General features: G+C 41.0%; 3 protein-coding genes and 1 long non-coding RNA gene across 4 annotated transcripts in view; 1 reads left to right on the top strand and 3 right to left on the bottom strand.

The window, feature by feature from the left end:
- thsd7aa (thrombospondin, type I, domain containing 7Aa) overlaps positions 1-6,443 on the bottom strand; it is a 437,777-nt gene extending 431,334 nt beyond the window's left edge. Inside the window, exon 1 of the mRNA XM_055157370.1 lies at positions 6,377-6,443. Within this exon, the coding sequence (XP_055013345.1) occupies positions 6,377-6,410 (34 nt within the window). The 5' untranslated portion in view covers positions 6,411-6,443. The remainder of the gene's footprint in view (positions 1-6,376) is intronic.
- An 8,016-nt stretch (positions 6,444-14,459) lies between these two features.
- LOC129410034 (C-type lectin domain family 4 member E-like) lies at positions 14,460-22,036 on the bottom strand. The gene is made up of 4 exons (XM_055157108.1): positions 22,016-22,036; positions 21,778-21,969; positions 19,122-19,246; positions 14,460-14,973 (listed from the first exon to the last, which is right to left on the bottom strand). Exons 1-4 carry the CDS (start codon positions 22,034-22,036, stop codon positions 14,754-14,756), a joined length of 558 nt encoding a protein of 185 aa, XP_055013083.1. The 3' UTR covers positions 14,460-14,753.
- Positions 22,037-28,960: 6,924 nt separating this feature from the next.
- Positions 28,961-42,608, bottom strand: LOC129410090 (hepatic lectin-like). Its single transcript, XM_055157376.1, has 6 exons — positions 42,490-42,608; positions 39,954-40,058; positions 36,178-36,297; positions 34,503-34,657; positions 32,458-32,582; positions 28,961-30,744 (listed from the first exon to the last, which is right to left on the bottom strand). Exons 1-6 carry the CDS (start codon positions 42,545-42,547, stop codon positions 30,543-30,545), a joined length of 765 nt encoding a protein of 254 aa, XP_055013351.1. The 5' UTR covers positions 42,548-42,608; the 3' UTR covers positions 28,961-30,542.
- On the top strand, positions 33,408-33,962 carry LOC129410091 (uncharacterized). Its single transcript, XR_008632723.1, has 3 exons — positions 33,408-33,540; positions 33,619-33,693; positions 33,846-33,962. It is a non-coding gene; the product is annotated as an uncharacterized LOC129410091 (long non-coding RNA).
- Positions 42,609-71,711: the final 29,103 nt, after the last annotated feature.

The raw sequence follows: 71,711 nt of genomic DNA on the forward strand, positions 1-71,711 counted from the left end.
AGGCGTTGTAGCATAAAATGTAGTAGTCCAAAAGTTGAACAGTAAAGACGTGACGCTGTAATGCCGCATAGCGTTGTTTATTCCAGTCTAGTAGAGTCCAGTCTGGCTATACTGCCTTTGTAGGGAGTATTATACCTCTGATGACGTAGGCATTTATTTGTACTAGTCCAATTATTTTGTAGTAGTCCAAAAGTTGAAGAGAAAAGACATGACGCTGTAATGCTGTATAGCGTTGTCCAGTCCAGTCTAGTACAGTGCAGTCTAGCTATGCTTACATTGTAGGGAGTATTATACCTCTGATGACGTACACATTGTAGAATAATTTCTGGTCATCCAAAAGCTGAAGAGAAAAGATGTGACACTGTAATGCCCTATAGCGCTGTCCAGTCTAGCGCAGTCTAGTGTAGCTTTGCTTTCTTTGTAGGGAGTATTATACCTCTAATGACATAGGTGTTGTAGAATAAAAAGTAGCAGTCCAAAAGTTGAAGAGAAGAGACATGACGCTGTACTGCTGTAAAGGGTTGTCCGTTCTAGTCTAGTAGAGTCCAGCGTAGCTATGCTTCTGTTGTAGGGAGTATTATACCTCTGATGACATAGGAACTGTAGAATAAAATGTACCAGTCCAAAAGTTGAACAGTAAACACATGACGCTGTAGTGCAATCCAGTCTATCTTTCTCTCTCTCTCATAGACACCTGCCTCTGCTCTCTCTATCTTCTATCACTCTCTCTGCATCTCTTCTCTTTCTCTCACTCTTAGACATCTGCCTCTCTCTTCCTTTCCCCTTCTCTCACTCTCTCTCTCACCCTCTCTTTGTCTCCTCTCTTTCTCCTCCTCCTCTTCTTCTCTATTTCTCTCGCATAGACACCTGCCTCTCCTCCTCTCTCTCTCTCTCTCTCTTCTAGTCTCTTTTCAGTTCTCTCACTCTGCCTCTATCTTTCCACCCTCTCTCTGTCTCCTCTCTTTCTCCTCCTCTTCTCCCGCTTTTGCATGGACACCTGCCTCTCCTCTTCTCTCCCCACTCTCTCTTCTCTCTCTCACAGACACCCACCTCTGCTCTCTCTCTCTATCACTCTCTTTGCATCTCTCCTCCCTCGCTCACTCTTAGACATCTGTCTCCCTCTTCCTTTCGCTTTCAACTTCTCTCCCTCTCCTCTATCTGTCTCCTCCTCTTCTCTTTCTCTCTGATAAACACCTGCCTCTCCTCCTCTTGCTTTCTCCCTCCCTCTTTCCCCTTCTCTCCCTCTGTCTTTCTCCTCCTCTTCTCTCCCTCTCTTGTATAGACACATGCCTCTCCTCTCCCCTCTCTTTCTCTCTCTCTCTCCATCCATCTTTCATCCATCTATTCATCTATCTATCTATCTATCTATCTATCTATCTATCTATTTCTCTGCATCTCTTCTCTCACTCTTAGACATCTGTCTCTCTCCTTTCTCTTTCCCCTTCTCTCACTCTCTCCCTACCCTCTCTCTGTCTTCTCCTCTCTCTTTCTCCTCCTCTTTTTCTCTTTCTATCTCTCTCTCATAGACACCTGCCTCTCCTCTTCTTTCCTCTCTTTCTCTTCCATCCCCCCTCTTCCCTTCTTTCTCTCTCTCTCTCACAGACACATGCCTCTGCCCTCTCTGTCTTTCTACTCTCTCTTCTCTCTCTCTCTCAGACATCTGACCCCCTCTTCCCGTGTCTTTCCTCTTTCCCCATCTCTTACTCTCCCTCTCTCCTCTCTTTCTCTCTCTCTCTCGCATAGACACCTGCCTCTCTCTTTTCTCTTTCCCCTTCTCTCACTCTATCTCTCTCTTTCTAGCCTCTCTCCTCTCTATCTGCCTTCCTCTCCTTCTTCTCTCTCTCTCTCTCAAAGACACCTCCTCTCTTTCTCCCTTTCTCTCTCTCTGCGTCCCATTCTTTCCTCCTCATCCTCTCGCTGCAGCCTGCTTTTTAAACCCTACACACACACACGCACACACTTCTACACACGCTACACACTCCACTCCTCATCAGTTCTGCACGTGACGGAGAGAATGATGAATGAAGGAGAGCGGAGCGGTCGGCGCGGGACGCAGAGGAGTCCCATATGCTCCGGCCAGAGGAACCCCGGCGAGCCCCCCCCCCAAAATAAACACACAAATACACAACAATAGCTCCGGCGCACACACGGCAAACCAGACGCAAAACCGAAGATGCTGCAGTGCACGTGCTTCAGAAGCGGGGAGGGGGGTTCAAGATCGCTCCAAGACACAGAAAAATAACGTTAAAAGGCAAATATCACGCTATTTTCTAATATTTCCTCATCACAAACGGACCTGGAGTTGCGTTTTGTTTCATTCACAACACAAAACCTTAAATATTATGGTCCAAATATCGAAATATCGCGATATCGTGTCCTCAAAAGTCTCACAATAATACCGTGGGGTGTCAGAATACATCGAATCACAAGTTCCTTTGCTTAAATACATTGTTTTACAGCTGCAATAGCGAATAAACATCAGGAACTACATATCCCATGATGCATTTCACCGCAGAAAACATGAATTAATATGATTTTACGTGAATTCTTGGGATTATGACGGAAATAATTCACATCAAAATCTTGTCAGGGTATTTTAAAAGCAAAAAACGTGTCCTATCTACAATTACATCAGCGTTTCCAAAAATATCGCAATAAATATCGTATCGTGAGATGTATATCGTGAAAATATCGTACAGAGAGATTCGGATATTGTTACATCCCTAATCGTGAGCTTTCCTACGATATCGCAATAAATATTGTACTGTGAGGGATTTGTCTTGGAAAAATCATGTGTTTTTATATATATTTAGTATTTATTGTGATTTTAGCCGAGCGCGATGGATAAATTTAACTAATTGTTGATGGAACAAACCATTCTGCACTGGAGCTCTGTAACACTTTATTTTGTAATTGTGTTTTTATTCGTGTTATTGGATATAATGTGGATGAATGAATGAAATGTGCCTCTCAAATCTGCAAAGCAAATTTACCTACGGGTACGAATAAAGCAACCTAACCTGACCAAACCTTCATACCGTGACAATATCGTATCATGAGACAACAAGAAGAAATACAGTATGTTTTTATTTGAATTCTTGAGATTATGACGGAAATAATTCACATCAAAACCTTGTCAGGGTATTTTAAAAGCAATAAACGTGTCCTATCTACAATTACATCAGCGTCTACAAAAATATTGCCATAAATATCGTACCATGAGATGTACATCATGAAAATATCGTACCAAGAGAGTTGGATATTGTTGCATCCCTAATCGTGAGCTTTCCTATGATATCGCAATAAATATCATATCGTGAGGTCTTCGTCTTGGAAAAATCATGTGTTTTTATATATATTTAATATTTATTGTTATTTTAGTTAAGCGCAATGGATGAATTTAACTAATTGTTTATGGAATGAACCATTCTGCATTGAAGCTCTGTAGCATTTTATTTTGTAATTGTGTTTATTCGTGTTATTGGAGATAATGTGGATGAATGAATGAAATGTGAAATGTGGGACCTGCTTCTTAAATCTGCAAAACAAATTTACCTACGGGTACGAATAAAGCAACTTAACCTGACCTAACCTTCATACCGTGACGATATCGTATCATGAGACTTGGATATTGTTACACCCCCAGGAACTACATATCCCATGATTCATTTCAGCGCAGACAACATGAAGAAATATGTTTTTACTTGAATTCTTGAGATTATAACGGTAATAATCCGCACCAAAGTCTTGTCAAGGGTATTTTAAAAGCAAAAAAGTGTCCTATCTACAATGACATCAGCGTCTCCAAAAATATCGCAATAAATATCGTACCGTGAGATGTATATCGTGATAATATCGTACCAACAGATTTGAATATCGTTACTATCGTTCCTAAGTTTCTCGCTTTTATGTTGCTGTTCATTTTGCATTTGCACCTCTACAAGAACTTCGGTGTGCGTTTTCTGTTTCATTTGGTAACTCTCAAAACAGAAAACACACTGCTCCACCTCGTGATGTCACGTGGTAATACAAGAAATGCTCCACTGTGTTTTTAAACTTGCATATTTCACTTCTTCGCTTGAATCATTTTGGTTGATTTCAGCTCTGGAATTGGCGATCTCTACTGAACTAAAGGTAAAAGAAGCTTGAAACTAACTTGAAAACTACAGATTCATGACATCACGAGGTGGAACAGAGCGTTTTGAGGTTTGGAAATGTAGACAGACTAATAATAAATCGTAACTCGAACAACTCTAGGTTTGTTTTTGAGGAGGTAACAACATTATAACTTGTCTTAAAGCTGAAAAGAGACAGTTTTGGTTAATATGGGACCTTTAAAATATAGTTAAATATAATCTGTCGGTACGATATTATCACGATATGCATCTCACGGTACGATATTTATTGCGATATTTTGGAGAGGCTGATAGAATTGTAGATAGGATTGTAGATTTTTTTGCTTTTAAAATACCCTGACAAGATTCTGATGTGAATTATTTCCGTTATAATCCCAAGAATTCAAGTAAAAACACACTGTATTTCTTCATGTTGTCTGCGCTGAAATGAATCATGGGATATGTAGTTCATGGGGGTGTAACTATATCCAAGTCTCATGATACGATATCGTCACGGTATGAAGGTTAGGTCAGGTTAGGTTGCTTTATTCGTACCCGTAGGTAAGTTTGTTTTGCAGATTTGAGAGGCACATTTCATTCATTCATCCACATTATATCCAATAACACGAATAAAAACACAATTACAAAATAAAGTGTTACGGAGCTCCAGTGCAAAATGGTTTGTTCCATCAACAATTAGTTAAATTCATCCATCGCGCTTGACTAAAATCAGAGTAAATATTAAATAAAAACGCATGATTTTTCCGAGACAAAGACCTCACAGTACGATATTTATTGCGATATTGTGGGAAAGCTCACGATTAGGGATGTAACGATATCCAAATCTCTCAGCACGATATTTTCAAGGTACGATATTTATTGCGATATTTTGTGGAGACTATAAGCAAAACAGTTATTTTCCTCTTAAAATGCCTTGACAAGACTTAATCCAAAGAACTTAAAAGTGCTTAGAACTGTTATTTGTTCTTGTAGTCTGCACTGAAATGGAGCAAAGGATCATGGTCTATGTAGTTCCCTCTGTGTTTTTTACATATTGCTGCACCATAACTCGTAATTCGACATATTGTGATGGTCCACGATATTATTGTGAGACTTTTGACGATATATCACGATATTTCGGTTATTGTTACATGCCCTACATCCTTATAATAAGACATTTTAAAGATATATTTTTGCGAATTACCAGCAATAACTACAACGTGACCCTAAAAACATGAATTCTTCGCATTTCTGATTCAACAAAACACTAAAAACGTACAATCCAGATTTCAAATTGTAGAATAAACGTTGCTTAATGTGTAGCTTTTATTGAAATTCATGAAACTATATTAGATTTTTTGTTATAAGGAGCTTTAAATAATAAGTATCAAGTGTCAATAGCTTGCTTTTCCATGCCTGCTCCTGTATTCGCCCCAATGTAGGTCAAATTTGTTTTGATTCACTGTGCTGTGGTGGCATCCAGTGAATGAACGCACACCCCACGTCGCAACTGGTAGGAGTAAAACCATTAAAAACTACGAAAATGCGATTAAAATTCAAGCAAAAATCTATATTCGCGTCATTACTCGTCATGCTGTAAGTGCAGTAGAGTAATTTTGTTAATGATTTGAGTCGTACTGCTGCTATCTCCAAGAAAAGGGGTGAGGTCTTTTGAATTTGCATAGTATTTGAAGTGTGTTTTGACCAAAATTTTACACAAAAATTTCATATTTGCAGCTTTTTGAATGAGGAACACGCTTTTGACTTAGAAAGGAAATGCATTTTGCTAAATATTCTGACATTTTTGTGCATATAAACAAGATTTCACCTATGTCCACTTTGGTTCATTTCTCAAAATTTGTTATCTGTTTTTTACTTTTTTACATTTTTTCATTGAGTTCTAAGGATTGCATTTTGTTTTGGGGTGAATTCTGACCTTGCATTGCTTTTTTTTTTTGGTGCTGAAAACGCTTCCAACAACATTGCACAGTGCACAGTGATCCCCCGCGTGCAATTCTCCTTATCCAGCTCATCGTTAGCGTAAACAATAAAAGTTTTCATTCACTAATCTCTTTTAAAACTATATCCACCTGCGCCGATGCAACCACAAAGCGTTTCAGCAAACACAGCGTTCAAACGGGACACGCTTTTACGCACAGACCCCGAAAAAGTGTCCAGAATCCCCGTAATATCGGCACATGCACGCGTGTTTTTTTTTTTTGCAGCAGCAGCAGCAGCAGGAGTAGGCGCATGCTTCTTACCTGTTTGCCAGATGTACGTGGTTTTAGTTTCCATTGCAGTTTCCGACGCGTCCGATCCAATAACAACCGCTAGAATCCAAACCAGCGCAGACCTGAGAAGCAGGGACCCAACAACCGGGACTAACCCCGCTGCCCCCGGCCAGGCTCCGGCTCCGGCTCCGGCTCCGGCTCTACCCGCCCTCCCCATGGCTCCAGAAACCTCCGGCGCGCCTCCTTAACCCAAACGCGGGTGGAGAGGAGAGAGGGTACGCACAAAAAAAAAAAAAAAAAAAAAAACAACCCAGCAGGAGAACCACGCGGTGCAAGGCTCAGCTCAGCTTTTGTCCGGCCCCCCCTTCGCTCCCGGTGGATGAAAAACAAGAAGAAGAAGAAGAAGCAGAAGAAGAAGAAGTAAATCCCGGGGAAGGTGAGAGGAGAGCGGGGGACGTCCTACGCGGAGCTCCCCGGGTCCGTGGAGCAGGAGGAGGAGGGAGTGATGAGACGCGGGAACAATAGGTCCGGGGGAAGCCAGCCTGGTGCGCGCGGCTCGGAGGCTGCGTGGTTTTGTGGCGTGGCGGCGGCGGCGGCGGCGGTGGTTGCCGGTTCGTTGCAGCGCGCACAGCCAGGATCCCCTCCCCTCTTCTCTCTCTCTCCTCTATCTTCTCTAGCTCTCTCTCTCTCTCTCTCTCTCTTCAGGCACTCGCTCGTTCAGGTTCTCTCTCTCTCTTCACCATGCACTCGTTCAATCGTCATGTCTCTCTCTCGCTCTTTTTCTCTTCAAGCACTCGCGTTCTGTCGATATTTTTCTCTCTCTTCTCTCTGTCCCTTCTCTTTTACTCTATGTCTCTCTCTCTCCACTGCCTTTCTTTCCCTCTTTTCTTTCTCTTCTTCCTGTCTCTTTCTCTCTTCCTATCTCTCCCTCCCCTCTCTCTTTCTCTCACTCTTTTCTTTCTCTCCCCTCACCTCTCTTTTCTCTCTCCTCTCTCTTTGTCTTTTCTTTCTCTCTTTTCTTGCTCTTCTCCCTGTTGCTCTCTTCTCTCTCCTCTCCTCTTTTTCTCTCTCTTCCTCTCCTTCCTCTTCTTTTCTCTCTCTCCTCTCTCTCTCTCTCTCTTTCTCTCTCTCTCTCTTCACCATGCACTTGCTCAGTCTCTCTCTCTTTCTCTCCCTTTCTCTCTTCAAGCACTCGCGTTCTCATTCGCAAATTTTTTCTCTCTTCTCTTTTTCCCTCTCTTTTCTTTCTCTCTCTCTCTCTTTGTCTTTTCTTTCTCTCTTTTCTTGCTCTCCTCCCTGTCTCTCTCTTCTCTCTCCCCTTCTTTTCCTCTTCTCTTCTCTTCTCTCTCTTCCTCTTCTCTCTCTCTCTCCCTTTTCTCTCTCTCTCTCTCTTCTTCTCCTTCCTCTCTCTTCTTCTTTCTCCCTTTCTCTCTCTTCTCTCTCTCTCCTCTCCTCTTCTCTTCTCTCTCTCTCTTTCCTCTCTCTCTCTCTCCTCTTCTCTCTCCTTTCTCCTTTCTTCTCTTCTTTCTCTCTCTCTCTCCTCCTTTATCTTTCTTTCTCTCTCTCTATCTTTCCTCTCTCTCTCTCTCTCTCTCTCTCTCTCTCAGGCACTCACTCGTTCAAGTTCTCTCTCTCTCTTCACCATGCACTCGTTCAATCGTCTCTCTCCCCTCCTTCTTCTCTCCATCTCTCTTTCTTTCTCTCTTCCTTCTTTCTCTCTCTTTCTGACTCTTTTTCTCTTGCCCTTTCTCTCTTCTTTCTCTCCCTTCTCTTTCTCTCTCCTCTCCTCTTCTTTCTCTCTCTCCCTCTCTTTCTCTTGCTTTCTCCTTCCTCTCTCCCCCTTTCTTTTTCTGTATCGCTCTCTCTCTCCTTCTTTTTCCCTCCCCTCCCTTCTTCTCTCTCTCTATCTTTCTTTCTCTCTCTTCCCTTCTTTTCTCTCTCTTCTGACTCTTTCTCTCGCCCTTCTCTCTTCTCTCTCTCCTCCCTTCTTTTTCTCTCTCTCCCTCTCTTTCTCTCGCTTTCTCTTTCCTCTCTCCCCCTTTCTTTTTCTGTATCTCTCTCCCTCTCCTTCTTTTTCTCTCCCCTCCCTTCTTTCTCTCTATCTCTCTTTCTTTCTTTCTCTCTTCCCTTCTTTCTCTCTCTTCTGACTTTTTTTTCTCTCTAGCCCTTTCTCTCTTTCTTTCTCCCTCCCTTCTCTTCCTTCCTCTCTCCCTCTTTTCTTTTCTCTATCTCTCTTTCTTTCTTTCTCTCTTCCCTTCTTTCTCTCTCCTCCCTTCTTTTTCTCTCTCTCCCTCTTTCTCGCTTTTCTCCTTCCTCCCTCCCCCTTTCTTTTTCTCTATCTCTCTCCCTCTCCTTTTTCTCTCCCCTCCCTTCTTTCTCTCTCTTTCTGACTTTTTTCTCTCACCCTTTCTCTCTTCTTTCTCTCTTCCCTTCTCTTTCTCTCTCTCCTCCCTTCTTTTTCTCTCTCTTTCTCTCGCTTTCTCTTTCCTCTCTCCCCCTTTCTTTTTCTCTATCTCTCTCAATCTCCTTTTTCTCTCCCCTCCCTTCTTTCTCTCTTTCTTTCTTTCTCTCTTCCCTTCTTTCTCTCTCTTCTGACTCTTTTCTCTCTAGCCCTTTCTCTCTTCTTTCTCTCCTCCCTTCTCTTCCTTCCTCTCTCCTCTTTTCTTTTTCTCTATCTCTCTTTCTCTTCTTTCTCTCTTCCCTTCTTTCTCTCTCCTCCCTTCTTTTTCTCTCTCTCCCTCTCTTTCTCTTTCCTCTCTCCCCCTTTCTTTTTCTCTATCTCTCTCCCTCTCCTTCTTTTTCTCTCCCCTCCCTTCTTTCTCTCTCTTCTGACTTTTTTCTCTCTAGCCCTTTCTCTCCTCCCTTCTCTTCCTTCCTCTCTCCTCTCTTTTCTTTTTCTCTATCTCTCTCCCCTTCTTTTTCTCTCTCTTCACCCTTTCTCCCTGCCACCCCCCACTCTTCCTATCCTTCTCTCCCCTCTCTCTCTTTTTCTCTCTCCCTCTCCTCTCTCTTTCTCTCTCCCTCTTTTATTTCTATTCCTCTCTCCCTTCTCTCTCCCCTTTCTCTCTTTACTTTCTCTCTCTTCTTTCTCTTCTCCCTGTCTCTCTCTCCCTCTTTTCTTTTTCTCTGTCTCTCTCCCTTTCCTTCTTTCTCTCCATCTCTCTTTTCTTTCTCTCTTCCCTTCTTTCTCTCTCTTCTGACTTTTTTTCTCTCACCCTTTCTCTCTTCTTTCTCTCTTCCCTTCTCTTTCTCTCTCCTCCCTTCTTTTTCTCTCTCTCCCTCTCTTTCTCTTTCCTCTCTCCCCCTTTCTTTTCTGCTATCTCTCTCCCTCTCCTTCTTTTCTTCTCTCCTCTCTTCTTTCTCTCCTCCCTTCTCTTCCTTCCTCTCTCCTCTTTTCTTTTTCTCTATCTCTCTCCCCTTCTTTTTCTCTCTCTTCACCCTTTCTCCCTGCCACCCCCCACTCTTCCTATCCTTCTCTCCCCTCTCTCTCTTTTCCTCTCTCCCTCCTCTCTCTCTCTCTCTCTCTCTCAGAGTACACACAAACACATGCTCGCACGCCCACTGCTCCTGTCAAAGCTCCAGTCCTCCTCCCTTCTTCAGACTCACAGAAAAGGAGAAGAGAAAGAGAAGAGGAGGAGGAGAGGAGACAGGTGCACGTGGTGGTAAAACGAATAGAAAGAGAGAAACAAGAGCTTCTGAGTATTTGGGAAAAAAAAGTTTCACTGTGTAACTTTCCTGTTGGGGGGGGGTCGGCGGTGGGTCTCCTGCCTGTTTGTCTCCGTTTTGCTTTGCCTCAAATGTTGCACAGAATTTAATTAAACCGATCGATCTCACAGTTTAAAAATCCGCTTATACAAGAGGCGTAAGACTTGATCAAACACACAGGGTCTTTAACTCGATGTTTTCAAGAAACACTTAAAGGTTGTATAGAGGATTTTTTAAGGGAAGTGAAATACAGTGACAGTCCTTTTTCAAATGTTGTGCATGCGCGACACCACCTTCCTCCTCCACAGCCTCAGTAGAAACATCTCCTCCCGCCTCCTTACTCTAGAAATCACACTTGTTTACAGCCAGTGCGCGTTCAGAATTATTGTTGAAGTGACCTGTCTAGAAGTAATTTAGCGACCGACGTGTCAGTTTTAGACCCTTCGTCTGCTTCAGTCGCGCCATGGCTGGAAGGAATCTCCAAGAATCACCTCAGTTTGTCTTGCTCCTTTTCCCCGTCTCTTCTTTCAGCGAACTCAAAAACGGACTTTCTTTTGGACCGAACTGGACGTGGATTCTCGTCCGCCATCGCAACAAACTTTGTGCAAAATGCGAGGAAGCTGCAGTCCTCTAAGAAGCGCTGCATAAACCACGTAATCCCCGCGCTCCACGAGTCAGTTACACTAGAAACGTTTGATTGACAACCTAACAGCCAATAGAAAATGAGGGCGCCTCGTTTTCTATTGGCTGATGTTTATCTGGTCTCACTACGTCCACAGTTGATAGATTTTCATTCTTTTTTTTTTTTGGTCATCATAATTACAAGGCATCTGCGTCTCTGTAATGGTATTTTAAACTTTCATTGACAATTTGAAACAAAAAAAAAAATCCTCCATACAACCTTTAAGCTCAGATTGATTTTTGTAGTATAAAAGTGATCTGAGAACAGTGATGATAAGAATAATTTTCCTAAAATCAGTGAATGTTTGATTTTGAAAATAACTTTATTCTGAACTCGATCAAATGAAAGGAGCGACTGAACACTTCACTCCAAATGTGAATTCTAAAGAAGAAGTATTTTCTCTACATGTTTTACTTTCTGACACTTTGAGAAAAGTCAATAAAATAATGTTTGAATTTTCAAAGCCTAAGCCAAATTTATCTGAATACTGTTGCGAAATACAGTAAGTACTTTGTACAAGTGACTACTACTACTTCTACTGTGACTGTTACTGCTACTACTACTACTACTACTACGACTGTGACTGCTTCTACTGCTACTACTACTACTACTACTACTACTCCTGTGACTACTACTACTACTACTACTACTACTGTGACGACTACTACTACTACTACTCCTGTGAAGACTACTACTACTACTACTCCTGTGACGACTACTACTACTACTACTCCTGTGACGACTACTACTACTACTACTCCTGTGACGACTACTACTACTACTACTCCTGTGACGACTACTACTACTACTCCTGTGACTACTACTACTACTCCTGTGACGACTACTACTACTACTACTCCTGTGACGACTACTACTACTACTCCTGTGACGACTACTACTACTACTACTACTGTGACGACTACTACTCCTACTACTACTACTACTGTAACTACTACTCCTACTACTACTACTACTCCTACTACTACTGTGACTGTGAATGCTACTGCTACTACTACTACTACTACTACTACTACTACTCCTGTGACTACTACTACTACTACTCCTGTGACTACTACTACTACTACTACTGTGACTGTGAATGCTACTGCTACTACTACTACTGTGACTACTACTACTACTACTACTCCTGTGACTACTACTACTACTACTACTACTCCTGTGACTACTACTCCTACTACTACTACTACTCCTGTGACTACTACTCCTACTACTACTACTGTTACTACTCCTGTGACGACTACTACTACTACTCCTGTGACTACTACTACTCCTGTGACTTACTACTACTACTACTACTACTACTCCTGTGACTACTACTACTACTACTACTCCTGTGACTACTACTACTACTACTACTACTACTCCTGTGACTACTACTACTACTACTACTCCTGTGACTACTACTACTACTACTACTACTACTACTACTACTACTACTACTACTACTACTCCTGTGACTACTACTACTACTACTACTACTACTACTACTACTACTACTACTACTACTACTACTGTACTACTACTACTACTACTACTACTGTGACTACTACTACTACTACTACTGTACTACTACTACTACTACTACTACTACTCCTACTGACTACTACTACTACTACTACTACTCCTGTGACTACTACTACTACTACTCCTGCGACTCCTACTACTACTACTACTGTGACTACTACTACTACTACTACTACTCCTACTACTACTACTACTGCTACTGTGACTGTTACTACTAATCTAGAAGTGTGTTTATATTTGCAGTCTGTCTCTTCTTAAACCTCTGCTTGTGCGTTTTTGAAGATTTCCTGAATTCTGTCCCGGTGTAATCCACACTCCAGGATTACCCATCGCTCCATAATCCTCCTCAGAGCAGATCCACTGTCTCCTCATATTCACAATCAAACTCACTTCATATCTCTGTCTGCCAACGGATTTAACATTTTACACTCACAATCAAAACGCAGTACAGTCACGTTTTTTAATGAATCACAAAACAATCTCGACAATTCTTAATTCTGTTGAGACACTGAACAAATTTCACATATAAAACATCAATATATACTGTATTTTTTGACTATAAATCACAGTTTTTTCATGGTTTGGGTGTTTCCTGCGACTTATACTATACGACTTATATATTAAAATTTTCAGAGTGAAGCGGTGAGAGGTTCTAGTCTTGTGTGTCAGTATCTGCTGCTTCTGTTCTTCCTGTACCACTGTCTCTTGGCTCTGCTGCGCATGTCTCCTGCAGAAAGAGCCTCTGTCCTGTCTGTATCATGTCAGTCGATCGCACCATTACTTCTGTACCAATTTAAACAAACTTATAAAGACGACTGAGAAGACTGAACACAAATGCCCCCAAAAAGAAGATCATATTTTGCAGATTACAAACTGCAAGTGGTGAAATCTGCAGCTGAAAACGATAATCGAGCAGCAGAAAGAAAGTTTGGAGTGAGAGAGAAACTTGTGACACCATGAAACTTTCCTGAAGTCACTGGATGGATGGACAAAACCTGGACTTCAGTGACACCGAAACCATCCTTATTAAGCCAAAGATGTTCATTTTGTCTTCTTATGTGCTTTAACTTCTTGGATTCTTTTTAAAGACAATTCAGTAAAGTGTATTTACCTTGTTGACATGTTTCGGCTGCAGCTGCGAGCCATCTTCAGAACTGTCACCGGTGTTGGTGGTGACGTGTCGTATATCAGCTGTTGTTACTTCCTGTAGGTGTGGCGTGGCTCCTTTCACACACCTGGGACACCCTCCTCCAGAGAACATCAGGCGACGGGAGGCGTGGTCAGTCTGAGCGACCTGCAGGTCCATCAGGTCTGACCACGTCTACAGGAAGAAACAACAGCTGATACACGACACGTCACCACCAACACTGGGGACAGTTCTGAAGGTGGCTCACAGCTGCAGTTGAAACATGTCAACACACTTTACTGCATTGTCTTTAAAAAGAACTCAAGAAGTCGAAACCATCCTGTCGGGATTCAGAAAGGCTGGAATAATTCTAACTGGAACTGATGCTGAGTCTGACGACAGCGACGCAGAAGAGGAAGCGGCGTCTGTTTACCTCTGGAGGTCGTGGAGTTGTTCAGAAGTGACACCAAGGATGAACAACTGAATGGATTTAGTGATTTGGAGTGAGATGGAGAGTTTGTTAAACTTGTTCTGTTCTGTTGTTTATGTTATAATTATCTGAAGAACTGTTCATATGTGACGTTAACAGTCTGTTACTAGAACTTGACTTTCAAGATGAAGTGTCGGCTCCTGGTCTGATCTTATAAAACAAATTTCCTTCAAAAAGTCTGACTGTCATGTTTTTTTTTCTTCTTCATTACACATTTTTTGGCTGGTGCGACTTATAGTCCAAAAAATACAGTACTCATATTTCTGTAACAATCTAATTAATGTAACGAATAAGAACATTATTTTCAAAGCAGCAAAATGGACTTTTCAGAGAGTTTACAGGAACTGCCAAACTCTACTAAACTAAAAGGTAAAAGGAGCTGTTAACTTGAAAACTACCACTTCATGACATCACAAGGTGGAACAGAGAATTTCAAGCTTTGGAGATGTAGACAAATAATAAAGTGTTACTCAAACATGTGTGAATGAAACAAAACAAAACTACAGGTCTGTTTTTGAGGAGGTAACAACATTATAACATGACTTAACGTAAAAAAATATATATATTGATTTATTTGTTTTTATTTTGTTTGTGCCAAGACAGTCATATACATACTACATATACATTATAAACAACAGAAAAAAAGAGCAAAAATTAAAAGTATTTCACGCTTATTTTGAGATCTACAAAGCTTCAAAAACATGTATTGAACTGTGATTGTGGTTAAAAAGCTCAGATTAAAGCCTCAGACAGAGCAGTGCTTACAGTTAGCATCACATTTGTTTTGTTTTTAAACTCTGTACACCTTCACTAGTATCACGTGGATCATTTCAGACCTGGAGCTGTAAAACAGGATCTTTTAAGTTAGCTCTCGTTTCTGCTGAAAGTCTGCAGATCTTCTCGGTTGTTTCTCACACATGAACCTGCTCGTGATGGTGCAGGGAACGTCAAACCAGGACAGAAACTCCGTGGCCCAAACCCTCACCCCCATCCACGCGCAGTCCTCCCCCTGTGGGTGGGGCGGAGAGATCCAGTTGTCCGGTTCATTCGCAGATCCGTACACAAACCAAAACGCTAAACTAAAGACAACAGAAGGAAGAATAACGGATCACAATATTGAAATGTAACCTGAAGAACAAAGACCGGGTCCGAATGTTCGCACTATTCAGAACTTTGGGCACCAACTAAATATTAAAGCCCAATCTACGTTCGTGTGTCAAATTGTCTGCGTCGCCTTGAACCCCCTCCGCAGAACACCTCAGAAATTTTCTAACGACATGTCAAACCAACGCAGACAGCAAGAGAAATGACGCAGGTAATATATGCATCCTGAATTTTAGACTTTCGGTCATCGCGCAGTGCATAATGGAAAAGGTTCTCCAAAAAAGTGAGCATCAAATCGCCATGTTTGATTTCCCAAAGACTTTAAGTCTTTTGAACCATATCGCTTTTGTTTCTGGTTCTGATATTGTCATACTTTAGTTGTGGGATTCAGACATCGTAATTGTGCACAGCGAACATTTTGTATGTGGAGCGCCATCAAAGCAAAATCCCGTTTGTTAAGCGAGAGGTACAGAAGGCAAACAGACTGAGCTCACACTTTCTTGTTCTTGTGGTTTTACAGCAACATCAAGTCTGGAAGTTGTTTCTTGGTGAACAGCTGGTGCCTTTCACTTTGGCGTTGACTTTTTAAATTCGTAACCAAGGTTGAGCGAGGGATCAGGATTTTGCTTTGATGGCGCTCCACAAACAAAATGTTCGCTGCAAACTTGGGATGATTTCTTAGGCAGACAAAGGTTTTCTTTTTGGTCCTTCCTGTGGATCAATCCTGCCCATCGCCTTCACCTTTTTTCGCCTATTTTTCAAGTCTGTTGGGAAGAGAACAGTTTGAACGAACGTTTGCAGTCACACAGATCTGATTCCCTTTTGCAGTTAAGGAGTTTGCACACTTCTGAAGCACGTTTTCCGCTGTTAGGACATCCGGCAACCACACAATTATGATGTCCGAATCCCAAAACTAAAATATGTCAATATCAGAACCAGAAAGAAAAGTGATATGGTTCAAAAGACTTGAAAAGATCAGTTTTACAATAGACGCATCCCACTGGGAAAACAAACATGGCGGTTTGATGTTCACTTTTTCAGAGAACCCTTCCCAGTATGGATTGCACGATGAAGAAGTACGAAATTCGGGATGCATGTATAAGGGCTGTGATTGATCCACTCTAAATCCGCTCTATGTACATTTACAGTACTTCGCTTTCCCGCTTCATTTTGTAAACACGAATGTCATTTTTAAACCCTCACCTCCTACAGTTGTGGCGGTGAATTACTTAGCGGTGCATAGACCTCAGCGCGGATCCATGAACCAAAAACGACGGCGACAAGGCGACGGCAGCAGTGTGTGTTAAGTCGACGCAGAACTATAACTCAGCTCTAAGCCACAACATTTTTAGGAGTATCCGAATATCCAGTGAGTGAAAATGAGGTTAGGTTTTTGGTATATTTTACAAAATTATTTTGTTACAGCTACAGTTGTGTTGCTTGTTTCATGAAAGGAAACTCATTTACGCGACACATTTGACATTTTCACTGTTTTGATGATTAAAATGGTTGTGTTTCCTATGAACTTTGCACAATAAATAGATTAACAAAAACGTTTAGTATCACAACCATGAGTTAGTCTTTATTTTTCATTGAATCATATTGAATCAATTTGAAATATATTGAATTGAGAGCTCACTGTATCGAGGTATGCATTGTATCGCCTTAGTGAAAATGTAGTGCACTCAAAACTTTCCACAATGCACCTTGAAAAGTAGTGGGCATCAGTGGTCACGAGAGCGGACAATAGCAAGAAGCAGATGGTTTATGGCACAGTTGATCCTGATTTGGAAAAAACACTCTTAAATTATGGAATAAATTAGTGCTGTCATGCGATTAAAAAAATTGAGAGATTAATTAATTATGATCTGTAATTAATTAATCTAATTAATCTCTTTTAATCTCACCTAAAAAATGCTGAGAAAAGCCTTCAAGTTGAGGTATTTTCATTTAAATTCATTATTACATTATTGTGGCAGATCAAAAGACTGATATAGATTAAAAAAAGTGACTTTATAAAGTCATTTATTGTTTAACAAATCTCTCCAAATTGGCTGTTGAGCCCAAGTCTCCATGAATAAGAAACTGTTTGCTGTAAAGTAGCAAAGACGAGGAAATCTGAACATAATAACTTTTGTCAACTTAAAGACAATAAAAAGTCCAGTCTTTCCTTAACCAGATTAAAAATATTATTGATAGAGAAATGCTTTATATATGAGATCACTGGTTTTAGTTCTGGTTTAGACCTGGTTTTAGTCCTGGTTTAGTCCTGGTTTAGTCCTGGACTGGGTTAGTCCCGGTTTTAGTCTTGGTGTTAGTTCTGGTTTAGAGGCGCACAGGAGGAAGTGCGGTTTACGTGAGAAAACGGACGCGGCTCACGGGAGCACGTCGGTGTCCGCGCAGTAACTACGGAAAGAAACGTGGTCCGCGCGTTCTCAGGTTAATGACGATGATGAAGGTGTGTGTTTGTGTTTGTTTGTGTTTGTGTGTGTTTGTGTGTGTGTGTGTTTGTGTGCGTTTGTGTTTGTGTTTGTGTATAGGACAGTAGTGCAGACATCATGAGCCTATGCAGGTTTTCACCAGTGACATTTAAGTTGTAGGCGATTTTATATTTGTTATTTTCTTTTATATTTCACGTCGGGAGAATAATTTCCAAGACACGAATGTGTTTTTACCTGTGCACTGCTGCTTCTGTTCTACTGGCTCTTCCACCTCATCCATTGTGCGACTGACGCCGCAAACGTTAACGTGACGTTTGCATCGCTCTTACTGCGCGCGTTTTGTTGTGGGTTTCCGGCATTGAGTGGAATTACCGAAATAAAAAAATAATTAATGTGTTTTTTGTGTGTGTGTCACATACAGAAACAGTAAAGTTAGAGATTAAAAATGAGATTAACGCGATTAAAAAACATAACGCGCTAAATATGACTGTAATTAATTCATCGCAATTAAAGCGATAATTTGACACCCCTAGTATAAATCCAAATCCACTTTATTTATATAGCACATTTTTCATTCATGTGTCGGTCACTAGTTTTTTTCCTCTGCTTTTTTTTTGTGTGAAGGCTGAACGCATCGGTCAAGACGAGGGAGACGAGAAACCAAATGGAGAGAGAAAGAGAAAAAACGGTGAGAAAATGAGCAACAGCAGCAGGAAATGCCATCAAATTTGGACACATTTCAATGTCAATATGCAGTTCAAAGACAGAGTGTAAGACTGTGCAAGGTGAAAATATATCAAGCAGGCTCCACAGATAAATAAATTAAAAGTTTGTCTAAGTGAGATGGGTCTTTTTATACTTTTTTATACTTGATACTATGATTTATTTTGCAGCACTCTGTTCAAGGTGGAGTGTGTTTGTAAAATAAAGCCATATAAAGGATAAACATTTGATGCCATGTACGTTTTTTTAACATCAGTAATTCATTTTACACACAGTTTAGCATTATTTTTGGTGATAAATTAATTTAAAAAGAAGAAAATCTGAGGAGCTATTTGGGAGCCGAAAGAGCCGGCTCTTTATAGTAAAAAAAAGAGACGAAATTTCCATCACTAATTTACAAATAAAACAGTTTCTAAATGAAGACAATGAAAAGGTAAATTACTAAAATTGGGTCATACCGGTCCTAAAACAATCAAAACAGAAAAATCTAATAAAATCAAAACCATAAAAATAAAAAAATGGCAGTAAATAAGTAAAATAAATCAAAGAACACAAAGGAACACAAACGCGCTCGGTGTTAAAAGACAGAGAATAAAAATATGATTGATAATTTCAGATCTCAGATAAAAAAGCAAATAATCTGGTCTGTTTACGTGAGATTCAGCTTGACAAAAACTCGTATGATTATTATTAGTCCGTAAACACTTGTATGTCACTCTGATCTGATCTTTATTTAGCACAGAAATCAAGTTTTATCGGAGTTTAGCCTTTAGACTTTTTCACCCAAGACGCCAGAGTCACGTGACCCAAAATCCGTGAGCTCTGAGTCCGAATCGCTGTGAACGAGGCACTGTAGAGGGCGCTAAAGAGTCCACGACTATGTAGCAGGTATGAGGGCATGAAATATTTGTAGAACTAAATAAAAATAAAAGAACATCAACGAGCCAATTGAATCTGACCTTTGGTTGAGTGAGGATCCGTCGGTCCACCTCCAGTCCCCCTCAGTCTCGGCGTCGCTCAGTCCCATCCAGAACATTTCCTCTGTAGATTTATTTATCTCCTTTATTTTCTCAAACAGAAATTGCTAAAATTGAAAGAAAATAATGTAATTAGGCTTCAAGGATTTAAAATGGTTTCCCCTCCGAGTTGAATAATCCCTCATTTATTTTGCATTTATGTCTTAAAGAGGGAGTATTCTGTTCACTATGTTACCTTTTATTATTTTGGGTTTTTTTTTTGTTATATTGCTGGGTTTCACATCAGGATGTCAGGATGAAATAAGAATAAAAGCTCTATCAATCAAATGTTTGGACACGCCATCTAAGGCTGCATTCAAGACTGCAGCCTGAAGTGACCCCAGTTCGATTTTTTGGCCCCTATGTGACCTGTATCTGATCTTTTAATGACAACACAGATCTGATTTTTTCAAATGCGACCCAGGCCACTTGGATATGTGCTCCTGAAACCGACACATATCCGATCTTTTGACATGCGACTTCAGTCTGAACGGCCAGGTCACATTCATCCCACCTACACGTCACAAATGTGCACAAACAGGAGTCGATCTACCAGTGGATCTGTGGGTTTTTTCGGAAGGTTCAATGCGTGTCCTAAAAAGAAGCACGGGAGATGGAGAATCCGAGAGAACAGGCCACTTTATTTCAGCATTTCCATTGAGAGAGATTCAAGTTGATTACCAAGTACAACTGTCACCCCGACGTCTCTGACCAACTCAAAATCAGGGGTAGCTTTATACTACATCTTGACAAAACATTAACTTGTTGATTTAGCATATACAGCAAGAAAATGAACAATACTGCTGACCCAGTGCACCTTATCATGGGTGGGAACATGCCACGGGGTCCACATATGTCAGTTTTTCTGCTTCGTGGCATCTCAAAGTCCAGAAAAAACATGTTATGTAGACCTATAGATAGTCATACGTGTTTTCCACCCTGTTGTCATTCCAAAGTCCATAATATTAGGTGAATTAGCATGACCAACACATAATATTTCCCACAGATCCAACAGTGCACATTTTGGATGATGACTCACAAATTCCTCTTCAGAATAGGATACGCAAAATTTGGCTGGCAGGTCTCACAGCAGCGAAGAAGATTATAGCTCAAAGATGGAAAAGTAATGACGTGTCATTTACTCAATGGCTTCATTGGTTTATGGACATTGCTTACATGGAACTATCTTCAGCAAGGATTAACAATGCTGCACCGAATACAGCTGAATTATGGACTCAACTAATAGGAGATCTGGAAATTATGTCAAATACTGGACTCACTCTGTTAGTATAAGATATATTTGTGTCATTATAGAGCTGGTGGGTGGCAAGGGAAAGGGGGAAGTCGGGTTAATAGAAAATGTGTTAATAGAGAATGTATATGTTGTATTGTTCTTAATAAAAAGTGAATGATTAAAAAAACAAATGTACACAAACGTTCTTCTCGTCAGACGAAAACTGTGTCTGAATTCCGTGTCAGTGAAGCAGTGAAGCACATATCAATCCCACCACTCTTGGCTGCGACGCTGCACCCACACGTTCTTTCTCTACGGACGTTGCTGCCACTGCCCCACAAAACCTCGTCCTTCTCAATCTCCTCCTTAAAACAAATAAGCTGTACATGTTCTGGCTCCAGTATGCAACTTTAAAATCTCCAGGTGCTCAAAGCTCGTGTCCATGTTAAGGCGACTTCTGTGTGCTGTGGTCCAAAAGCAAGAAAAATGTCTGATAAAGGCTTTTTTTGAAAATAAAAAAGCTTTTGGACATTGGCCATCTGAGTGTGCTATGCATTTTTTCACTTTTGTCTTGGCTGCTCCTTGCATTTGCACCTCTACAAGAATTTCAGTGTGCGTTTTCTGTTTCTTCTGATTAGGTGACTTCTGTAAACACTGAACATACTCGCTGTGTGTGATGTCGTCCTGTCCTCTAACGCTCACGTGGGACACTTTTGGGGTGTTTAAAGTTCACACTGGAGATCACATACAAGTCGCATTTGATTTGAAATGTGAACAACGTCGCAAAAAAGTCGTATTTCACAAAAAAATCTGAATTTACCATTAAACCCTGCAGTCAAGGTCTTTTTTTCTTGACATTTTCTATTTTCTACATTTTAGATACAAATATATGAAGTAAGGTAAATTGAACTGTGAAGTAAAGAAAAACACTGAACTAACTCAATATGTATTTATTTATTTTACATTTAAATCCAAAGTAGTCACCTTTTGCTTTGTTGACAGGTCTCCAAACCCTTGGCCTTTTCTCACTGAGCATCTCCTGAAATGCACTTCACAGCCCTGCCATGTCAGGCTCAAGAAATGCCAAAGTAAAACATTATTTTTCCTATTTTAATCTAAAACTTTTTGAGTTATTATTTGCTTGCTACATTCCACATTCCATTATTCATAGTTTCGACGCCCTCAGAGAGAATCTACAATGTAAATAAATATTCATGAACATAAAAAAGAAGTTAAGTTAAAGAAGAAGTTGAAGAAAAAGTGTCCAAACTTTTGACTGGTTGTGCATATTAAATAAAAGCAGTCGGAAAAGTTAAAAGTACCTAAATGTACCTGAACTTTACGCGTTATATTAAAATCCAACACCTGCTCTGTTCTGGTCTCTATCTTCACCAGATCTCCTCCCATCTCTCCACAGAGCTGTCGGCTCATGTCCCAGGACGTCTTCATGTTGGAGAAACGGTAACACTTCTGTCCGTGGAGCAGCCAGGCCTCGTCACAGCGCAGTCCGACGGGAGCGTGAGCGGCGTCTGTGGGCGCTGTGCCTCCTATCTGCGACTGAAACCAAAACAAAACCTGAAATTGAAAACAAAACCACTGACACAGCGAGATTAAACGCAGACATTTAAACGCTGAATTACTCGGGCTGGTCGGGGTCGATGGTGGGACTTTATTCTTCATGGACACTGAAGGAGAAAAAAAAATCTTGTCTTATAGCACCGTAGTTTTGCAATTAAAATACAAAAAGATCTAAGACAGGGTTGGGCAATTCTTTTTTCCCTGGGGTCACATAAGAAACAGAAAATACTTACCTCAATTTGTGAGGGTTTCTTTCTGCCCCTCCTCCTGCCCCTCCTTTCCCTGCTCCCTCTTCCCTTCTCTCACCTTATTTGGCTTTTCCTGGGCGGGTCCCCAAATCATCTCACCTGCTGAGCTCCACTCCTGATCCTCGTCAAGTAATCATCTCCTGCAATAAAAGACCTGCTGACCTGCTCTCCAGTGCCAGATCGTTCCGTCAACCAAGCGGTGAACAACTCAGGCTTTTTGTGTTTTTGAGCATTTTTGAAGATTTATGACTCTTACCTGTTTTCTTTTATCCGTTCCCCAGTTCTTCCGTTTTGTAACCAGCCTCATCCCGTTACCACTAGTTTCTGTAAACCTCCGGTCAGTCTCCATCTCCACAGACCTCCCATCTGCAGCCTCCCCTGGAATCTATCCCCCCGCCAAGACTATTTTGTGAATACAATAATTTTTTCCTCTGCATATTTGGGTCCGACCAGTGATTCTTTAACACAATTCTGCAGAATATGAACTGTATTTCTTTATAACAAGCTTTAAATAGCCTTGTTTTGACGAGTTTATGTTATGACAAAGCAATGAAAAATGAGGTTGACTTACAAAAAAAAAAAAATCACCTAAAATAAATAAAAGGAATGCAGGTAAAATGCATGAGGTAAAACTAGAAAATATGTTTGTTTTATAATTCTAAATGAGCTTAAAGGAGCCAGTCAGAGTCAACCAAAGGGCTGTATGTGGCTCGGGAGCTGTACAATGCCCACGTCTGAACTAAGACTATAACACTGTTAAAACTCACTCTAAAACTCCTCCCTTTGAGATTTTGTTCACTCAAACTTGTATAAATCTTATAACGCCTCAAGCCTGATCCATCAAACTGAAAACGGCGTCTGGAGCTAAGGCGGCACAGTGGCTGAGTGGCGAGCACTTGTTGTTGCATGTTTCTCCCCGTGTCTGGATGGGTTTCCTCCATCAACCCAAAACATGCTACAAGAACAGCTGATAGTTAAGGTCAGATAAATACAATCCATCAATGAATCTGCCCAGGGACGACAGGTGGAAATTAGAACTGATGCTACAACCTGGTACATGCATCTCTCCTGTTAAGGTTCATGTAAAAACTGTGTGCTGTCCCTGTCTCAATAAAGAGCTGAAACTTCCAAAAACAGTGTCCAGAAGACCACAGCTGAAGCCTTCTGTACACTGAGCCTCACCTGGACGAACGAAGGCTTACACGGTCTCGTATTTAATGACGCAAAACAAACCAAAAGATAAAATGACTCACAGAAGAGGGCGATTCCATCAAAGACATAAGCGACGATCAGAACTGCAGCCATCACCACAGCCACTCTGAGCACAGTCACCTCCACCCTCCTCCCAGAACGCACTCCTGTACAAAACACAAACAAAACACAAATATTTAACCCACAGACTTTATATTGACTGTATGGTGTAAAATTGGGAAGCACAGAGAACATTAAAGGTCTGATCTTACACAAAAGCACAGGTGTCAAACATACGGCCCGGGGGCCAGATCCGGCCCTCCAAGACCTTTTAATCTGGCCCTCGGCTGATTTTCTACTAAAAATATTTTAATTATATTTTCTATTAAAATATTGGTAATTTTCTGTGGTGTTTATCCAGAGCCTCTGTACGTGGCCCCTCCCACCAGAGCAGCACAAATGAAGACTTGTCTCTTTCCAAACGCTCTTAAAGGACGATCGTTTTGACTGTTGACCGTGACACCCTCATCAGAAAAATGTCCAACATGAGAAAAATGGAGCTGAGTGCAGAATTTTCCAACAAAAATTGACTTATTCCTATTTGCATACAAGTTCATGTTAAAACATTCTGTTGAAATTGCATTTTTCTTAAAGTTTCAGGTTGTTCATAATATTATAATATTTTGTAAAAGAAAGAGTTAATCAATTAAAAAAAAAGATTTCTGGAATAGATTTGTGTTTCTCTGCACAAATATTTGAACTTATTGTTATTTTGGGGGTTTATATGACATGAGTTTTCTGATCCGGCCCCTTTGGGATCAAAGTAGGATGGACACGGCCCCAGAACAAAATGAGTTTGACACCCCTGCACAAAAGTGACTCTTGTGAGCTTTAAGCCATGTTAGAATGTTGTTACTTCTTCAAAAACAGACCTGGAGTTGTGTTGTTAGAATAAATAACTCAGCTATTTATTATAACTCATTATTGTACCGAGGTCATTTGAAGATAAGGGCTCTCAAATGTGTCTAACTAACTAAAAAGGACAAGAATTATTGATAGGGAGTCTGATGACTGTGGACGTGACACCTGTGCTAAGTCTGAACCATGGCCTCCTCTCACTATAGTTTGCGCATAAAACATTGAGTGTCTGCATGGGAATGTCAACACAGACTCCTAGTATGGCTTTGTAATACTGGAACTGGAAGTAAATTATCTGGACTTTACTTCTGAAACTAACAAACATGAAGTTACTGGATTTGTTTAAAATGGTTCAATCTGGGTCTGGGAGGGAGTTTACTGTTTTAAATAAAGACATTCTAAATAAAAAAGTTGCCCTACAATAATGATAATTTAAAGGTACTTATTAAGATGGCAAATATATATCTTAGTCCTGGTTTAGACTTGGTTTAGTCCTGATTTAGTCCTGGTTTAGTCTTGGTTTAGTCTTGGTTTAGTTCTGGCTTAGTCGTGGTTTAGTCCTGATTTAGCCCTGGCTTAGTCTTGGCTTAGTCCTGGTTTAGTCTTGGTTTAGTCTTGGTTTAGTCCTGATTTAGACCTGGCTTAGTCCTGGCTTAGTCCTGGTTTAGTCTTGGTTTAGTCTTGGTTTAGTCCTGGTTTAGTCTTGGCTTAGCCCTGGTTTAGTCCTGATTTAGCCCTGGCTTAGCCCTGGCTTAGTCCTGGTTTAGTTCTGTCTTAGTCCTGGTTTAGTCTTGGTTTAGTCTTGGCTTAGTCTTGGCTTAGCCCTGGTTTAGTCCTGGCTTAGTCCTGGTTTAGTCCTGGCTTAGCCCTGGCTTAGTCCTGGTTTAGTCTTGGTTTAGTCCTGGTTTAGTTCTGTCTTAGTCCTGGTTTAGTCCTGGCTTAGTCTTGGCTTAGCCCTGGTTTAGTCCTGATTTAGTCCTGATTTAGCCCTGGTTTAGTCCTGATTTAGCCCTGGTTTAGCCCTGGTTTAGTCTTGGTTTAGTCCTGGTTTAGTTCTGTCTTAGTCTTGGTTTAGTCCTGGCTTAGTCTTGGCTTAGCCCTGGTTTAGTCCTGGTTTAGTCCTGGTTTAGTCCTGGTTTAGTCCTGGTTTAGCCCTGGCTTAGCCCTGGCTTAGTCCTGGTTTAGTCTTGGTTTAGTCCTGGTTTAGTTCTGTCTTAGTCCTGGTTTAGTCTTGGTTTAGTCCTGGTTTAGTCTTGGTTTAGTCTTGGTTTAGTCTTGGTTTAGTCTTGGTTTAGTCTTGGTTTAGTCTTGGCTTTAGTCCTGGCTTAGTCCTGGTTTAGTCTTGGTTTTGTTTTTTGGTGTATGTTACTGTGACTGAGTAGTCCTGTCAGTCAGCGCGGGGAGGCCACGCCGCCGAAACGCGACGCCGCGCACACCCACGCACACACACGCACTCTCACGCACACCCACGCACCGGTGTTTCACTCATGCGGCCGTTTACCGCTGTCCCACAGTTTTCTTCCCGTGCGCCAGTCCGGGCTGCACACTTGTTTGCTGCTCAAACATTTGTCTCGCCAGAGCCAATGTCCCGTTTCCAAACTTCCGTCCATGTCCACGGTGTCCTACGTGCGCGTGTCAGCCAACCCGAGCGCGCACGTGTCACGACTTGCTGTTTTTTTTAAAATTATTATTATTATTATTATTATTATTATTTTATTTTTTTTATTTAATTTTTTTTTTTTTTTGTTAATTGATTTCAAGGAGGAGCCTCCCACCACGACAGGGGCAGAGTTGTTGTGCATCTCAGGCACCAGCTCCAGACTGATCCAAGGGCTGTACACTGTTGTTGTTTTGTTTGTTTGTTTGTGTTTTGTTTTGTTTTGTGATTTTTTTTTTTTTGCTGCTGCTGTAAATATATGCATGTCTTTTCTTTTTTAATTCACTATTTTGTGCACTTCTGGGAGTAAAATCACCAAGACTATTTTCGATTACGCCATATAACTTCTTTTTCTTCAATAAGAGCCCAGGACAGTCATGTTGTTAGGTTTTAAATTAGGTCAAAGTCATGAGCATTGCAGCAATTTCCTGTTTTCATTTTATGCTGCACTGTTCAAGTTTGTGTTTTTGCTTTTCTCTTTGACCAGAGCAGTGAACAGGACTCCACATTATTTTACAATTTCAAGTAAAAGTGAAGATATTGTGAATAATGCTTAAAGGCCTCGATATTACACAAAACTAACTCCAGTGAGCTTTAGGATATTCAATAATAAAACATAAAACAATCAAAACATACCTGGAGTTTGAGCAACCCTTTATTAGTCTGTGTACACCTTCAAACCTTAGAATGCTCTGTTACACCTTGTGATGTCATGTAGTGGCATCTTTTACCTTTAGTTAAATGGAAATCGGCAATTCCAGGGCTGAAATTATCGAAATGATTCTATTGAAAGTCTATAGATCTTTTGGTTTGACAGAAGAACTCAACTTAAACATGTAAAAATGAAACAAAACACAACTCCAGGTCTATTTTTGATGAGAAAACAAGATGATAATATCGTAATTTGAGCCTTTCAGAGCCAGCTTAACTCTTAAAATCAGAAAACATGTCACAATATTACAACAGTGATTCTTGTATTAATTTGTCAGTTCATATTTCAGTCAATTCTTTTTATAATTTGGATAAAGTTTAGTCCCTCACCTGTGTGTCTCCTCGTCGTTGGACCATTGGCGTATTCCACATCTTCAGTTTTCATTTTCCACAATTCGATTAACAGCTTTGTTTTTAAAAACGTGGTTAAATCTTAATGCATAAGTCTGTTTTTGTTTTTTTTGTGGTTTTTTTTCTGCTGCACTTCCTGTCTTTGTAATGTGCAGCGGCTAGAAGAAAAGTGCGCTTCTGGTTTTGCTCTGTCTCATCTACTCTACAGGAAACTCTCGTTTGGGTGCTACAAAACCGACTTCTTATACACTACCAGTCAAAAGTTTGGACACACCCTCGAATTCAATGTTTATTTTTGTGTTTACCACTTTCTACATTTCATATACACACAGAAAACATCAAATATATGAAATAAGATGTATGGAATTAAAGGGGGGAACGTTAAATTACTATTAAATAACCAAATCCACAATTAGACACATTTTACAAGATGAAATTTTGACATAATTTGTGCTAAATAAGAAGTGCAAACCATTTCACAATTTTAGCTTCACTATTTTTATTTTATGTAATACTTTAGCAGTCTTTGTACTACTGATTTCTGAACTACGGCTTCTCAACTTGTATAAATCACTAGGCCTTAACTCATTTTTAGTCTAAAGTAAAGTAAATTGAGGAGGAAAAAATAATTTTTCTCATGTGTGCAGAATCTTCTGGCGATTTTGTCTTGAGAGATCGAGCTCAAGAGACTTGGAATATATGTCTTTTGCACTTTTGTACTATTTATATTTATTATTATTTATTTATAAGCATGAGAATGAGAAACACATTTTGATTCTTTTATGTTTTTCTCATGAAGAATTGACAATGAAGTTTTTTTAACGAGATTTTGTCCCATCACTAGAACCCAGATTTCTGTTGGAACCGAGTTCTAGTCTAGTCTCTAACAAAAAGAATCAGGTCCAACATTTGTGAATTTACTTTAACTCCTTGGGTTCTTTTTAAGGACAATGCAGAAAAGTGTGTTTTTACCTTGTTGACATGTTTCGGCTGCTCGCTGTAAACCATCTTCAGAACTGTCCTCAGTGTTGGTGTTGACATGTCGTATATCAGCTGTTATTACTTCCTGTAGACGTGGTCAGACCTGATGGACCTGCAGGTCACTCAGACTGACCACACCTCCCGTCACCCAATGGAGGAGGGTGTCCCAGGTGTGTGAAAAGTTAATGCTGTCTGTGCCTCTTTTTCTGATTTCAATGTCCTCCTTGATCCAGCGTTTGAAATTGTTTTCTGATCCATTGACCCGAGCCCCGTCCTAATCCATAATGTAGTAACCACATGACTACATTATGCAGCGAGCAGCCGAAACATGTCAACAAGGTAAACACACTTTACTGCATTGTCTTTAAAAAGAACCCAAGAAGTTAAAGTATATAAGAAGACAAAATGAACATCTTTGGCTTTGTGAATTTACCTTTTGGTTGGTTCATGGCCAGCAGCTGAAACATGTCCACAAGGTAAACACGTCTCTTTCTGTGCTGTTTTTAAAAAGAACCCAAGTTTCTAAACAGGTGCCTTATGTCAGGGGTCCCCAACCCTCGGGCCAGGGACTAGTACCAGGCTGCGGACTGGCCGGACCATCCCTCCTCCCGTCCTGCGCCTTTAAACCAGAACTAAACCAGGAGTCTAAAGAACCAGGTCTAAACCAGTTTTAAAACCAGGACTAAAACAGGGTCTAAAACAGGATTAAATCAGGATTTAGCCCAGATGTAAAACTGGTTCGGGTCTGCCTTCTGTAACTTTTAGGTTGGGGGTCTGTTATCTGTGTTAGGTTTATCTAGACATTTAAAAACAAGAAGAAAGACAAGAGATTAATTCAGTTTTACTCATGAGAACGGGCAGAGAGTGGGCATCAGGCCAACAGTCTCCACACGTTCTGATGACTCAAGGCCGCTCTCCTCTTTTTATTTCATTAGGAGGCCCTAGTTACAGAACGATAATTCTCAAGGGGAAGGGGAAACAGCAAAGACATAATAAGAAACTGATGAAGCTATGCATAGTCCAAACACATAAAACATGATTAACAATCAGGAGGTGCCTTAGGTTTGGACAGACACCATCATAACTCTTGCATGTGTGACAGTGGGAGTTGGCTTCATGTGAGGAATCATCTCGAGGTTCACTAGAGCGATAGGACACTGCACACAGTTGTCAAACACACAGAGGTTATTCATTTTCATACAAGTGATTGGTACATTATAAATCAAAGAATTGTAGTTACATAAATGGTTAACTCATAGGCATAGAATATCACACAAGTATTTAGCAAATATGGGATAATAGAATTATTCTGACAATCTGCTTGTTCAGCTTGTTGCCAAGGGTATGTCTTTGTTCTGCCCAGAATGTTCTGTGATATGACTTTAAAAAGCTCTACCTTACATTTATTCAATTACAGGTGGTTTTATTGCTCAAAAACACCTAGAAAAACAAACATTCTGACTGTGAGCGGGGTCGCCTCTCCACAGATCTGTCCTGTAACTTTGTGTGGTTTGGTTTCCGTGAAGACAGACAGATGTTTGATGGCCTCTTCACCAGAAAAGTTACAGACTGCACCTCTAACAGCAACATTTCAGGTCATGTTAAAGACGAGTGGATCTGGAGTTGTGTCCCGTCTCTGTGATTCCAGAGGGGGTGAGTGACAGCTGGATTAACCAATCAGAAAGACGCATGCTCCGTTCAAGTGAAAAACACACATTATACATAAAAAAGGAATAAAAATCTACATAAAAGACTGAGATTTTTACAGAATCAACATTATCTTAGGAAAAAGAAGTTATATATTTTGTTTTCAATGATATAAGAATATTTTGAGATGTCTTCAGCATTTGAGAGACTCATGATACAAATGAGTAGATGTGGTTGGATCATCTACAGCAGGGGTGTCAAACATACGGCCCGGGGGCCAGATCCGGCCCTCTAAGACCTTTAATCTGGCCCTCGGCTGATTTTCTACTAAAAATATTTTAAATTATATTTTCTATTAAAATATTGGTAATTTTCTGTGGTGTTTAACCAGAACCTCTGTACGTGGCCCCTCCCACCAGAGCAGCACAAATGAAGACTTGTCTCTTTCCAAACGCTCTTAAAGGACGATCGTTTTGACTGTTGACCGTGACACCCTCATCAACAAAATGTCACAAATGAGAAAAATGGAGCTGAGTGCAGAATTTTCCAACAAAAATTGACTTATTCCTATTTGCAAACAAGTTCATGTTAAAACATTCTGTTGAAATTGCATTTTTCTTAAAGTTTCAGGTTGTTCATAATATTATAATATTTTGTAAAAGAAAGAGTTAATCAATTAAAAAAAGATTTCTGGAATAGATTTGTGTTTCTCTGCACAAATATTTGAACTTAATTGTTATTTTTGGGGTTTATATGACATGAGTTTTCTGATCCGGCCCCTTTGGGATCAAAGTAGGATGGACACGGCCCCAGAACAAAATGAGTTTGACACCCCTGATCTACAGGATCTACAGGCAGTCTTCAGTTTGAGTTGGCTCCATCTCACAAATGGACAGATTTGGTACGTTACAGTTTTGATCCATCCAACATCTCTGATCATCGAGCCACGTCTCTCCCATCCACACACAGTCTTCTCCTTCAGGCTGGTAGTATATACCTCTCCCGTTGTCTGGTTCTGAGCTGTAAGTGCTCGTATACCAGAACGTTAAACTGAATAAGACACACAAAAAATATTTCTGTCACTTTTTTTCTACAAGGATTGCACTGAAAAAAGTCATATCTTAGTAAATTATAATGACGTGAATTAAGAACATCAGAACGAGTTCACTGCAAAAAACAAAATCTAGTTGAATTAAGAAAGTTTTATTATGATTTGAGTAAATTTCACTTGAAAAGTATTGTATTTTCCGGGCTATTAGGCGCTCTGGATTATAAGATGCATTAAATGGTCTATTTTCAAACTTTTTTCACAAATAAACCACACCAGACTTTAAATGAAACACAACAGTGTGATGGGTGAGTGGTTTTGTTTGTTTGTCGTTCACGGTGACTCTGGGCTTTGTTCAGTTGTGGCGTGTAGGGAGGTGCTGTCTGGGACCGCTGGATTGTCGGCGTGTTCGCAGTGACTCAGTTGTTCAGTCGTGTCTAGAAGCGGCACATTGCACTCGCTTTTTCGGTTCGTTCCTCCGTTCCGTTCCTCGTCGGCGTGGAGTGATGAGTGTGTCTGTGGGTGTTTTTCGTTGTGCGGTCGCTGTCTGCTCCGTGTGTGTTTGTGGCTTTGTAGTTTACTGAAGTCGTGCTGGGACACCCGAGTGGATTCGTGTATAGGGCGCTCTGGATTGCGGCGCGCGGTCGTTTTTTGATGGGGTTGGAGTCTTATGAACGCGCCCAATAGCCCGGAAAATATGGTAAAATTATCTACCAGTGGAATCAAGACTTTTTTTGTACTTAAAAGATGAAAATGCATCTTGCTGCACTTAAAATAAGAAAAACAACAACTTTTTACATTTAAAATAAGTCATTTTAATTTAACTAGATATTGTTTTTTTCCAGTGTGACTCAAGCAACATTAGATTCTGTGTCTTATTTTAAAGGTGCATTTTCTAACTTTTTGGTGGAAGGTCCATAACCTGCTCGTTTCTATGGATAAGGAATTGGAATGTTCCACGGTATGACATTAAACAGCTTTACTTTACATTTATTCAATTACAAGTGGTTTTACAGCTCAAAAATACAGAGAAAAACAGAGATTCTGACTGTGAGCGGAGTCGCCTCTCCACAGATCTGATCTGTGACTTGGTCTGGTTTGGTCTCCATGGAGATAGAAAGGTTTAAAACCATACTGACCACGTTTACATGATGTTTTAAACCAGGACTGGTGGAGTAAGATCGCGTCAGAAGGGTGACCCAACGATCGTGCACTGAACGACCGGAATTATTTTTAAGAAGAATAAACATTTAAGTGATCGAGGAATAAATTACTTTGGCTTTAAAATCACAATAAACCACCCACTTACTTCAGAATTAAGTTTAATTCCGAATAATCATTTTTATTATGAATTAAGTGTTTAAATCTTTTTAAAGCAGAATTCATTTTTATTCGGAAAAGCTCTCATGTAAACGTGGCAAGTGTAAAACTTTCCAGACAAGTAATAACATCATGGAGAAAAGCATTTGACGAACCCTCCACTAGAAAAGTTACGAAATGCAAAGAGTTTTTGTATTTTTTTATCTTAAGTGTAGCAAGACATATTTTCAAATTTTACTTCAAAAAGTAAAGATAATTTTACTTGTCAAGTGAAATTTCCTCAAATTACGATAAAACTGTCTTACTTCAAGTACTCTTAACTCTAGATTTTAGTTTGCAGTGTACATTAGTTTTATTTTTGTAGTTGTTTTGTAGTTTTGTTGGCCAAATCTCACCTCGGGTCGAGTGAAGAACCGTCCACCCACTTCCAAACTCCTTCTGTCTGAGAGTCTGTCAGTCCGATCCAGAACCGATTTCCATTGATCCTTGTTAAATCTTTCACTTTTGAATACAGAAACCACTAAAACACAAATAAACAAAATTAGTTTCAATATTTCTGCAGTGACAATGGTTAAAAAATTATTAAAACATAACGTAAAAGTGCAGTGTGTAACTTTTCTGGTGGAGAGTCTGCAAAATGCTTGTCTTCATGGAGATGTTTTTGCTTTGTCTGGAATGTTTTACAGTATGGCATTAAACATTTCTATCTTCAGACCAAACCAGACCAGGTTACAGGTCAGGTCTGTGAGAGGCGACCCCGCTCACAGTCAGAATAGATGTTTTTCTGAGCTATAAACCACCTGCAATCGATGTTTTAAGGTCATACTGAAGCTCCACCACACTGAAAAAACGGTCCGAGAGGGGTTGCTCAAATTGCAAAAACAAATTTGACAACAATAACATCACATTTTTACGTTTCTCTGTCAAGCATGTTTAAATCTTACAAACATCGCTTGATTGTGGCCGATGTGAGACCTGCATGTTTTAATCAGGTTGAGGAAACATGACTTTATTATAATCTCTGGTGAGGCTCCTCCCTCTGGAATTCTCCTCCCAAAACTTTGGAGGGAAAATTCAAATGTAACAGGACACAGGACAGATCCAGGAGCAGAGACACACAGTGTGGAGCAGGAGGATCATGAAGCTGATCTGGAGGTGAGACTTTTCAAAGATTTTATTATGTGCTTCTCCGGCCTAGAATGTCGTCATTGTTAAAACATGTTTGTGTTGTTTTATTTGAAATTAGAATTAATGTAAGGACTGTTTCCATGAGACAAATTGTTTTTGACTGTCCATCTACAAGAGTGTGACAGTTGTACTCAGATTTGAATGTGTTTGTTCCAGAGTCGTCTACAAACACAGAGTGACGTCCAGAGCTCTGCTGGAGCTGTGGGGAAGTTCATGAATGTTATAGTTGATGTTTCAGAAAAAAGGAAGATGTTTGAGAACCAACAAAACACAGACCACAGATGAACAAAGTAAGTAAACCAACTAAAATTATTTTAAATTTTTTCAAAATGAACTTCCTATTGAAACTGTTATCGTACTTGTACAAGGTGATGTGGCACTAGGAGACTTTATACCAGATGCCCTCCCTGTTACTGTGTTTAGAGGAAGAAAAGCAGCACATGGTGAGTTTTGTTTCTGCAGATACACTTCTAATGTTCTTGTTCTTCTGTTCTGGTCCATTATTGTAGTAATAATTGCTATAAGTGTATTTAAACATGTAGAACAGAGTAGATCATCAGAATGTGATCATCATGTGTTATTCGTGTGTCCACAGGCAGAGACCAGAGCTTCTTCACTGGAATAAATCTTCACACTGTCCAGCTCCAAACTGTGTGTCTCTGTCCCTGTGCTCTTTGTGTTTGATTCTGTTTAAGACAAAACAGAACTGTGGAAAACTAAAGACTGTTTTTGTATTCTTTTACAGAATTAGATCAATTAAATTTAATTATACATACTTATACATTTCATGATAAGGTACCATAAGATAAATATGCATATTCAGCATGATTTGTTCAAATTTCATCAACATGAAAAAGTGACGTTCATGTTCCGAGAAAAATATGTGTAGAGGGGATCGAAAAAAGTTTCAAAGCCTAAACATAATTTTATTGCGTGCAACCGCTGTCCATAACTTTTTTACGCAAATCCAGCCACTTTTTTTTTTTCAGTGCAGAAAAGTTACACAATGCACGCTTAAATTGCTTTGTCTTGCTACTTATTTAGAATTTATTATTAACATTTATCTTGGTTATTATAATATATTGTGATGTGTGAGCTACTGTGTCCAAACTATTTCCCTCGTGGGTCAATAAAGTTTGTTAAAGTCGAATGCATCTCTATTTTGTTCTGCTTCGACAGGATTTCCACGTTAACAATCATTTTAGGACGTCCCATCTCCAGCTTTATAAACGCGTTACACAGTGGACAGTACCTGCTCCTCTCTGCTGTCGATCTTCACCAAATCTCCGCCGCTCCGCTGACACAGTGTCCGGCTGTGACTCCACGTGCTTCTAGTGGTGGCAAAATAATAACACTTTCCTCCGTGAAGCTCCCAGTTGGTGCCACAGCTGAGTTTGACCGCACACGCTGAAATTGTAAGGGGAATTTCTTATGATCAGAGTTATGAAGCTGTCATTTGTGTTATTATTAAAGAAGAATTTTCATGCTTTATTGTGACTTTAACTGGGTTTGAGCACCTTTGCCCAAAACTTGGATCTCAGAATGACGTAATCTCTAATGTCTTGACTGTTGTTTTAGGACATTTTTTGTAACTTGGTTCAGTTTGGTCTTTTGGTTCACGCCTGTATCTGAACATCTGTCATCATTTCTCACAGTTCTCAGGCTCTTTTTCAGAACACAGGACACAGGGTTTAGGGTTTTACTCACAATCACACATGATCATGAATTCACCTTGTTTTTTCAACACTAGGTTCCTGTTCTCACGTTGTAAAGGACATTGACCCAAACTCTGTTACTTTCAATATAGAAACTCAAACATAACAATAAATGAAAATTTGTGAGCACCAAAAATTCATCAGGAAAGGATTTCACACTTGAGTCAAACAGTGGAAAGGGTCAGAGCAGAGAGTACAGACAATGAGTACACTGCATGTCTGCACTACATACAGACTTTCAGATACACACAGTTGTGTTTGATTTTCAAGAACACATTACATATTACTGCGCAGGAGTGTTGATGTATTTGTTGTATACTGCAAAATCTACTTTGCAGCGGGTAATATACTTTTATATTTTACATAATACAGTATGAACTGGTTTTAGAAAAAAAAAAAGAAAAGCTTTTTCCATCCAAAATTCAAAGTGAGTAAAGTCTGAGCCCAGATCATGGATCTATTAAAATAACTGAGGGTGTTGCTGCTTGGTAGCTGCCTCCAGTTGACATAGTGACTGGTAAAAATCCCCTGGGCTGAGAGGGATTTTTCTCATAGAGCTCAATGTAATCACAAACTGCTCATGTTCCTCTGACAGGGCACCTACAACTTTCAAAAATGTTTAACTATTTTTAAATCAAACTTTTTCTCAGCTCAAAATCCTTCAGTTGTCTTAAAAAAACAACAACAACAACACTGTGTAATTGTTCGCTCCAGCTCTGTTCTAGCTCCTCTCGCTCTGATTGGTCAAAGTGGTCATGTGATACACAAGACCACGCCCCGTGCGTGTGCCCGCGGGAGAAAAGAGCACTACTGCACATGCTCAGTCGGCTCAGAGCCAGCGGAAGAACCTCGCCGGGGCTAAAGGTAAATCTGGAATCATGCACCATCGAGCTCGGCCCATTGACTTAAATGGGCGGCCATTTTGAAACCCCGGCGCTTGCCCCAGATGCACTAAACCAGTGATTCTGTTGTTACTGAGAGCAGGACTAAAAGCTTTGAGTTGCAATATCAAATGAATGAAAGAGTAGAGGAAAACACCTGATCAAAGTGTAAGAGTTTTGATGGTAAAACATGCTTTTGAGACTTTAATGATCAGTTTTGAATGAGAATCTGCATTTTACTGAGATTAAATCTTGTTTAGGAAAACCATAACCCTTTTCAGGATAATGTGTGAGCTTTTTTGCAAAGGTAAATTTTGAAAAAAGCTAATACTTGTAGGAGGAGGATCTGAGCTGGCTGCAGGAGGTGGAGGAGGGGATGTCGTCACTGCAGGCTTCGCTGTGGTCGCGTTTGTGCTCGTCTCAACTCTGTCTGTGCATTTTTTGGCGTTAACTGTCAAAAGAGAGAAACATTTAGCTCAAAATCACTTAAATTGGACACAACACTTCGCTTTCCCCACAAAATGACATAATCAAAAGTCCACCTCCTGTACTTTACCCTCTTGTGTGTGCATTTGTACTGTGCCGTCAAAAGGCCAGTAGTTACAAGATTGTTTTATTTATTTTCAATTTTCTTTCAATTAAACACTGTAATTGAATAAATGACTGAAAAGTAAATTTAATGCCATCCTGCGGAACATTCAGACAAAGCAGATAACAACATGAGACGGCCGATCCTCCTCTACTGTAGTTACATGTTGATACTTTGCAGCAGGATTGTCAAACTCATTTTCACCAAGGGCCACATCTGGATCATGTTTGTCGTCAAAGGGCCGGTTGTAAAGTTAAGACTAAAACTGTAACTGTAATATCGGTACGTTACAAAAGTGTAGAAGTTGATTTTTCATTTCATATTTATTCATTTTGTTTATTTTTATGTTTTTTTTTACCTTGTTATTATTCACTGGTCTTCTTGCTCTTATTTGATTTGACTAGTTTTATTGTCTTAATGAGGATTAGTAGAGTTAAAGGTTGTATGGAGGATTTTTTTTGTTTCAAGTTGTCAATGATAGCATTATAGAGATGCAGTAGACTTGTAATTATGATGACCAAAAAAAAGACAATAAAAATTCATCAACTCTGGACGTGGTGGGGCTAAACATTTGCCAATAGATAACGACACTGCCTCGTTATCTGTGAGCTGACAGGCTGTCAATCAATCTCCCTACGTTTCTAGCGTAACTGACTTGCCTGCGCCGCCGGTACGTGGTTTACGTACGACTGTCACGCAGTCCACAGACGCAAGACGCACAGACGCTGTTTACTCCACCAACGCAACAGTTCTTAGCGGCTTTTTTTGACCTATATCTTCCTCGCAGTTCGCACAAAGTTTGTTGCAATGGCGACAAGAATCCAGGAGCAGTTCGCCGCAAAAGAAAGTCCGTTTTTGAGGTCGCTGAAAGAAGAAGACAAGGGGAAAAGCAGCGAAGCCAAACTAAGGTGATTCTTGAAGATTCATTCCAGCGATGGCGCGACTGAAGCAGACGCAGGGTCTAAAGACTGACGCACTGGTCCACAAATTACTCCTGGACAGGTCACTTCTGCTTATTATGAAAACGTACTTTATTTCCAAGAGCTAGTCAAACGTTTTTCAGGACACGAAAGCGATATCCTATGTCTGAAAACGTAATTTTCAAGGCAAAGAAGAGTCCACTTGCTGTTGCGTGTTGAAGCTAGTTCATTCGCACTGAATCTCCGCGCAACCTTCTCTGCACCCCTTTCCTGCTCCTCTCCCCGCTGCCCGATCCGCTCTTCCCCCTGCTCCTCACTTCTCCGGGCACGGAATCTCCGCGCACCCGCTCCCCCGCTCCTCACTTCTCCGTCTTGCCTAACCAACACTGTAGTTAGTTGTTTACAAGTCATGTGCAGCACCGGCTGTAAACAAACCTGTTTCTGGCGTAAGGAGGAGGCGGGAGGAGGTGTTTCTACGTAGGAGCTGTAGGGGAGGGGGGTGGTTTCACGCATGCGCAACATTTGAAAAAGGACAAACAGTCGCTGGATTTCTCGTTCCTTGGAAAATCCTCTATACAACCTTTAATTAGAGCTTTACTTTATATTTCTATTGGATATGTTTTATTTGTATTGTGCAGCACTTGGGAAATTGTTTTGTTTATGAAATGTGCTGTAGAATTAAAGTGGATTGGATTTAAAAGGTTTAAGTTAAGTTAGAGTTAAGTTAAAATATTCACATGACTCCTTCAGTAACATTCATGAAATAGCCGTCCTTCTGTATCAGTTTTTCTTTTCTTGGACACTTTTGGCGAAATTTGATGAGTTTTCTCGGCCTCTCTAGTGGCGGGATACAGTCACTTCACGGGAAACAACTGTGGTGCATTGTGGGAGATGTAGTAGCGGCACAGAGTCAGAACATAATAATAAATTATACATTTTAACCCCTTGTGAACCACATAAAATGGCTTGCCACTTGTGCTTTACAGTGACTTTCTCTGGGAGTGTGACGCTAACTGCAGGCACTAATCTGTCTGAAGTTTTGTTAGACTTTAATCTGAACTTTATTTTAACACAATCTGACCAAAAACAATAACAGATGATCAGACTTGTGCTGCTGAACAAGCCTCTCGCACATAAAATTACAGTCTTGAGTTTTCAGGCTATTTTGAAACTTTTTTGACAGTGTTTGCGAACACCCCCCTGGCGTGATGTCACTGCACAGTTTCCAGGTTTTTTTTAAATAATCAATGCTTCATTTAGTGGTAAATATGTGTCACAGTTTTACATCGGTGAAGTAGTTTATAAGAATTTAGTGAATGAAGAGCTGAAACATCAGGAAGTAGAATTTGGTTCTAAAATAAAGTCACTGTCATCATCTACTATAAAAAAAAAAAAAAGAAATTGGCCGCAGAACATTTAACTTCAAAGCCCCAAATGAACGGAACAACTTGTCCTCCTCAATCCGATCAGTTACATCGATCCACCAGTTTGAGGCGTGAGTCTTCAGATACTTACAAACATCATGCTCCTGTTTTCAATAAAAATACATTTTTGTTCTGTGTACTTCCTGTTGTACACAGAGTTGCTTTTTTTCTTCAATAATTTACAAATATAGGCGTGGTGATGATCAAATCACAGATGTATATCGTAGAATCCTGTAGTGTGGATGTTGTCTGTGTGTTGTGTTTGTCTTTTGTTTTTTAATGTAATTAGGACCCCCTCGCAAATGTTACATCTCAAGAGGCTTCCCTTATAAATAAATAAATAAATTAATCAGTAAATAAATCAATAAATCAGTTAATACTTTTAACTACATGTATCTCTACCACGGTGACTAGGGATGCAACGATATTTGATGTAATATTTAGTGCTGTCAGGCAATTAAAAAAATTGAGAGATTAATTAATTATGATCTGTAATTAATTAATCTATTTAATCTCTTTTTAATCTCACCTAAAAATTGCTGAGAAAAGCCTTCAATTTGAGGTATTTTCATTTAAATTCATTATGACATTATTACTATAACATATGAACCATGAACACTCTAGAGCCACATCAGCTCGTTTGACATTATAATGTGTTTAATGCTGATTTGCGCAAGTCTCACAGAAACGAAACTTAAAAACCGCATGGCTAATTTGCATAAACTAAGCGAGAAAAAAAAAAATGCTCTTGTGTCGCTGATGCGGTTCAGCTTCTGTGGGACTGAAGGACACGACTCAGTGGAATATAGATGTTCTTTCTGTGACAGTGTTGAAGGTGAAGGTGAGTCTGTTCTGTGTTTGTGTCGTGATGTTTTCAGACGTGTGCAGGTTTATCGCAGATGCGGCGAGAACGAGAAAGAAAATCACAATTGTTCGCAGGAGCGATGTGTTATTGTCCCAACAACACATAAAAACAGATTTTATAATAAGGCAACTCGCGTACAGTAACAGGAAAGTTAGAGATTAACGCGATTAAAAAACATAACGCGCTAAATATGACTGTAATTAATTAATCGCAATTAACGCGATAATTTGACACCCCTAGTCATATTGAATCGTTTTATATTGGTGTTAATCACATTTAATCACATTTTGTCCCTTTTGTGTGACTCACGGAAAAGGGCGATTCCATCAAAGACGTAAGCGACGATCAGAACTGCAGCCATCACCACAGCCACTCTGAGCACCGTCACCTTCACCCTCCTCCCCGAACGCGCTCCTGTACACACACACACACACACACACACACACACACACAGGACTGAACTTTTATACACACTAACCACCACCAGAGAGACACGAGTTTACTTTCCTGGTGTCGCTTGTATCATTTCATGCAGCTCCTGTTTGTGTTTGTGCGTCGTGTAACTTTTCTGGTGGAGGCTCCGTTAAATACTTTTCTCCACAGAACTGTTATTCCTTTGTCTGGAATGTTTCACAGTGTGGTATATTAAACCTTTCTATCATCACTGAGACCAAACCAGACCAAGTTACAGGTCAGATCTGTGGAAAACCGACTCCGCTCACAGTCAGAATGTTTGTTTTCTAGGTGTTTTTGAGCTATAAAACCACCTGTAATTGAATAAATGTAAAGTAGAGCTGTTTAATGTCACACTGTGGAACATTCCAGGCAGAGCAATGACATATCCGTAGAAACAAGCAGGTGACAAAAAGTTACACAGTGCAGCTTTAACATGCCAGAGTAAAACATCATTCTAATATCTGTTCGAATGAAACAAAGAATTGTATACAGTTTGATTTCAGTCTTTTAAAAATCATTTTCCTTGTTGATCAATAAAGTTTGTCTAAGGCTGCGTTCAGACTGCAGCCTGAAGTGACCCAAATCTGATTTTTTGGCCCCTATGTGACCTGTATCTGATCTTTTAATGACAGTCTGAACGACACAGATCCGATTTTTTTTCAAATGTGACCCAGGACACTTGGATATGTGCTCCTGAAACCGATACATATCTGATCTTTTGACATGTGACTTCAGTCTGAACGGTCAAAGTGCATTCATCCACCTACACGTTATCAACAAGACACAAACGTCACTATTCTGCGCTGAAGTAGGAGAAAATTGTTAATGAACTCTGTGTCACTGAAGCGAAGCACATCACCACTCATCACTCTTGGCTACGTCTCCACATCCACACGTTCCTTTCAACGGACTGAACCACAAAACACCACGACCAAAAACCTCGTCCTTCTCCTTCTCAATCTCCTCTTTAAAACAAATTGTTCATGTTCTGGCTCTGGTACGAGAGGAACTTTAAAATCTCCAGGTGCTCAATGCTGCGTCCATATTTGGACAACTTCTGTAAACACAGAGACGCTCGCTGCGGTTGACGTCATCGTGTCTCCAGTGTCACATGTGGGACACTTTTGGGGCGTTTAAAGTTCACACTGGAGTCACATACAAGTCACATTTAATTGGAAATGTGAACGAAGTCGCAAAAACATCGGATTTCACAAAAAAATCGGAATTGAGCGTTAAGCCCTGCAGTCTGAACGTAGCCTAAGTTTAAGTCTAAGTTTAGAAATGTATTATGTTAATGTTCCTGTTGCAGCTCCCTCCTCTCCGACCTCGACTCCAAATCCATTTCCCGCCTCCAACTGGTTCAGAACGCAGCAGCTCGTCTCCTCACTGGGTTTAACATTGTGACAAAGTGGGCCTTTGTCCCATTTTAAATTCACAGTCATTTATGTTAAACATTTTGATTTTGAAATCGAATCGAATTGAATTAGGCAAAATCGAATTAGGCCCAGGAAAAGAAATCCTCACTTTGCTTTGAAAGTTACCAGGAAAATCACCAAGGTACTTCTGCTGGACGGGGTGTAAAGCAAAGCAGGTGTTGGCATTTAGGGAGAAACTTCTGTGCAGATCGTTTGGTGCTTTTGATTTGAATTAACTTATTTTCAGTTTATTTGTACTTTCTTTTGCGTTAACTCCAGAAGTTTGTTTTAAAATCAATTTTGTCTGGTCAAAGACACTTTTTTGTCGTAGTCTGCCTCCTACTTTGACCACGTCGGGCCAGCTTCCCCACAAACATGAACATATTTCCCCTATTTTATTTCCCTTCACTGGCTCCTGTGTGTTATAGAAATGATTTTAAGATTTTAATGATCACTTTTGAAGCTCATTTAGGTCTTGCACCAAGTTATTTCAGAACTTTTAACCCCGTACGACCCTCCTGAAGCCTTAGATCCTCCTCATGTCCCTGTGTCTGTTCCGGAGTCCAGGTTCCAGACGAAGCTGCCTGAGGAGATGAGCCTCGCACCATCACTTCTTAAAACTCATTTTTACCAGATGTCCTTCCTTTAACTGGTTTTAGGGTGATTTATTTATTATAATTGATTGAATTGTTTGATCCTGTTTATTTATTTGACTGTTAACTGATCTGTTTCTTTGTCTTTGTTTGTATGCTCTCTCTTTCGTACTGATTTTTGCTCTCTGTACAGCACTTTGTCAACCTTGTTTGTAAAAAAAAAGACTTTTCTTATTCCTATTATTATGTATCCTGTTACTGGAAATATAATACTGTTCTTGTCTTTATTTTTCCTGCTAATGCTGTAGCTCTTTCAAATTTATAACATCTACTTTCCATTTAGATACTCCACACGTAAAGAAAAGTATTTTAGGGTCTTACCTGTGTGTGGAGCGCCTCTTTCTGGAACGTTAACATATGAGATGTGGTTTTCGTGCATCTCGACTCGGCACAGACCCAGAACTGAGCGGACAGCGGGGAAAGTTCAGTCTCTGTCTATGCTTAAAAATGATTCAGCTTCCTTCTTATTTCCTAAAAGTGCAAGCTGGACTTCCTCAAACTATTTATGTTTTAAAGAAAAGCAGATATGATACTGTGGAAAATTTAGTACAACACAGAAAGAACTAATTTGAGACATTTACAGATGGTGGACAAGTTTTTAAGATTCACAGGTGAGATGTTTCTGTTTATCTTTTCATGGGTTTCAGCTTCTTGTTCAGGGTGACCAGACAGACGTCCCTATTTCCCCGAGACAGTCCCAGTTTTGAGTCCAGTGTCTTCCAGCAGATATCTATAAAACCATTAATTTGTCCCAGTTTTTGACCAATTTGAAACCCACCAACAGTAAAGATGGGAATATATTGTCACTGTCTGTTTGTTTTTTAGCTAAAATACAAAAAAATGTGTGTGAAAATGACTATAAAGCGAAAAAACACACCAACAAATGTCTATACTGACCCACAAGTGAGTCAAGAATGGACAATGTTACGCTTTCTTTTCACAATTTTATTTATACCAAGCTCCCAACCTGGGTGTGTGAATTAGTTGAATCAGTTTTTTAATTTAAAACAGGTGAAAATCTGGTCACCCTGCAGTTCTTGTGACCAGGTATATTTTCAGTATTTTATTGGAAATGAATGTTAACTTTCCAGAGATACATGTCTGGCAGTTCATGAGTGTCTCAGTTTTTCATCATCTTTAAAGAACCATTAAACACACTCCTGAAGCTTTACTAAATCTGAAAAACCCTTCTGAGTTGCGGTGCCCTGGACCCAACACGGACTGGACCGGTGCCCTCAAGACTTTGAAACTGTCACGGCCCCTGTTGTGCCGTGTTTGTATTAATAATTGTTTTATTTTGAGGTGACCCGAATGCACTAGGACCCAGTCTGGTTCCGGTCTGGTTCGGGTTTCCTGGTCACCCTACAGTCTTCGCGGGCGCACGTTCGGGCCAGTCCAGACGCTCCTGGTTCAGTCCTGGTTTAGGACTGAGACCCGGACCGGACCTGGATCAGGACCGGGACTGAGACCGGGACTGAGACTAGGACTGAGACCTGTTTAGACGTGGTTTAGAACTGGTTTAGTCCTGGTTTAGTCCCGTTTCAGTCCTGGTTCAGTCCGGCATCGCAGTTTAAGTCACAGAAACGGGATTTACTCATTTAAACACAAAAAATTAAAAAAATTAAAAAAAACAAATCATTATCCGTTTTTTCATTTTGGTTTTGGAGACAAATAATGAAGAAAATTGCTGTTTTTTTTCATTTTCTTATTTTTAGTTTTATATTAAAAAACTAATGATACTTTGATTCTCTGAAAGTGTCTGAGTTAATTATAAAAAACATGTCACCTTCAAAATCCCCATTCCTCTTACACTTTCACTATTATTATGTATTTATTATGAATCACGGACGCTCTAATGCTACACTTAGTCAGAAAAAGCCATCTCGCCATCGGTGCTAATGCACAGGAGCGGCCTGTCTCTGCAAATAACCCATGGGGACGCCGGTGTTTACTTACCCACTATTCCCACCAGAGCCGCGTTCAAATATATAGACCGCTAATGTATGCAGGTTTATAATATTCATACAATTTAGACGACCAAACGGACTTGAAAGAAAACACACGCAGGGAGGCAAATATTGTTTCTTTTTGTAAAAATCAAACAGCTTTTAGAGTGGAGCGCTAATGAGACGCATATGGCCCAGTTTAGCAGAGAAGGAGGCACAGTGTCCATGTTTTGGTTTACTTAAAAAGCACTAAATGTGGAAATATTAAAGGAAGTGTGTGTAATCTGTGATCTTACGGTTTTAGAAATGGTGGATTGTTGGTGCCTTAAAGTGGAATTAAATACTAAATCCACTTTTCCTACTAAATTATGGAGTATATAATATCTTTGTTTACTGTTCCCGATCAGTTTTGGGCATCTTTAAGTACAACCAAGTTTGCAGCCTGAAGTGACCCAAATCCGATTTTTTGGCCCCTATGTGACCTGTATCTGATCTTTTAATGACAGTCTGAACGACACAGATACGATTTTTTCAAATGCGACCCAGACAACTTGGATATGTGCTCCTAAAACCGATACATATCTGATCTTTTGACATGTGACTTCAGTCTGAACGGCCAAAGCGCATTCATCCACCTACACGTTATCAACAAGCCACAAACGTCACTATTCTGCGCTGAAGTCGGTGAAAATTGTTAATGATGTCACTGAAGTGAAGCACATCACCACTCACCACTCTTGGCTCCGTCTCCACATCCACACGTTCCTTTCAACGGACGTCGCTGCCGCTGCCCCACAAAACACCACGACCAAAAACCTCGTCCTTCTCCTTCTCAATCTCCTCCTTTAAAACAAGTAAGTTGTTCATGTTCTGGCTCCGGTACGAGAGGAACTTTAAAATCTCCAGGTGCTCGATGCTGCGTCCATGTTTGGACATCTTCCGTAAACACAGAGCACGCTCGCTGCGGTTGACGTCATCGTGCCCTTCACACTTTTGGGCCGTTTAAAATGTTCACACTGGAGTCACATACAAGTCAAATTTAATTGGAAATGTGAACGACCTCACAAAAACATCGGATTTCACAAAAAAATCCAAATTGAGCGTTAAGCCCTGCAGTCTGAACGTAGCCTAAAAATTTGTGTTGCCTTCAGTGCCTCTGTAATTTCAAGTACTATGTGACATAACACAGCGCTGCCTTGATTACAGACGGGTGTTTCTGATCATAAACACTTGGCTGCAGGGGCGGAGTTTGAAGTGTGAAGACCTGTTAAACCAATCACAGTGTTCCTTATACCTCCTCACTCTCTTCTTTAGTCCTCCGGGTTCTGCCCAGTTCAGCAGTTTAAGTGTTTAGTCCCACATTAACCTGCAGTTAGACACACACATACACGTTTGCCTCAGTCTCAGTTTATGTTCAGTCATATGAAGCTCAGAACCTCTAGAATTCCCTCCCTGACTCATGATGACTGCAGGTGCTGGGGGTTAGGTAGAGACCATTCAGATCACAGGGAGGCATTTTAGGATTTAGGAACTGGATTTCAGATTTAAAACTGTCAACACAAATGAGAGAGTCATGTGAGGCTCACTCTGCTTTCTGATTGGACAATTGTTTTGAAAATCAAAACATCAAATTATAACCATGGATCTGTTAAAATAACTGGAGGGTGTTACTGCCTGTAGCTGCCTCTATTTGGTGTAGTGGACACTCGCTGGTACATCAGCGAAAAAATCCCCTGGGCCAAGAAAGCATTTTTCTCATGGAGTGCAGTGTAATCACAAACTGCTCATGTTCAGCTGACAGGGACCTACAACTTTCAGAAGTGTCGGATTTTGTGGCGATTTTTACCTATTTTTACATCATAAACTTTTTTTCAGCTTATCTTAAAAAACGCTTTATAATCGTTTGCTCACGTGCATTGGCGTGTGCCCGTGGGAGAAAGGAGCACTACTGCACATGCTCAGTCGGCTCAGACCCACCGAAGTCCCTCAAAGGACTAAAGGCGAATCTCAGGTCAGACGACATTGAGCTTGGCTCATTGACTTGAATGGGTGGCCATTTTTAGACCCCAGGGCTTGATTATAACATAAACGACTTGGCCATTGTGTCCAAAGTTTTTAATGATAGCTCAGAACCATGGCAACAAAGTGGTCGGCTGCTCTTGTGGATTGATGCCTCACACACTGAGCAGATTTTGAAACTTTTTGTTTCTTGAGCTCAGTTTTTAACATCCTGTCATGGGATTGTACCAGACTAAGAAGTGCAGCATGTGCAGTTTAAAGAACACACATAAGGGACTGTTGCATTTTCAGAAATGAGCTGTTTGTTTTTCCCGTCTCCATGGAGACCGTGCAAGCTAGCGACGGAGCTATCTGTGGACTTTTGAGGCGCTACAGGTTTTTTACACCATATGTGGCAGCAAATATGGCAGAAGATCCTCAGAGGAAAATCTCTGAGGGACTGAACACAAGGGACTGTTGGATTGTGTGAAATGAAATGCTTGTTTTTCTCGTCTCCATGGAGACTGTGCAAGAAGCTAGCTAAGTGGCTAACTATGGACACTGAATTTCCCTCAGGATTAATGAAGAATCTGTGTGTGTCTGGGTCTGTCTAATTAAAAATAAATCAGCACTACAATTGTCAGGAAGAGAGTAAGAGCTGTTTGAGTTGAACAGACCTCATACCAGATAATAGGTCATCATCAGGTTTAGGAAATTGGACAAAAATGAAATCCAGACATAAAAATCTCTGACAGTTTTCTACACAAAATCACTGCTTCTTTATCTTGATGACATGTTTGTGTAATAGCGCCCCCTCCCCTCTCCCCACTGTCCCTGCTGTTCAACAGATCTGACGGTTCTCCCCCTGATGAAAGCCCCGCCCTGCTGTGTGCAGACCCCAGCACAGAGGCCCACGCTGGGCTCAGGATGAAGGACCAGCAGGGGGCGCTGGTCAGCACTGATCAATGGTCCACAAACACAACAACATGTCAGACATCTCCATCAGCGCCACCACGGAAAAACTAAACCTGAATGGACAAATTAATTAACCACAAATGTAGATTCGAGGTGTTTTAGTTGTTTTCACGCCTGGAAACATCATTTTCAGTTTTCTTCAAGACAAAAATGCTTAAAAGTTATAAGCACATTTACACATTTATCACCAGTGTGAACACCCGGCCAGCAGCAACGCAAGTGTGCAGGAATATACTGAGGTCAAACAATTTCAAATAAAAAAAAAATACAGAGTGGTGGGCTGCTCTTGTGGCTTGATGGCTCACACACTGAACAGCTTTTGAAACTTTTTGTTTTTTGAGCTCAGTTTGAAACATCACATCATGAAATTTTAACCAGACAATAAGTTCAGCACGTTCAAGTCAAACCACACAAAGCAAGGGACTGTTGGATTTTGTGAAATGAGCTGTTTGGTTTAGTTTAGTTTAGTTAATGAGTCAGGGACAGTACACAATATACATTACTCTTAACAGGAGAGATGCTTGTACCAGGTTGTAGCATCAGTGCTAATTTCTACCTGCAGTACCTGGGGAGGTTCATTGATTTATTGTATTTACTGTAACTGACCTATTCTTTCTGGAGACCTGTGTAGCATGTTTTGGGTTGATGGGGGAAACCAGAGCACCTGGAGGAAACCCATGCACACAAGGGAAGAAACATGCAAACTCCACACAGATCAAACCCAGAACCTTCTTGCTGTGAGGCATGAGTGCTTGCCACTCAGCCACCCTGCCACCAGTATGGTGAGATGCTTCAGGCTTTTTACACCATACATGGCAGTAAATGTGGCAGAAGATCTTCCAGAAGAAACACTTCTGGAGGGAATGGACTATTTCATCATCAACTGAAAAACTAGAGCAGAGTAAGACTGAGGCGTTTCCTGTTGTGTTCACCTGGTGCCCCCTGGAGGCTACTAGATGCTGAGGGACACTTCTGGCTCTTCCACATATCTGCTGACCCTCCCTAACCAGTCCTCCTGTTAAACTGCACCGAGACCTTTGACTGACATAGAAAAGATGCACAAACATGAAGATCTCTGTTTCTCTCTCTCTCTGGAAGCCCTCACTGACAGCCAGTACAGTAAACCTCTTTTTGTAGACACACAGCCCAACTCTGAGGTGACTCCGTGCAGTCAGGTTTTATTGTTTAAAGGGCCCATCTCATGCAAAATAACTCTTTTCACGTTGTATCTTCTGCACATAAACAAGCACAATTTGGGTTTTGGAACATCCATTACACAATAGTTATGAAATCTTTCTGATTTCTTGGAGTCAGTCACAGACCAGGAACTATGAAAGACCGACTATTGCTCCTCCCCCCGCCCGTCCTGAGAAAACACAGGCTCCGCCCTCCGAACGTGACGTAGGCTCTGAGTGAGTCGCCCTTCCTCCGCCATCTCAGGGAGGGAGGGGGAGACAGACGTGCGCCCTGATAGTGGTAGGAATAAACTTTTATTCATCATAGAGATACAGCGTGTTCAGCCGCATGTGTTGGACCCGGAAATGGACGAGGACTTTGAGGTGTAAAGTATGAATAAACACTAGTAGATAAACTTATTATATCGTGTTCACTGCAGTGTAGAACAATGAGCTTATGCTGTCGCTTTTGTTTAGGCGTTCATGTGGGAATTGTCAGCTGATGTGGGGTGGATGCGGTGGAGCGGGGGAGGGGGGCGGGTGCAAAGCGCTTTCTGCTACGTCAAACGCTTCATCGTTGTAGCAGCTTTACTTCGTTGTCACATGGGAGGGTGGCAGAAATACACTGCAATTTGTTAAAAAACGCCAAATCAATCTAAAAACCACTTGGGCGACAAATACAAGGCCCACACATCACTCTTAGAAGGTAGAAAGCACTGAAAAGTTGATTTTGCATGAGATGGGCCCTTTAAGAAAGACTTGTAGATTGCAACAGTGAGTGTGGAGTCTGGTCGCGTGAGCCTGGTGCTTTTGTGCTCAGCTGAAACATAGAAAATGAACAGAAGTCACCCTGCTGCTCGGCCTTTCACAACACTGTATAATAAAAAGAAACATGGGCTGTCTGAACCGTTGTGACTCCAATCCTCTTCTGCAACTCGCTTCTTCTAGGACGTCTCTTGCACTTTTTGTATTACGTAAACCTTGAGATCATTAGAGTGCATCGATCAGGGCTCTTGTGGTTTGTATCTGTGCTGTTTTGCTTCACATCCCATAATGTAACAGCAGCTTTCAGACACACAAACCTCTGCTCTGCTCCTCTGGCCTCTGTGTGTGTGTGTTTTGTGTGTTTTCGATGTGTGCATCAGGATAATCTGTGTGCTGTAATAACATGTGTGGTCTGGTGCAGTGTTAATCCGGGCTCCAGACTGAAGGTGACCGCTCGCTCTGGCCTCATGTGCGGAGGGTCCCATCAGGAGCAGAGCGCAGGGGCAGACAGTGAGAGTGGATCAGATTACATACAGTATAGTCCCGTGTCTGGACAGCGGCTAAAGACGGGAGAGGTCAGGACTCAGGGTCAAAGGTCAGTATCTATAGGCTCGTTCAATGTGGTTGCTCTGTGTATATGCAAAACACGAAAGCACCACTGCAGGAATTATGAACGAGTGAAGAGGTAAAATGACCCACAATCCAGAGCGCCCTATACACGAATCCACTCAGGTGTCCCAGCACGACTTCAGTAAACTACAAAGCCGCACCACCCACAGAACATGCAAATACGCATGGAGCAGACAGCGACCGCACGGCGAAAAACACCCACAGACACACTCATCACTCCACGCCGACGAGGAACGGAACGGAGGATGACGAACCGCAAAAAGCGAGTGCAAATGTGCCACTTTCTAGACACGAGTCTGGAACAACATGTTGAGTTCCACTGCTGCAACTGACTCTGGCCCAGGACTGAGCTCCCGACAATCCGTTGGTGTCCCAGGACAGCACCTCAGCTCTACCACGCCACAACTGAAACAAAGCCAGAGTCAACCGTGAACGAACAAACAAACAGAAAAAAACCAAACTCACTGACCCATCCAACTGTTGTGTTTCCTTTAAAGTCCGGTTCGGTTTATTTGTGAAAAAAGTTCAAAAATAGACCATTCAATGACAGTGCGCCTTATAATCCAGAGCGCCTAATAGCTCGGAAAATACTGTATATTGGGACACTATAATTGATCATCTGTCTTGTATGTTTGATGTGCAGATCTCTCCATGCCCATTGCTGTGTTTACTTGGAATAAGAACTCAAGGCTTTTCATTCCAAAAATTGGATCACATTTTATCACTGGGTTTTTTATCAGCTAAACGTATTATTTTCATGAATTGGAAGGAACGTAAACGTAAGTGCTTTGACGTAGACAATTAGTACAAAGACTTTTTAGATTAAAAAACAAACAAACACACTGTCGGCGCATGGACTGTGGCAAAACCCCATTTGGACAAAGCACGGTAAAATAGCATAACATCCTGTTGGACGTTGTCAAAATATATGTGTATGTATATGCTTGTATTGCATTTTGGGGTTGCCAAAAACAAACAAACAAAAGATATTAGGGAACAGAAAATATGTGACTGTAAATTTGATTTGACAGCCCTAAAATGTAAATACACACATGCAAACACTGCACTGAGAAACTCTGTACTACACACACACAACCCCCCGCCCACCCCCTTTTTTTTTTCTTTCTCTCTTTGTATGTGTGTTAGTCATATATTCTATATATCCATCAAAAATTACAAATAATTAAAAAAATAATAAAAAAATAAATAAAAGGGAGTGTGCCTATGTTCCCTCATTTCTTAGTTTCTAAGTTTTATATTTATTTATTTATTTATTTTTTTCAGCCTTATGTTCCCATATTTTCATTATCATCAAATTGCATCAAATTGTATCCCCATTTCTCCCAATTTGGTCATCCATTACACCCAATCTATTCTCCAGCAGAAGTTGACTACAGATGTAACGCAGAGGTCACGGTGCAAAGGATCCTAAATTGAAATGACTCTGAATCATCCCTTTAAATGTGGTAAAAAATAAAAATGACTTGATTTTTGACGTTTCATTTTGAGAAAAATTTTAACAATAAGAAAAATCTTAGAAATGAGGGAACACAGGGCTGAACCCTCTTGAACGGAGCCGGGCTCAAACAGTTGTGGATCCAGATTTGTTTATTTCAGTGATGCAGTGAAACAAAGGAGCTCATTGGTCGCCTCTTACTTTGAAATAAAGTTGAAATAAAGTGGATAAAACTCCAGAGTGTGTTGTCTCTTGTCTGTGTTGTAGTCCAGACCGCACTAATCGAGACCAAGACCAGTCTGAGAACACAGGGTCTCGAGACCAGGACAAGACCAAGACCTCTGAGGTTTGAGACCGAGACAAGATCAGGACAAGACCAAGACATTTAAAGTTCAAGACCAAAACAAGACTGAGACCACGACCCCTCAAGACCAAACTAAGACTATCTTTGTTATTTTCTACATTTATTTGTATTTTAGAGTTATATTGGCACATATATATCAATGTTTTTATAAATCTATCTCCATTTGATCTGGTTAAGGTTCATGTAGGCTTAAAATAAACCAAGCAAAACTGTGCTGCACTGAAACTCTCTGTGCCCCTTTCTGGACCAAAGAACCCCTTCTTTAAAGGTTGTATAGAGGATTTTTTTAAGGGAAAAGAAAGACAGCAACAGTCCTTTTACAAATGTTGTGCATGCGTGACACCACCTTCCTCCTCCACAGCTCCCTCAGTGGAAACACCTCCTCCCGCCTCCTTACGCTAATCAAATCACGCTTGTTTACAGCCAGTGCGCATTCAAAATTACTGTTGAAGTGACCAGTCTAGAAATATTTTAGCGAAAGATGCATCAGTTTTTAGACCCTTCATCTGCTTCAGTCGTGCAATTGCTGGAAGGAATCACCAAGAATCACCTCAGTTTGGCTTCGCTCCTTTTCCCCTTCTCTTCTTCTTTCAGCGACCTCAAAACTTACTTTCTTTTGCGCCGAACTGGTCGTGGATTCTCGTCCACCATCGCAACAAACTTTGTGCGAATTGCGAGGAAGCTACAGGTTGACAAAGCCTCTACGAACCCCTGTGTAAACCACCTAATCCCCACGCGCCACGAGTCAGTTACACTAGAAACGTAGGGAGTTTGATTGACAACCTATCAGCCAATAGAAAATGAGGTAGCCTCGTTGTCTATTGGCTGATGTTTTTCTGGCCTCAACACGTCCACAGTTGATAGATTTTCATTCTTTTTTCTTTTTGGTCATCATAATTACAAGGCTGCTGCATCTCTGTAATGGTATTTTAAACTTCCAAAGACAATTTGAAACAAAAAAAAAAATCCTCCATACAACCTTTAAGAGAACTTCCACTGGGTCTACAGAAAACTGCTTCAAAATGAATCAAGTGGGTTTTTTCAAGTTCATAACATTTACAGTTACACTATCTTACTGGTTTTGCAGTGATATTTAGCCTCTGCACATTCACTGGCCGTAGTGAAGTTTGATCACAATCGTCGAGTGTCAGAACTCAAGTTCGAGACAAGACCGAGACCAAGCACCATCAAGACCAAGACGAGACCGAGTCCAAATGCGATTGAGTCCGAGACGAGACTGTCTAGAGTACTACGACACTAACAGTGGCATGTAGTGAAGTCTAGTCGTTCATATATTTGTGTGCCGGAGATTCATGTGGGACTTGTGACAAATAAAGGCACCACTTTGGGGATTCCTGGATTATACACACTAACACGTTCCTTTAACACATTATTATTTTTTTTGTGTGTTGTTGAATGTAAACGTTTATTGATGTCCTCTGGGTGGGAGGACGGTGCCCGCTCCTCCTCAGAACATCTGCTCCTCTGAGTCCTGCCTGGAGTTTACGATCAAAAGAAACAACCACATCTCAAAACGTTATGGTCCTCTTCTGAAGTACAAGCCCCTAGTTTAAGTCTGTGAAGAGGAAATACTCTCGTAAAGTTATTTCGCATAATTACAGCTACAAACATTCATCTGTTCCTCCCGTCTCCCTCGGACTCGGAGAGGAGGGCTCAGCAAACCATCTGCTGCATCGTAACATCAGACCACGATAAAAACAAGTGGACAGTGAAGCAGTTCAGAAGCGTTGTGTTAAACTAAGAGCTGCACAGAGACAGGAGTTTATGGAGCTACACGAGAACGTATACAAGAGGCAAAGGTCAATGAGCTGCTCAAGTGGGGCTCAGGAAAGGAAAGTTAATGACTAATGCAAATGTGAGGTTGGTCAGGGAAGGAAGTCAATGCACACAACACATGTTTTATTCAGTATATAACACATTAAAACTTGTACTTCTGCACTTATATTCTAGAGAGTGCAGAGTTTGTTTGCTTGAGATTAGACGAGTGCAAATGAGAGTTTAGTTCAAGTAAATTGGATTACATGAAATACCATCTAGGCGAGGTGTGAACCAGGATTAAAACTGGACTGGACTAGATCTAGTCTAAAACAGGTCTTAAAGAAGATGTTGGAGCTGCTTCTTCAGTTCAGCTTGGATGAGCTGCGAAACATATGCGACCAAATAAACTTTTGTCCAGTTGACAAATTGAATTTCTTCTTTTACCATGGATTCTACCTGGATGACTTAAAGGTTGTATAGAGGATTTTTTTTAAGGGAAGAGAACTACAGTGACAGTTCTTTTTCAAATGTTCCTCCTCCACAGCTTCCTCAGTAGAAACATCTCTTCCCGCCTCCTTACTCTAGAAATCACACGTTTACAGCCAGTGGGCGTTCGGAATTACAGTCGAAGTGACCGGTCTAGAAACAATTTAGCGACCTTCGTCTACTTGAGTCGCGCCATCGCTGGAAGGGATCTCCAAGAATCACCTCAGTTTGTCTTCGCTCCTTTTCCTCTTCTCTTCTTCTTTCAGCGACCTCGAAAACGGACTTTCTTTTCGCGGCGAACTGGTCGTGGATTCTCGTCCGCCGTTGCAACAAACTTTGTGCGAATTTGTGCGAAGCTACAGTTTAAAAAAGTCTCTAAGAACCGGCGCATAAACCACGTAATCCCAGCGAGTCAGTTACACTAGAAACGTAGGGAGTTTGATTGACGACCTAACAGCCAATAGAAAATGAGGTAGCCTTGTTTTCTATTGGCTGATGTTTATCTGGCCTCAACACGTCCACATTTGATAGATTTTCATTCTTTTTTTTTTTTTTGGTCATCATAATTACAAGGCTGCTGCATCTCTGTAATGTTATTTTAACCTATCACTGACAATCTGAAACAAAACAAAAATCCTCCATACAACCTTTAAGGATTTTACACACAAGCTCCAACTGTGTTAAAGGTATTGTTAATGTATTATATAATCAATGAATTTCTACTCGTACAGATTAACTAGCGACTAAACTCACATTTTTGTCAAGTATTGGAGAAGTGTGTGCACACAGATGTGTTTGCCTTGAATACATGCCTTAAACATTTCATGGGTGGGACTCATGATAGAGATAAGAGTCCAAACAAACAACCAAACCAACATAGAATTTTAAAAAATCTTTTTTTAAACTTTTTGAACAAGTCGTGCACGCTTTTATTTCATCACCCCTGGACGACTGTAACGCACTTTATTCTGGCATCTCACAAAACACAGTTTACTGACTAGACAAGCTCCAAACATTTTAAAGGTATTGTTAAGTGTATTGTGCAAAATCAATGCATTTTTTCCCTCATCCAAAATATACCTGAAGTGGTTTTATATGTCATCTGTGTGTTTAGACAATCTAATGATCTCTCCTGGCACTATCCTCACCATTAACAGCACAAGCCTGAATAAGACTCAGCCCTCAAGCTCACATCACCCACGCTCCCACACAGCAGTTTTTCATGAATATACAAAAGAAGAGCTGCTGAGAAGACTTCCAACTGACTGAACTCAGTTTCATTTGTTAAAATGTTTATTCTTGATTTTTGATTTATAAATAATGTCCATAATGTCCATTTTTTACTGTTTACTGTTTATTTTTGACCAAAACGTATTTTGATTCATGATAAATATTCTTCTTCATGCATTCTGCTTGACTTTCAGTTGATAGCGTTTAAGTCTGGACACTGTGCCGGACACTCCATGTTTTCAACTTTACCATCTTATTCTTTTTTTTTATTTTTTTCCTGAGGTAGTTTTGGCAGAGCTTGGACTTGTGTTTTAGCCAGACTCAATTTAATTTCTCTCCAGTGACAAGGTCAGGAATCGGAATACACTAGACCAGGGGTGGGCAAACTAAGGCTCGGGGGCCATATGCGGCCCTTTCATCTTTTTAATCCGGCCCGCTGAACTTTAATAATAATAATAATAATAATAATAATAATTTTCAGTGTTTTAAAAATCAGGGCTTGAAAGACAGATATTTTGTTGTAATGATGTTTAATTATGGGATATTTCAATAACATGGGATATTTTTTTCTCTTATGAGGTGGATTACCAAAAAACTCCATCCATTTGCTCCTGGTCCGGCCCTTCCATCACATTTTAGAACCCTTTGTGGCCCACGAGTCAAAAAGTTTGCCCACCCCTGCACTAGACGGTTTGCAAGAACCCTGGAAGTGAGAGTCTGGGCACCAGCCAATCAGCGAAGAGGCAAAGGAGAAATTCAGCTTGTTGACTGGACAAAAGTTTATTTGGTCAGTACGTTTGGCAGCTCATCCAAGCTGCTTCTTCATTTCTTCAGTTCATCAGGGAAAAGCCAGACGTTCAGTGTTGCCAATGATTCCCAAGATCAAGGATTTAAAGCCGGAACAAAGTGAATGTTTGCTCAGTTTTATCAGTGGGAAAGACGTTATTGCCCTTCTTCCTATGGGATTTGAGATTAATCTTAATATACCAGTTATCCCTGTTTGTGGCGCATTACATACGTCATGACCAAATAGCAGTGATTAGTGATCCTAATGCTGCGAGGTCAGACGGTTTCCATGAAGTGAAACCTCTGTCTGTTCAGTTTTGACCTTTGTACCATTTCAAGCTCTTCTTTGGACTTGCACGACTTGAATTGCAATAAATAACTGGAAAAATTAGGCTGTTCTAAAACTTTTGACTGGTAGTATATTTATCAATAACGCAGAATGCTTTTGTGTTCCATATCTCTTAGGTCAAAGACTAACGCTTTCAGGTGAAGTTAAGTAAAACAAAACCTTCTGTGAGTTTTTTCAAAAGCTGGAAATTACCTGTTTCATATGTAGGCCAAATAACCACAAGGAAACCCGTGGTGCTGATGGGCCATGACACTTCAAACCTGCTGAGAGCAAACTGCTGCTGCATCTGCCCGGACACCGAGAGCGCCTGTGGTTTCACTCAGAAGACACACAAACGCGGGGGCTCGGAGAAAAAGTTCAGCTGAAGGGGCCCGTGATGTTCTGGGGAGTCTAACCTCAGAGACCAAAGTTAGTCACTCAAGAGACAAAATAACTTGGGGGATTTATAGTTACGTAACCTCAATGCAAGTTTCAACAAGACCCTAACTATTTCTTAAAAAAAACACATCAGTTCAAAACAATAGACTACAACTTCACAATCCTGATGCGATGTGCTGTAGATTCGTTAGTGGAATGCTCAGTGATTGTTGTGTGATTTTCAACGAATAAAATATAGCTTTTTCAAGACACTAAAGGCGTGTTCAGGCCGGGGCGCGTCCACGGTTTCCTGCGTTTTTTTGTGGCGAGTCCAGGGCGTCAACTCCAGAAGATGAAAATGTAAAATTTTTCGTGTTGGATGTGCCGTCAACCAATCAGGGACGACTATCCAGTGACGTAGTGATGCTGTTACCCGGAAGAAGGAGAAGAAAGAGAAAGACCCAAGAACCAGAGCCGGGAGCTACAAATATTAGTGGAATATAAATAAATACATTCTCCAACCCTCGTACCGATTGCCAGGACTAGACCAAGACTAGACCAAGAGTGGACCAGGACTAGACCAGGACTAGACCAGGAGTGGACCAGGACTAGACCAGGACTAGACCATGACTGAACCATGAAGGACTGGACCAGAGCTAAACCAGGACTGAATCAGGACTGAGCCAGGACTAAACCAGGACTAAACCAGGACTGAACCAAAACTAAACCATGAAGGACTGGACCAGGGCTAAAGCAGGACTGAACCAAGACTAAACCATGAAAGGCCTGGACCAGGACTAAACCAGGACTAAACCATGAAAGACTGGACCAGGATTAAACCATGAAGGACTGAACCAGGACTAAACCATGAAAGACTGGACCAGGATTAAACCGTGAAGGACTGAACCAGGACTAAAGCAGGACTGAACCAGGACTGAACCAGGACTAAAGCAGGACTGAACCAGGACTGTACCAGGACAAAACCATGAAAGACTGGACCAGGATTAAACCATGAAGGACTGAACCAGGACTAAACCATGAAGGACTGAACCAGAACTAAAGCAGGACTGAACCAGGACTGAACCAGGACTAAAGCAGGACTGAACCAGGACTGAAACAGGACTGAACCAGGACTAAACCAGGACTAAACCAGGACTGGACCTAACTGGACCAGGACTAGACCATGAAAGACTGGACCAGGACCATGAAGGACTGGACCAGGACTAGACCATGAAGAACTGGGCCAGGACTAAAGCAGGACTGAATGAGGTACAGTAGAGCAGAGGATGAAGAGGATGAATCGAGGAAGCAGAAAAGAAAGACGAGGAGGAAGAGGAAGAGGTGGAGTAGATCTTTATCTGACTGTAAGGAGCTTGGGCGTGACCCTGATTAGAAGGATCTGTGGTCGGGATTACACTGACGTCCCTCAAATACAGAAGAAGAAGAGAGAGTTATAATATGGATGTAGCCAAGGAGATTAACATTAGCAGATTAAAGATCCCATGTCATTCTTAACAGATTTTTGGGGGTTTTTATCCATGTTACAAAGTTGTTTCTTCATCAAAAACACAACAGTAATTTGTTTAATTCATACATGTTGGAATAATTCTGATGTTTCTCGAGATTTTTCCAGTTTTCTAATGTTTCACAGTATGGCATTAAACAGTTCTATCTGCACGGAGACCAACCCAGACCAAGTTACGGGTCAGATCTGCGGAGAGACGACCTCGCTCACAGTCAGAATGTGTGTTTTTCTAAGTATTTTTGAGCCGTAAACGCACCTGTAATCAGTGTCGGGAAGGTGACTTTTAAAATGTAATTCCCCTACAGATTACAGATTACATACACCAAAATGTAGTTTGTAACGGAATCCATTAAATTACTTAAAGTGAGTAACGTAATCTGAATACTTTGGATTACTTGATTTGCTGTAGAGAAAGATGAGGAAATCGTAACATAAGAAGTTTTGTCTGATAAAAGAAAATAAAAAGCCCAGACTTTACTGAACCAAATTAAAAATATTATTGATAGAAGAGGAGGAGACACGTCCACACAGTTTGATTTAGTCCTGTTAAATCCTGTTTTAGTCCTGGTTTAGTTGTGGTTTAGTCCTGGTTTAGTCATAGTTTTAGACCGGTTTTAGACCTGGTTTAGTCGTGATTTTAGACTGGTTTTAGACCTGGTTTAGACCTGGTTTAGATCTGGTTTAGACCTGGTTTAGACCTGGTTTAGGTCTAGTTTAGATCTAGTTTAGACCTGCTTTAAGTCCTGTTTTAGTCCTGGTTATAGACCTGGTTTAGACCTGGTTTAGGTCTAGTTTAGATCTAGTTTAGACCTGGTTTAGTGTCCAGCAATGAGTGGAATTACTGGAAAAAAAAAAAAAAAAAAAAGTGATTTAGCCCAAAATGTGAAAACAGGAAAATACCTCTGTGTAATCCATTTATTTCAACAAAGTAACTGTAATCCAATTACCGCTCACTGAAACAGTAACTGTAACTGAATACAGTTACATGTAATCTGTTACTCCCCAACACTGACTGTAAGTGAATAAATGTAAAGTAGAGCTGTTTAATGTAGCACTGTCATAATGTCATACTGTGGAACATTCTATCTAGAACATTCAAACCCCCCCCAGTGGAGTGTTTTAAGTCTCAAGACGCACTTTTACTCTCTGACTTTTAACACAGCGTGAGTTGTGTGGTTTTTATGTTTTTGTGTTTTTTATCTTTTTATTATTTATTGTTTTTCTTGCTCTTATTTGATTTTATGAGCTTATTTTCTTAACGAGGTCTAGTGGGGTTAAATAGAGTTTTTTATTTTATACTTCTGTAGGATAGGTTTTATTTGTATTGCAGTATGTCCAGAACGCTGCAGCTCAGGTCCTGACTTGAACTAGGAAGTCTAAGCACATAAGTCCTGTGCTCAGGTCTCTGCTCTGCCCCCTGTGGCTCAGAGACTTTAAAGCTTCTCTGTTTGTACAAGTGTCTCCATGGCCGAGCACCGAAGTCCATCTGTGACATGTTAGTGCCACATGAACCATCTCACACTCTGAGGAGCTCAGGGACCGGCCTCCTGCTGGTGCCCAGAGTCACGACTAAACACGGGGAGTCAGAGTTTCAGATTCACGCAGCTAAAACCTGGAACAGTCTGAACATGTGAGACAGACTCGACTCTGACTCTGTTTAAATCCAGACTCAAAATGGTTCTGTTTAGCTGCTTATGACTGAAATGTTTTCCTTCTGCTCTCTTCTCTTTATGTAATTAATGTTTCTCTTTTTAATCTTATGATGATTTTTTATGTTTTGATTTGTTTTTATTGTGATTTTAATGTGTTTCTTATTCTGTAAATCACTTTGAATGACTTTATGTACAAATTGTGCTTTACAAATAAACTTGCCTTGCTTTGCAGCACAGTATTTGTTTGTTGTTTGTTTGTTTATGAAATGTGCTGTAGAAATAAAGTGGATTGAAATGTGTTTGGATGTACAGTACATCCGCAGGTGCAGTCCGTGACTCACAGTGACACACGAACGAGGCATTTGACTCATGACTCACACAGACACAGGTGCAGCTCTCCAGACACGAGGTCCTGCTCCAGTGAACACACAACACACACGTTTAATTCACTATATAACAACATGTACTTCTATACCTTATTACTGATAGTGGAAGGTAACAATGTACAAAAATAAAAGTACAATGCTTGAGTACAATTTTCAAGTATATGTACATTTTCTAGTGGATACTTTTTACTTTTACCTCACTACATTTGAGAGCAGGTATCTGTACTTTCTACTTCTCTACATTTTAGATCTGGACCGAAAAGTAAAAAGTACTTTTGTTTGGTTTGAAACCTGTTGAAATGGCTGAGACTTATTTTTAACACATTTAATTTGAGTTAACGGCCCAACTCTAAGCAAAAAACAGAAGAATACAATGGATGATGGAACAGAATGAGTTTGTGCATTTCTTCAAAGAACATAAAGACCACTGAGATAATGTGTTACAACAATGTCCAGTATTAATCATATTTACCTCCGCCAAGGAGGTTATGTTTTTGCCGGCGTTTGTCTGTTTGTTTGTTTGTTTGTTTGTTTGTCTGTTAGCAACATAACTCAAAAAGTTATGGACCAATTTTGATGAAATTTTCAGGATTTGTTGGAAATGTGAAAAGGAAGAACTGATTTCATTTTGGGGGTGATCCGGAAGAAATCCTGGATTCTGGATCACTTTGAAATTTTAGTTAACATTGTGGTAAATGGGGCCAAAAATTTTGTTTCTCAATATCTCGGTTAATTATTGACCAAACCCCATGAAATTTGACTCAGGGATGGACAATGGGATCCTCTTTCATATTCCAAAGGCTGATCCGGATCTGATCCAGAAGACTGATTTTATCGCAATTTATATAAAAAATGGGGGTAGTCCTTGGCGGAGGTCTGAGTGCTTTTCTGGTTTTGTCTGTTATTGTATCTCTGATCTGGCCTTTTTTAACAATATGTTCACATCATAAATTGGGTTAATATTATAATAAAGATGTAATATATGTTGTAATGAAACTACAGATAACAAAAGTACATAAAAGGTGCATGATGGGGTTGGAATATCTTCTTGATTATTGGATTGTTAGTTGTGCAGAGTAACAGTTCTCAGTCTGAGCTCCACACAGTGACGGGGCGGCTGCATGTTGGAGCAGACTGTCCGTTTTGTCTCCTCCTGAAGAAGAAAATATGTGGCTCTCTGCATCAGAAGATTCTTCTGTCGCTGTCTTCAGTCCCTCTGTGTCTGAAGCTCCTGCAGCTCGTGGCAGCAGGAGGAGCCTCTGTGTTGTCCAGCCCAGCGGTGAAACGAGTCTGTGTGGCCTGAACAAAAACAAAATATATGTAACTGTATTTAGTGTTGGGAAGGTGACTTTTAAAATGTATTCCCCTACAGATTACAGATTACATACCCCAAAATGTAGTTTGTAACAGAATCCATTAAATTACTTAAAGTGAGTAATGTAATCTGAATACTTTGGATTACTTGATTTACTGTAGAGAAACAAAGATGAGGAAATCTTCACATAAGAAGTTTTGTCTGATAAAAGAAAATGAAAAGCCCAGACTTTACTGAACTAAATTAAAAATATTATTGATAGAAGAGGAGGAGACACATCCACACAGCATGATTTAGTCCTGTTAAATCCTGTTTTAGTCCTAGTTTAGTCCTGGTTTAAGTCCTGGTTTAGACCTGGTTTTAGTCCTGGTTTAGACCAGGTTTGGACCTGGTTTTAGTCCTGGTTTTAGTCCTGATTTAGTCCTAGTTTAGTCCTGGTTTTAGTGGTTTTAGTCCTGGTTTAGACCTGGTTTTAGACCTGGTTTAGTGTCCGGCAATGAGTGGAATTACCAAAAAAAAAATAAAATAAAATAAAAAAAGGGAAAGCCCAAAATGTGAAAACAGGAAAATACCTCTGTGTAATCCATTTATTTCAACCAAGTAACTGTAATCCAATTACCACTCACTGAAACAGTAACTGTAACTGAATCCAGTTACTCATAATTTGTACTCTGATTATGTAACTCTGGTACATGTAATCTGTTACTCCCCAAACACTAACTGTATTTAAAACGACTGTTGCAAATGTTCTGTTTTAAAATGATCTGCAGCAGTCGTGATTAGTCCCGTGGTGGTGGTGAGATAAGTGATGTTTATAATAATGTATAATGTTTATAGTGTGGGGAAACTGCTTGGATCGATCAGGCAGATGACGTCATTATTCTGTGACTTGAAAGAGCCGTGTGATTTAGGGGTTTTATTTACAAAAAAAAAAAAAAAGAAATTATGTATTATTCTGTGAACTACACAAGTCATTCATAAGTTATTCGACCAAGTAACTCTTCGCATTTTTGTGAATATAATAAATATAACATGTTTGCAATTAGTGTGTTACCCAAAAAGTAATCTGATTACAGTAATGCATTACTGCCCGACACTAGATTTTATGTTGAGTTGATTAATCCAAAGTGGTGGTTGCCGTTGGAGACGGTGCAGTGTTTGCTCGTGTGAGTGAAACGTTGGCTCACACAGAGTCCTGCACAGAGGTAATAAAAACCAGAAGCACTCAGAGGCGAGCAGCACATAGAAGAGTTATTAATGTCTCCATTACAGCCACATCACCATAACTCACCACGCCGTAACTGACTCTGAAAGTGTGTGTGTGTGTGTCTGTGGGGGTGTGTGTGTCTGTGTGTGTGTGTGTCTGTGTGTGTACTGCTCTATAACAAACTGTTGTGTGTGTGTGTGTGTACTGCTCTATAACAAACTGTTAGTGTGTGTGTGTGTACTGCGCCCTAACAGAGAGGAGAGTGTGTGTGTGTGTGTGTGTATACTGCTCTATAATAAACTGTGTGTGTGTGTGTGTATACTGCTCTATAACAAACTGTGTGTGTGTGTGTGTGTTTGTTTGCGTGTGTGTATCCTGCATCATAACAGACTGTGTGTATTTGTGTGTGTGTGTTCTGCATCATAACTGGTTGTGACTGTGTGTGTTTTTGTGTGTGTGTGTGTGCTTGTGTGTGTATTTGTTTGTGTGTCTGTGTATTTGTGTGTTTGTGTGTGTTTGTGTGTCTGTGTGTGTATTTGTGTGTGTTTGTGTGTATGTGTGTATTTGTTTGTGTGTGTTTGTGTGTCTGTGTGTGTGTGTGTGTGTGTGTGTGTGTTGTGTGTGTCTGTGTGTGTGTGTGTGTGTATGTGTGTGTGTGTGTGTGTATGTGTGTATTGTGTGTGTTTGTGTGTCTGTGTGTGTGTGTGTTTGTGTGTTTGTGTGTGTGTGTGTGTATTTGTGTGTGTTTGTGTGTGTATGTGTGTATTGTGTGTGTGTGTGTGTGTGTTTGTGTGTGTGTGTGTGTGTGTGTGTGTTTGTGTGTCTGTGTGTGTGTGTGTGTGTTTGTGTATCTGTGTGTGTTTGTGTGTATGTGTGTATTTGTTTGTGTGTCTGTGTGTGTATCTGTGTGTGTTTGTGTGTATTTGTGTCTGTCTGTGTGTGTTTGTGTGTATGTTTGTGTCTGTGTGTGTGTCTGTGTGTGTTTCCTGCTCTATAACAACGTGCCGTATAAACCCTGTGCCGTGGCTGGAACATTGGAGAAACACCTCAGACCTGTGACTGTGTCTGTGTGGACGAGATACACAGAGTGAGTTACAGGCCACAGTATTGCCTCGTCAAAACCGTGAAAATGTCATCACAGCAAACAGTCCGCATCTCTTATGGAAAACTGCACATCAGGCCAGCAACCAAAACGACTCCAAAACCCTGACGAATCCTCCACGTGTCAAAGATCACACAAATCACTCCAAATACAGCTTCAGGTGAGTAAATGGGGAAACAACTATAATGTGGTTCAAAGCTCTGAGGAGTTAATTTTGCATAATAGATCTGTTTGAAACACGCTTTTACACCAGCTGATGTCATTGTCCCAGAATCAGGAAGATTTCTGTTTGCATGCTAGTTGTTGTTAACATCACTGATGGCAAAACTTCACATAACTGGTCTCTGAAAGTTGTGAAAAGTGCTTATAAAGTCTATAACTTTGGCCCACTGTAAACGGTTAAAATTTGCTATAGTTCTGTTTTTTTTGTTTTTTTTGTTTTTTTTGTGTGCAATGCCTTTAAACCTCTTCAATGTTAAAGGGACAGTCTGGAATTTTGGACATAGAACGTCATTTCCTAGTTAGTGTTGGAGACGTGTGGAGACACTTTTTAAAAAAAGAGCAGAACAATTACACTCATGCTAGGTGCAGTCAGGGGCCAAAGGGAGTGCAGTTTGGGGACCACAGGATCTCGTCTCTGCTCTGTGGAGATGATGTTGTCCTGTTGGTTTCATCAGGCCAGGACCTGCAATGTGCACTGGGGCGGTTTGCAGCTGAGTGTGAAGCGGCTGGGATGTGGATCAGCTCTTCGAAGTCTGAGGCCATGGTTCTCGACCGGAAAATGGTGTCTTGCCCTCTCCGGGTGGGTGGGGAGTCCCTGTCTCAAGTGGAGGAGTTCAAGTATCTCGGGGTCTTGTTCTCGAGTGAGGGGAGGACGGAGGACGGAGCGTGAGATTGACAGGTGGATCGGTGCAGCGTCGGCAGTGATGCGGTCGCTGTATCGCCCTGTTGTGGTGAAGACGGGGCTGAGCCGAAAGGCAAAGCTCTCGATTTACCGTCAATCTTCGTTCCATAGTCATGAGCTCCAGGTAATGACCAAAAGGACGAGATCGTGGATACAAGTGGTTGAAATGAGTTTCCCCGCAGGGTGGCTGGGCGCTCCCTTAGAGATAAGGTGAGGAGCTCAGTCACACGGGAGGAGCTCGGAGTAGAGCCGCTGCTCCTCCACATCGAGAGGAGCAGCTGTGGCTCGAGCATCTGTTCTGATGCCTCCTGAGCACCTTCCTCGGGAGGTGGTCCAGGCAAGACCCAGGACACACTGGAGGGACTATGTCTCTCAGCTGGCCTGGGAACCCCCTGGAGGAGCTGGAGGAAGTGTCTGAGGTGAAGGAAGTCTGGGAGTCCCTGCTTAGACTACTGCCCCGTGACTTGGCCCCAGATAAGCAAAATGCAAAACAACACGTTTTTGAGTTGAGTTAAAGGTTGTATGGAGGATTTTTTTTTTTTTCAAATTGTCAATGATAGCATTATAGAGGTGCAGTAGCCTTGTAATTATGATGACCAAAAAAAAGAGAATAAAAATTCAACTCTGGACGTGGTGGGGCTAAACATTTGCCAATAGATAACGACACTGCCTCGTTATCTGTGAGCTGACAGGCTGTCAATCAATCTCCCTACGTTTCTAGCGTAACTGACTTGCCTGCGCCACCGGTACGTGGTTTACGTACGTCTGTCACGCAGTCCACAGATGCAAGACGCACAGACGCTGTTTACTCCACCAATGCAACAGTTCTTAGCGGCTTTTTTTTGACCTATATCTTCCTCGCAGTTCGCACAAAGTTTGTTGCAATGGCGACAAGAATCCAGGAGCAGTTCGCCGCAAAAGAAAGTCCATTTTTTGAGGTCGCTGAAAAGAAGAAGACAAGGGGAAAAGCAGCGAAGCCAAACTAAGGTGATTCTTATAGATTCATTCCAGCGATGGCGCGACTGAAGCAGACGCAGGGTCTAAAGACTGAACCACTGGTCGCCAAATTACTCCTGGACAGGAAACTTCTGCTTATTATGAAAACGTACTTTATTTCCAAGAGCTACACAAACGTTTTTCAGGACACGAAAGCGATATCCTATGTCTGAAAACGTAATTTTCAAGTGCAAAGAAAGAGTCCGCTTGCTGCTGCGTGTTGTAGCTAGTTCATTCACACGAATCTCCGCGCAACCTTCTCTGCTCCCCTTTCCTGCTCCTCTCCCCGCTGCCCGTTCCGCTCTTCCCCCTGCTCCTCACTTCTCCGGGCACGAATCTCTCGCGCACCGCTCCTCTCTCCTCTCCTCTTCTCCTCTCTCCCTGCTCACCCGCTCCCGCTCCTCACTTCTCCGTCTTGCCTAACCAACACTGTAGTTAGTTGTTTACAAGTCATGTGCAGCGGCTGTAAACAAACCTGTTTCTGGCGTAAAGAGGAGGCGGGAGGAGGCGTTTCTACATAGGAGCTGTAGGGGAGGGGGGGTGGTTTCACGCATGCGCAACATTTGAAAAAGGACAAACAGTCGCTGGATTTCTCGTTCCTTGGAAAATCCTCTATACAACCTTTAATAATTGAAAATACCAAGTTCAACATTTGTGAATTTAGGGACATCTGGCCTTTGCCCGTCTGAAATCTGAAACTGAAAACCTCCAGTAGCTTCAGCCGTGACACCAGCTGGACGACCTGAGCACAGGAAAGGAAGTAAGTACTGTACTGGAATATGCACTGGTAAATAATCCTAGACTTCTAAGACAGGAATTATGTGGCAGTAAAGAGACAGCAGGGTGTGGTTTTCTACTTTAAATCTAATCTTTGATGATCTGCAGGTGCCTCTCCGCTCCAGGAAGCTCCAGCCACAACAGGACGGAGATCAAACAGACAGACTCCAAACCTAAACATATAAATTATTACGAGTCACTGAGGAACAGGCCCTGACATGTTAAAGCTGCACTGTGTAACTTTTCAAGTGGAGGGTCCGTCAAATGTTTTTCTCCATGGAGATGTTATTGCTTTGTCTGGAATGTTTCACAGTTTGGCGTTAAACCTTTTTATCATCATGGAGACCAAACCAGACCAGGTTACATGTTAGATCTGTGGAGAGGCGGCCCCAGTCACAGTCAGAATGCCTGTTTTTCTAGGTATTTTGCGCAATGAAACCACCTGTAATTTTTAAGTTTTGCAGTTTTAATGAATGTGATTTAACGGCATAAATGCTCCGAACGATTTATGGACTTGAAAAACCACACACTTTTTCTACCTGTGACATAACAATCCTGAGAAAATTCAAGCATCTTTGGTCAAACAAAGGAAAACAAAGATTGGTTAAAAGTTAAATCAAAAAGTCCATTTGTGTATCATGAGTTCTTGACAAAAGCACCAGAGTGAGTCAAAAAGTTTCAGTGATTTCAGAAGAAAAATCTAAATCCAAATCCACTTTACTTCTATAGCACATTTTACAATTTGGGAAAAGCTTAATATACTAGTTAGCCCCGTTAGTAGCTCGTTACGTACGTCACAACCAAATAGCAGCGATTGGTTAAATGAAAAAAGTATCCGCCTACCTCGGAACAAATCCTAATGCTGCGAGGTCAGACGGTTTCCACGAAGTGAAACCAACTAATGAATCAGGCTAGTACATTGCCCAGGTCTGCTTTAAATGCTCTGTTCCACCTTGTGAAGCGGAAGTTTTTATTTTATTTTAACAGCTCCTTTTACTTTTAGTTCAGTAGAAAATTGGCAATTCCAGGTCTGAAATCATCCAGATGTTTCTAGTGAAGGTGTGTGGAGTTTAAGAACACAGTGGAGCACTTCCTGTATTACCACATGACATCACAAGGTGGAACAGAGTGTTTTCTGTTTGAGAGAAGAGCTCAGTAGCCTAAATATGGAGGATTTTGTGAATGAAACCAAATGAAAAATCATCATAATGCAGACCCTTTAAACTGTCTGTTGTAAATGGACAGCTGCTTGTTTTGCTTCTGAACCGTAACAGAGCAGCAGTGGGCGGGGTCAAGGGGCAGGAGTGGGCGGAGTCAGGGGTAAGAGCGGGCGGGGTCGGGGGGGGGTGGTTAACTGATGTGACCCCTCCTCGTTTAAGAACAAAGAGACACTGAGCTAATCCCCTATATACAGACCATCTCAACCGCAGCAAATCACCCCAGAAACCAGCACAAGCCAAAGGGCCCGCCGCGACAGGAGCGCCCCTGCCACACCCACAGGAGCACCCGCCGTACCCCCACACTCCCCCTCCCTCCTGAGTCCCATTACGCTCCGGTTCACTGGTCCAACAGAAAGGACAGTGCTTTGAATCAGAACTGGTCATATTGTAGAGTACAGATCCTTCTTAAAAACAAGATTTCAGTTCTGATTTTGGGTTTGACTTTTGAATCCTGATAAATTTTCTCAAACAAAATGTACCTGGAGTTGTGTTTTAGTTTGTTTACATGTTTGGGAGGAGATAGATTAGAATTCTGGCTCTTTAGATCCTCTCAGAATTGATCTCAGCCATGTTTCGACCGACTCTGTTACTAGGGATGTAACAATAACCGAAATATCGTGATATCGTATCGTCAAAGTTCTCACAATAATATCGAGGATCATCACAATATATCGGATTTCAAGTCTCTTAAAGCCGGGTGTACACTGTGTGACTGTTTTGGGGATCAGGTCGGGTTTTGGTTTCATCGTGTGTCGTGTTTCGTGTAGTAAACATGTGGTAAAGAAAACCGATTAATCCCTCACGACCAGCTCCTGATCGGCATTTCGTAGGTCGCAAGAAAATCAAACCTGTTTGAAATCCAGTCGCCTCTCGTGAGGGTTTCGCTCTGTTGAAGTCGTTCCACGAGCCGATTTGCCAGAATCTGTCAGACTGAGCATGTGCAGACACAGAAGCAGAAGCAGGATATGAGGTTGTGGAGGACGATGGCGCCGGCGAGTGTTTTGGACACAGGACATGGAGGCGCAGCTAATCCAGCAACACAGAACAGAAGTTTGAATTGAATTGAATTGAAGAAGAATTATTAAAATAATAATTCCAACAGTTGGATTACTCATGCGTAATGGTTGTTATTGATTGATTGTGTAATCTGTGTTGCGTGTTGTTTGTATTTGCATTAACAGTGTGTCTCGGCTCCGTAGGCTGCACCTGTCCCATTTCAGCAATGGCCTTATGGTCTGCAGAGGCCAGTTCAAGGGCTTCACTGCATCAGAGACCCTGGCGATGACGGGGTGGTGACGTCATTGTTTTCCAAAAGCTGTGGTTTGCTTGTCCACACGAAAACACAACACCGGCATTCTCAGAATTCTCAGATTTCTCCACTCTGGAACCCGTTCTCAAAAAACACAGTTTTTGCCCACTCGAAACGCCGGCTCCATTTGGACGAAAGAACAAAACGAATACAAACTTCACCATTTCGACCAAAAAACGTTGTTGTGTGGACAGGCCCTCATTCTCTCGCTCCTCTCCTCATGCAGCCTCCCTCCTCTCTTTCTTTTCTCTCTCTCCCTCTGTCTCTCTCCTTGTCTCCACCTTTTCTTTTCTTTCCTTCCCTCCTTTCTCTCACTCTGTCCTCTCCTATTTCCTCTCTCCTCCCTCTTCCATGCTCTCCATTCTTCATTTGGCCTCTCCATTCTTCCTATCTGTACTTTCTACTCCACTTCAGTTTAGATCTTCAGAATGTAGGAAAGAGTTACACTCCAACAGGGTCAAGTTAAACCTGTGATATTCTTTCAAGTTGTTGACAAAAAATTTAAAAACTCATGTTGGTAACGGAGGGAATGAAATATGCAGCACTTTTTGGGCAATAAATCCAAACAGTGATAACTCTTGGTTCTCACTTACATATCCTTAACAAACTGGTCTGAATATTTGCTTCATATAGTTTTCTACCATGTGGTACAAGATTAGGTTGAAAAACCTCTTACTTTTTGACTCATGAGATTTTTTATTAAGAAAGGTCATGGTAACGGAGGGAAAAGTAACGGAGGGAAAATTGTGCAAACAAGTAGAAGGTGCAGGATTTTACATAATTTGTCGCTTTTTTCTTCTGAAAACTTTAATATTACTTCAAAATGAAAGGAAACTATTTCTATAAAATATGTCAGTCCTTCCAAGCAAATTTTTATAATTTTAAATACATTTGGTTTTTTAAATCATGTACCTTCATCAACAGTTCACAAGATAAGGTAAACACACTTTACTGCATTGTCTTTAAAAAGAACCCAAGAAGTTAAAGTTCACAAGATATGATAAAATACATAAATTTATTTACATGATTTTTGGGTCTTTGAAATTTGGGAAATAATTTTTGTTCCATGTTTCATACATGGTCTGTTTAAAACGTATGGAACTTTAGAACCAAAAATGGTACAGAAAAAGGCCAACAGTTTCATAAACTAGAGTACATATGTATCTGTTCAATACATTTTTATATCAGATGCATTAACTTGAATTTTTGACTTTGTTGTTTACTTCTGCTTGACCGGGCCCCTCAGTATCTGCCTTTTTGCTTCAGTAACAAAACTAAACACTTCATCCACGACTGTATCTCCCACATAAACACAGACCAATGTTGCGTGTCCCTATGTCCTGCTGTCATCAGTCAGGAGCACCCAAGGGAGACGGCCCCACGGGAGTCACACATAATACACAGGCTCATTGAACTCCAGCGATATCGGATCTAATGTCGTCTTAAATGAGCTTTAGAACGGACGCATTAGCAGGTCTGAAGGTTTATGTTTATGTATTAGAGACGAGAGCTTCCATTAGCACCAGACCGCTGACCTTTTCACCTTTTGTTTGGACGAAGATTCATATTTATGTCGTTATGTTCTGATTCTTACACAGTAGATAATGTATTTCTCTTTTACATTATGGCTTTAAACTTTCTTATCTGCACGGAGACCAGACCAGATCAAGTTACGGGTCAGATCTGTGGAGAGGCGACCCCGCTCACGGTCAGAATGTTTGTTTTTCGAGGCATTTTTGAGCTTTAAAACCATCTGTAATTGAATGAATGTAGTTTAGGTTTGGCCAAAATTTAAGATATAAACACTTAAATCTATCAGAAAATGACTTGAGGGACATGCCCTGATGTTAAAGGTGCATTGTGTAACTTTTCTGGTGGAGGGTCCATCAAATGCTTTACTTTGGAAGGTTTCAGAGTACGGTGTTAAACCTTTCTATCGTCATGGAGACCAAACCAGACCAAGTTATCTCCCCCTTTCCCTCTCTCTCCCCCTCTCTCTTATTCTTTATCTCTCTCTCTCTCCCCCCTTATGTCTTCCTCTCTCTCTCTTCTCTCTCTCTCTCTCTCCTCTCTCTCTCCCCCTTATGTCCTTCTCTCTCTCTCTCTCTCTCTCTTTCTCTCTCTCCTCTCTCCTTATCTCCTTGTCTTCTTCCCCCTTCTCTCTCTCTCTCTCTCTCTCCCTTTGTTTCCTTCCCCTCTCTCTTCTCTCTCTCTTCTCTCTCTCTTTCTCTCTCTCCCTCTCTCTCCCTTTGTTTCCTTCCTTCTCTCTCTCTCTCTCTCTCTCTCCTCTCTCCTTATCTCTTTGTCTTCTTCCCCCTTCTCTCTCTCTCTCCTCTCTCTCCTTTGTCTCTCTTCCTCTCTCTCTCTCTCTCTCTCTTCTCTCTCTCTCTCTCTCTCTCTCTCTCTCTCTCTCCCTTTGTCTCTTCCTCTCTCCTTCTCTCTCTCTCTCTCTCTCTCTCTCTCTCTCTCTCCCTTTCTCTCTCTCCTTCTCTTCTCTTCTCTCTCTCTCTCTCTCTCTCTCTCTCTCCCTTTGTCCTCCTCTCTCTCTCTCTCTCTCTCTCTCTCTCTTTCTCTCTCTCCCTTTGTCTCCTCTCTCTCTCTCTCTCTCTCTCTCTCTCTCTCTCTCCCTTTGTTTCCTTCCCTCTCTCTCTCTTTCTCTCTCTTTCTCTTCTCTCTCTCTCTCCTCTCTCTCCCTTTGTCCTCCTTCTCTTCTATCTCTCTTTCTCTCTCCCCCTCTCCTTGCCTCTGTCTCTTCTCTCTCTCTCCGTCTCTCTTATTCTTTATCTCTCTCTCGCCCTTTCCTTGTCCCTTCTCTCTCTCCCCCCTCTCTTCTTGTCTCCTCCCCCTCTCTCTC

This window comes from Boleophthalmus pectinirostris, unplaced genomic scaffold, assembly GCF_026225935.1.
Source record: "Boleophthalmus pectinirostris isolate CB_2022bp ecotype Guang Dong unplaced genomic scaffold, ASM2622593v1 HiC_scaffold_21, whole genome shotgun sequence".
In the NCBI taxonomy this organism is placed as follows: domain Eukaryota; kingdom Metazoa; phylum Chordata; class Actinopteri; order Gobiiformes; family Gobiidae; genus Boleophthalmus; species Boleophthalmus pectinirostris.

Coding starts and splice junctions, on each gene's coding strand:
- LOC129410034 (XM_055157108.1), bottom strand. CDS start 22,036: ATGTCTGCGTTTAATCTCGCT. Junction 19,247..21,777: donor TAGAGACCAGAACAGAGCAG/GTGTTGGATTTT, acceptor TTTCAATTTTAG/CAATTTCTGTTTGAGAAAAT. Junction 14,974..19,121: donor GGATCCTCACTCAACCAAAG/GTCAGATTCAAT, acceptor TGTTGTCTTTAG/TTTAGCGTTTTGGTTTGTGT.
- LOC129410090 (XM_055157376.1), bottom strand. CDS start 42,547: ATGCACGAAAACCACATCTCATATGTTAACGTTCCAGAAAGAGGCGCT. Junction 40,059..42,489: donor AAGAGGCGCTCCACACACAG/GTAAGACCCTAA, acceptor GTGTGTGTACAG/GAGCGCGTTCGGGGAGGAGG. Junction 36,298..39,953: donor TGATGGAATCGCCCTTTTCC/GTGAGTCACACA, acceptor CTCTTTTGACAG/TTAACGCCAAAAAATGCACA.